Raw genomic sequence first — 72,089 nt, 5'->3', positions numbered from 1 at the left:
ACACACACACACACACACACACACTATATGCATGTATATTTGTGTGTGGATATGTGTATCTATATATTTACATGTGTGTATGCATGTAAGTCTATGTTTTATATGTATCCATTCTCTCTCATATGCTTTCTCTCTCTCCATCTTTTCTCTCACTCATATATGTTTATGTGTGTATGAACATGTATGTCTATGTATATATGGTACATATGCATATGTATGTGTATAGGTACATGTCTGTGTGTGCATGTGTAAGAGATGGGAAGTAGGGTACATAGGGATAGGTATAAAAGGTGAAGGTATTAATCATTTTGTACCATTTCGATATAGTATAAGTCTTTTCTTGTTTTATCTCTCTCCTCATAGCTTTCATGGTTGTAATTTTCTTTGTTTCTCTCTCTTCTTTTTCTAGTATTTCTCACACCTCTTATTTTTTCTCTCTATTTCTCTAATATTTCTCTCTCCTACAATAGTCTTTCTCTCTCATATCCTTCTCTCTCCCAATTCACTTCATGACAAGGGTATCAGAGCTTAGGCTTTTAATCCATTCAAATTTATCATTTTCAGACATATTTTCTTGAAATTTTCACCATTAGATCTTAGATAGCAAGTACATGATACATGACCTACTAAGCTAGGTTAATCTACATTGTCATATAACCTCTCCTCACTTACTCTAGTCTTTATTCCTATAAAACAAGTCTCGGAGATGGAAGGTCCAAAAAAATTTGAATCAAGTCAAGAAACTTTGTAAGTATTGTTTTACTCTTGCTATATTTTAAGCAATAGAAAACATGAGTTTTAAGAGACCATTAAGATGTATTCGTGAAGATTGTGTCCCAAAGACTATTCTTATGGCTTCAAAAAGACATGGAGAAAGTGTATGTGCTCCCATCAATACTATAGTAGCCACCAAAATTGAGGCTCAATCTAATATTGAAGTGCAATTTAAAGAAGCCCAAGAATATTCTAAATTTATTATCCAAAATTCTTATTTTTCTTAATTAAAATCATGAGGATGGTCTCATCACATTAACAAAAAATAAAAAAATAAACTCAAAATATTGTAAAAAGATACATAGAATTAGTCTTTTTGCTTCCTAAACTATATTGTTTGCAAATTAGTTAAAATAGAACTTACAAAATATTGAAATACACATTAGAAGTCATATTTTTATTTTAGGAAGGTAATATGGGATGGATAGTTTCTATACACGACATGTATAAACATATAATTAAAACATTGTTTTTATGATTATGGCTATTCTTGTATTTGAGATGTGATAGAATATATCATCTGGTTTCGTGCTTGTAGTAGTGGATAAAAATATTGATTATGGTGGTTCATCCCATTGGGATCCCCAAGCCAATGTGCCTTAGCATTTTGTAGGACACAGAGAAGCTCACTTATGGGTAGGGGTCCTACACTCTTATGCCCAATATGGTATTACGACACTTCATAGGACTTCAAGTCATAACCTGCCATGAGGCACAAAATGGCACAATAGAAAGGCACACAAGATATATTAGTAAGGAATCCTTTGTATTCATGATTTTGAAATATATAACATTGAGGTACATCTCAAGATTGCACCCTCGTGAGACTGCACATGTGAGGGTCCACCACTGAGTATAGGGAATCACTTGTAGAGTGGATAGCAAGCAAAGCTCAGAGTCACAACTACTCTCTATATAGATGTTTTTGGCTCCAATGCCATGGTATAGCTACAAAGTCCATATCCTTACACTCACCCCAACTTAATGAATTGTTGTTCTCGCCAATCTAAGGGTGGTTTCCTTGACTCATTCTAGGTTCTTAACATAGCTTATACTATCAAGTCGGTCAGTGTTTGCTGATCTAGGACACTTGACTTATTAGTGGGGTCTTAACACAACCTTTTATATCAAGCTGGTTAGTGTCTACCGCACTACCACTTGGGAACCTTAACACAACTTATTCTATCAAGCTGGCGACCAGGGTCTACCCATCTAGACCTATTTCTTTTTATTCTTTTGCATTCTAGTCCACCCTCGATCAAATTACATTTGAGGAGTGGAGGCTTCATAGTACCAACTTTATGAGGCTTGGTGCTTATGGCTTTGCATGCCAAGCCTTGTAGGCACAATCCCAAGTTGTCATGTTGTTGTTGGGGTCAAGGCATGGTGGCACAATTGTAGCCATATTGTGCCACGCCTTAAGGGAGGTAGTCCATTGAGTTGCTCCTTATCTCATTCTTCCCTTTCTTCTTGCCTTATCTTGGGCCTTGGGAACTTGGGTCTCTTGGTTTGTTTTCCAGGATGCTTTGCCTACATCTTTGAGTCAAGAACTTAGGCTATTTTCCCTAGTCTCTTTACTAGATCTTTCTTGTTTGCCTTGCTGGTTGGTTCAACTTATCTTCTCACACGGAAGATGCAGTCTTGGTGCATGATACCTCGTTGGATCTTTTTAGCCTCATTTGGAGTTGATGTTCCTGGGGGGGAATGGACTAAGTCATCACACTTAGACTGGATTTTGGATTGTAGAAGTAGAGGTATCTTTGAAGTTCTTGGGGTAATGCCCGTATTTGGAGTGCTTGATGTGCTTGGGGAAGTTACTATATGTATATCCTCTACATCACATGCGTTCAAGACCTATTTATAAATATATTTATGTGTGAAATTTTCCTAAATAAAAGATAACCCCTTTCTATTCAATCTATAAATAACCCCATTATATTACACCCTTCTATATGTAAACATATATATAAAAATGGTATTTTAAAAATACCTTATTTTGAACCCACGTGATGCACATATATATTCATAAGTAACTTACCCGAGTTGGTGTGCCATGGATCCATAGGATCGGGATGATAACTCTTGCATTGCTTGTTGTCTGAATGCTAAGATCTCAATCTTAGCCAGCATTGACTATAGTCCCAATGGGTTTCATAGTCCAAAGACATTCACCTTAAGAGTGAGTTGGAGAGTTCTCCAAGACTCAACTAGCAAGGTTTCCTTCCATGGAACTAAGTTGCCTTGATCAGACCATATTGCAAGCACTTCCGCATGCTCTCCCTTCTTTGAGGCTTTGTTCTCTACCTCATTCTGTCCAAGCTCACTCATGAGGGTTTTCCCCTTCAGGCTCAAAGGCATAGCCAATGACTCCATTGCTGAAGTGCACTTGATTCCTACTTTGATTCAAGTTGGCTAGGATGGGATATGGCCTTGGATTGAAAACTTGGTTTGCTTCATCCTTGCCATGAGTTTGGCTTGGGGGATTTTGGAGGCATCTTCATTCTTATCTCTCATCTTGGCTCTAGCAGCATGCCTCCATTTCTTGGTGTTTGGTTTCACCTTCTTCTTTTTCTCATTATCTATCTTTCCTTCTTCTTTTTAGCCTACTTCGCCTAGGTCTATCTATCTTTTACTCCTCTTCTTTCTTCCTATTCTTGCCTAAGTCTAATTCATCTTCTATCTCTTCTTCTTTGGCCTTCATGCCTTGATCTATATTTTCTTGCTCTTCTTGTTCTAGCCTATCATCTTCTTCCTTTGGCATCCTAGCTCTCCATACTCGTTCTTCTAACTTGGCTCCTTTGCCTCTTTCTACTTGCTTAATCTTTTTCCTAACTTTCTTTTTCTTATTTTTTTCTACTTGCTTTCTTCTATTCTGCTCTAGTTTTTCTTTCTCATCTAGCTTCTTCCTAGCTAACCCTACTTGTTTTTCTATCTCTTTTCTTGTTTCACTTTTCCTTGATCTTCTCTATGGCTCCATTTCATAGGAATTTTTCTTCTTCTATCCTATCATTTTATTCTATCTCATCCAAAGTTTTCATGATTCTCTCCAACTCTCTTCCTAGCCTATCATCATTGAACTTTGTGGGTTTGGTTGGTTGTTGGGGTAGGGGTTTTTGGGGTTGAGGTGTTCCAAGATCTAGACTCAAGTCATCCTCGCCCTTCACTTCTTCTTTAGGTTATTGGGTTAGAGGTTTTCCAAGGTCTAGACTGAGCTCATCCACTCCCTTTTCTTCTTCTTTCTCTTCTAACTCTTCATTTCTTTCTTCTTCTTCACCTATTTTATTATCTAAAGTAGAAGTGTTGGCTCCATGTATTGGATGCCCTGCCCAAGCTACTTTCACCTTTGCATTCTCATCTTCTAAGTCTATCCCCTCATCTACTTCTTTATCATCCTCTTCATCAAAGGCATCTTGTGCCACATAGGAGGGGACCAACATGGCCTCACCCTCAACCTCAATGGGTGGAGGTGTTCAAAGATCATGATCCAGCTCATCCTTCCCCTTCTTAAACTCCATTTCTTCTAACAATAGTTCTTCTTTCCAATGGGGTGAAACGTGTGGGTGCAAGGGTTCATCCTTATGATATGTCCACCTATTTTCATATTCTTTATTATATCCGAACTTCATTATAATATTTTCTATATTTGAACACACATCCATTCTCCATCCTTCTCCCTTTACATAATACTCTATTATTTCTTCCTCCTCTTGACTTCCTTTGGGTTGGCATTCTTTGGAATAGGGGTAGTCAGTGTAGAGGTATTCTCCTTTTGGTTGGTAGTCAATGGGAAAATCTTTAGGATAGTAGTATTCATCTTCTTCAAGAGGGTATTCATTGTAGAGGTACTAGTCTTCAGGATAGTAGTCGAGGTAGTAGCAGTTGGCTCCTTCTTGTTAGGGACGAGGTGTTTCAAGATCTCGATTGAGCTCATCCTCTCCCTTGTCTTCTTATTTATCTTAATTTGACCAAGAGTCTACTTCTTCTTTCACCTATTTCTTCTTATCATGGCTCCTTGGTTCTTCTTTGGTTATGGCTTCACTCCATTCTTCACCTCTTAGATCCTTTTGGCTCTCATTTGCTTCAAGTATGGTTCAAACCACTCTTTCACTTCTTCAGATCTAGAGGTAGTCTCCAGTTCCTCTCAACATGATTTCTTCTTACAACTCTATATGGAGGTCTCACGCCATCTTCACTTGACATAGCCTAGCTCTCTCTCACACTATGATCAATTGGTAGTCAACCTCCTCTAGGTCTTCATCGAGTTCTTTAGCCTTTTCTTCAAGATTGTGCAACATATCTATTCCTTTGTGGGTCTTCTCTAGTGCTTCTATGGTCTTCTTTGTCTGCTTGATCAGTTTGAGCTGCAACTCTTTCTTCTTATATGTGATTCTGAGCTAGTGGCATAGCTCATCTTCCTCTTTAAAGGAATTATCATTCCACAACTTCAACTTTCTCCAAGTCATTTTTGAATGGTATGTTGCACGTTGTGATGTTATGTGGACACAGTGTGAAAAAGTATGGAATGCATCATCATCCGACTTTTCTATTAATCTAGAGAGTCAATGTGATCTGAGCCATTAGTACTAGTGTGAGTTACATGGATTATCCGAAAATACTAGATTTTTGGATAATTTTAGTCTATTTTTGATCTTATTTATTGTAAAAATCCAAAAAAGTTAGAAAAAGCTTCTAGATTAGGATGGCATGCAAAAAGCTAGTTGCTTTTTCAACTAATTAGGAGATTTTTCATAAAAAAGATAGATTGACAAAATTGCACGCGTTGCGATCGTTGTAAACAGGTTGAAAACTGTAGATTGAACTAAAAGAAGAAGAAGGAGTGATTTGGGAGATCCGTGAGCAGGTGTCCTGCAGGTTTACCCCCCTTTCGGAGCCAACGGAGCCATTAGATTCGGGTTTCAGGTAGCAGAGAAAGAGCTGATTTTTTTGATCCACGTTTTTGGTCTACGAAGGAGCTCTAGGAGAACTAATGCCTAGAGATTGCTTTTGAGTAGTGCAAATATTCCAGGTTCTTTCAATACATATTGATTCAATTCATTGTGATTTGTTTTTGTCGTGTTTACCACTTGGGTATTCTCTATCTTCTCTTCCATCTCCTATCTCTACTTCCTTCTACTTCTGATCCCCAGTGGATTCAACCTTTCGACAAAAGCCCCTCCGACATTGGTGAACTCGACATGAAAGGTCGTCAGAAGAAGGAAAGACAAGATGGGAGAATCTTCGAATACATTCTCCAGTGATGTTTTGCAACAGTTGGTGCAAAATATGAATATGCTTATGCAGGTACAACAACAACAACAACAACAGGTGATGCAAGCTTCAACTCAAACAGAAAGTGTTGTGATGAATGCTTTGCAAGCAGTTGAGTGTGAGGTGAAGTTATTCAATGGCAAGATTGTATCTGCTTATGTACATACCTATGCTCATAAGATGGAATTCTTTGGAGTGGCTCAATCTACATGGAGCCGGTATTTTGTACGTGTTACTGTTCATGAACTGGAAGCACGGATTACTGAATTATACTTGCAGGATGCAGACTGGGTAGCCTTCAAGAAGACACTTAGGGAAGAATTTTACATTGAGGACACTGGTTTGATTATGTGCAAGACTTTTCAAGAGTGGGTTATACAACCCAATAAGGGTCTTGTGGCTACAGAATTGTTAAGAGAATTTGAAAGTAGTTTTGAGTAGTTGGATCTTGCAGAACAGTAAGCTCTTGTAAGTCAGAAAATTGAATTGTTTCTATAGGTAGCTGATCCTGAGCTTCAAGAGAAGCTTGATGATTTGTTGGAGGATTAGACTATAGAGACAGGTTTGAAAAAAGAGTGGAGACATGTCAAGGAAGCTGTTACTGCGCTTGTGAAGAAGCATAGAAGAAGAGAAAGATTGCATGTCTCTAGCTTGCCCATTGTTACGGGTAAGACAATTGAAGTATCCAGTAAGCCACCCGCTTCTGTGGCTAACCCTATGGTTGTACCTACTATTGTTCCCTCTGTTAGGGAAGATGTCTTAGATGAATTGGTCAAAGGGATGTGGGATCTTCAATTGAAGGTTGCAAAGTTGGATGAAAAAGGACAAGAGGAAAGGGGATGGGCAACAACCCCTAAGCCTGGAAAAAGATGTATGTGGTGTGACAGTTTGTAGCACGAGAGAAAGGATTGTGCTGCCTATTAGGAGGCCTTGGCACGACAGCTTATCTTTTGGAAAGATGGCAAGATCCATGCACAAGAAACGGGATTGCCTCTTGCTTTGAATTTTGGAAAGGAAGGTATGCAAAAGTTGTTGGAAGACTTGTCTGTCCGAAATGCTTATGCGGTGGTACATGCTTCTACTTTTGGTCTACAGTTGGATAGAATGCATGGCCAGGTCCAAAGGCTAAAATATGGACACATGCTTTACATGCAGTTGAAAAGAGAAAGGTCACTGATAGTGAAATGTCTCATGCAGGGCAAGACATTCGTGGCATAACTGGTTGGGAATCACTGGTAGATGCATATTCAGTGTATGCATATTTAGCAAATGTACAAAACACGGATGTACTTGTGGAAGAAAAATGAAAAAGAGATGAAGATATTGCAGGGACATCTAAAAGAATGACAAGAAGAAGTGTGGATTAGCCTAAAGCTGCAAATCAACCACCTCCCGAGCATGTTATGGAAGAGGTCATTCAAAAGCAAAAACAGGATAACAAACAAGAGGGCAAAAAGAAGGGCAAGCAACCAGGATATAAGTTGCAATCTGACATTGAGACAGCCACACAGATCTTAAGAAGGTTCTTGAAGAACGGATCTTAAACAGTCAGGTGGAATTTACCTTGGGAGAGGTGCTTGGCATTGCCAAGCGAGAATTTCATGATGAGATCATTGACATAATTAAAAGGAAGCATTAGTTTCTTAGTGATACCACTACTGCATTGCTGCAATTTGAAGAGGAAACTGGTTTGTTGGGTATTTGGGCTGAATATGAGCATGAAGTAAGTACTGGATTATCTATGTAGGATGCTACTAATCAGTGGACAACATGTGGAAAAGAGAAGAAAGTGGCTGAAAATGCATTGTCTTGTAGCAATATGCATGGTGGAGTAAGGCAAATGCAACAATATGGAGAAGAGACTCTAGGATTTATTTTTCGAAGTCACTACACAAGAAATCATTGGGCTAGAGCTACCACTGAAACGATAGTGAAAATAGGGGAGCGTGAAACTCCTTGTGTTGCTTTACTTGACCATGGGTCTGAGATAAATGTCATTGAGCGGGGATTGTATGAAAATGGTGTATGGCCTATGGACACTGATCATGGTTGGCGTATGAGGGCTGCAAATAATTCTTTAAGGGAGCTCTATGTTGCATGTCCTAATGTAAAAGTGACAATTGGTGATGTACAGGAAGAGCAACACTTCTTTGTGCAAGATAATTCCTCATATGCAGTGATTTTGGGACAGCCCTATATTACAAGAGTGCGTATGGAAACAAAGGTACTTGATGACGGTTCTGCTTATGCAAGAGTCAGAAGTAAAGATGGGAGGAAAGCAGTCCAATTTCTTACTGTTTGTGTTAATCATCCTAGAAATCGTGATACGCTTCGAGAGTCTCCTTTGGTTCCAAATGCAAGGGAATTCAAAGACTTGGATTTTCATTAAGCACTGCAGTAATGCGGGGCTACAGTAGTGCTGTTCAGAGGGTGTACTCACCTCTTGATAAAATGAAGCATGTATTTACTATTGGTAATTCTCAGTTTATAGCAAACAGTTCATGTTGGTTTAAGCCTATGGAAGCTATGTGTAGGGCTGAACACATATCTATGAAACAGGCTATTAAGAAACTGAGATCATTGGGGTTGCTAGTTGAAAATGATGGCATTTCAGGCATCTTTTATGGGCTGAATATTACTGACACTAGGCTGAAATTTCAGCAACTATACATGCAAAAAATGAGGCTGAAAACAGAGTGTTGTCAATATGTTCTTTGGATATGTATGGTGTTATAGTATTGTTTGCTCAGCAGGAAGGATTACAATGGGCTGAAGCGCTTGTGGAGACAAAGTATAAGATAGTTGACAAAAAGGTGAAACCAATTGCTTTGCCACTTCCACCAGAGAGTGAGGGTATGTATGAAAAAGTGTAAAGGCAGCCAAGCTTACGGGATCCTAAAGATATAGGTCATCAGTTTACATTTGAAACATTACAGTAATTGAAAGTTGGTGCAGAAGGGTTTCTTTTGCCTGTTGAGAGAAACTGTTTTATGCAGATGTTGGCTAGACATGGGAAGGCATTTGCATTTCAGCCAAGTGAAATAGGTTGTGTGGATCCAAATGTTGTCTCTCCTATGGTCATATTTACTGTGCCACATGTACCATGGAACTTGAGGCCTATTCCAGTGCCTAAAGCTTACTTGCCAAATCTGATGGATTTGCTAAATGAAAAGATTCGCATGAAGATCTTGAAGCCTTCTTCAGCCTCGTACTCAAATCGTTGGTTTACTGTGCCGAAAAAGAATGGGGCTTTGAGATTTATTCAAGACATGCAACCGATCAATAAAGTCACCATAAGAAATGTGGGTGCAGGTCCTGTGGTTGATGAATTTGTAGAGGCTTTTGCAGGCAGAGCGATCTATTCTTTGGGTGATCTTTACTCGGGTTATGATCAGTTTCAGCTTGCAATTGAAAGCAGGGATATCACAACCATGAAGACTCTTTTGGGGTTAGTATGGATGTGTACTCTCCCATAGGGTGCAACAAACTCAGTGGCACACATGACAAATGCTATGAATAGGGTACTCAGGGATTTTATACCACAATTGACTATGCCCTTCTTGGATGATGTTCCAATCAAAGGGTGTGTAGTGGATGAAAAGAATAAAGAGATGGATGCTCACAGATGCAGACAGCTTGTTGCAGACCATATTGTGGATTGTGAGAGGATTTTGACACGTCTAGAAGAGGTGCATTTAACTCTTTCTGGACAAAAGTCCATCTTTGGAGTTGAAGAGGTTTTGATTGTTGGGCATATGTGTGGGCCTTATGGGCGAAGGCCATCACTAGCAAAAATAGATGGGATTGATAGAATTGCGAGATGTATGCATGAATGTATCAGAGGTGCGTAGATTCTTGGGTGCATGTGTGTTCTATTTGATATGGATTCCTCACTTTGCACATGTAGCCGATGCTCTTTATCAGCTTCTAAGGAAATGTCAAAAATTTCATTCGGAAAGGAAGCATCAGAAAGCAATGAAGAAATTGAAGCAACTCTTAAAATCAGCTCCTACGTTGAGAAAGGCTGACTATTCACATGGAAAGCCTATAATTATTACTATTGATACAAGCCCAATGGGGATTGGATAGGCAATTAGGCAAGATGATGAGGAAGGACAAAGATATGCAATTCGCTTTGGTGCTAAAGTATGGACTGAACGACAGAGAAGATATCCACAGGCTAAAACAGAATTATGGGGAATTGTGACAGCCCTTAAATGTGATAAGGAGTATTTTATGGGTGCTCATGTAGTCATTGAGACTGATTGTTTGCTGGTATTACTAGTTGTGCTACCGTGGACATTGCTATGCTCCGGTGGATTGCATACATTAAATCTTTGAACCCTGAATTTCAGCATATTGCAGGAAGAGATAACCCAGTGGGGCAGACATGTTATCTCGAGCACGTTATGAGAATGGAGATGGGATGATGGATGAGGAGGAAGAAGATGACTTTCTTATGGCTGAAAATGATGTTGCAAGAGTGAATTTAGTAATGCAAGGTGTTGCTACAGCATTAACAGAAGCTTGGACAACAAAGAGAAGACACTTTAGATGTTTTGCATCTTATGTAGAAGTGTTTTTGGAAGACAAATATGCAGGAGAGTGGCTGAGAATTGGTCAATATCTCAGTACATTAACAAAGAGAGATGAATGGTCAAATGAGGAGTTTAAGAAGATCAAGAGGAAAGCCTATGGATTTTTCTTAAAAGATGGATACTTATGGAAACATGCTAAAAAGAAATAGGGTATGCCATTGCGAGTTTTAGGTGACAGAGCTTGACAAGTAAAAGTAATGCAAGAATTTCATGAAAGCTTGTGGGCTGGTCATAGAGGTGTTTGGGGTACTTTTACAAAAATAAAAGAAAGATATTGGTGGCAGGGTATGTATAAGGATGTTGCTCACTTTGTGGAAACATGTATGACATGTCAAATGTATTCAACTGTGAGACATCGGGATGGATTGCAACCCACATATCCATTGTCTCTTCATTTTAAGTGGGTGGTGGATTTAGTCACAATGCCTATAGGTCTTTGGCAAATGAGGTATCTTGTGCTTGCTCGTGAAGAATTGACTAATCAAGTGGAAGGGAGAGCTCTACGTACTAAGACGACAAATGCTGTATGTACTTTTCTCTTAGAAGAGATCTTTTGTCAATATGGCGGTGTGGGAAAAATTACAGCAGATAGGGGTGAGTTGGATGCAGATGAAGCTCATGATTTCTTTGCACGGTTGGGGATAAAGCATGCTTTAACTTCAGCCTATAACCCTGAAGGAAATGGCAAAAGTGAAAGAGGTCATCCACCTATTGTGAAGGCATTGGCAAAAGCATGTGGAGAGAAGATAAAGGAGTGGCCACGATTGCTCCCTTATGCTTTGTGGGCTGATAGAAGAACTCATAGTGCTGTTACAGGATATATGCATGCAGAATTGATGTATGGTCAAAAACCTATCATGCTGATAGAAGAGATGACAGTCACATGGAGTGTGTTACCTTGGGAGGAGGAGTTGAATGGAGAGGATTTATTGGCCTTACGCATTAGACAGTTGGAAAGAAAGTCAGAAGACATAGAGGCAGCAATTGCAAAGTTAAGGGCAGCAAGGATACAGAATAAGAAACGGTTTGACAAAAGACATAGACCGAGACCAAGAACCATACAAGATGGGGATTGGGTATTGGTTTATGATAGAAGTTTAGATAACCAGCATAGTGCCATGCGAAAAGTTTCCAAAAGATGGTTTGGACCCTATGTGGTAAGATAGGTGTTTGATAATGCTACTTATGCATTAAATGAGCTGGATGGGACAGCCATAAAACTTTCGGTAGCAGGAAAAATAATCAAATTATTCAAAAGACGGGAATCTACTGCCTATGAGTTGCCAGAATTGGAAGAAAATAGTGGCCATGATATAGGGGCTAGCCAGGAAGATATGGAAGATGAAGAAGTAAAGGAGATGGTTGCAGAGGATGAGGAGAACTCAGAATTCAGTGACAACTAGGATTTTGGCACATATCGGAGGATGTGCAGGTTCAGAGGGGGGAATGTTGTGATGTTATGAGGACACAGTGTGAAAAAGTATGGAATGCATCATCATCCAACTTCTCTATTGATCTAGAGAGTCAATGTGATCTGAGCCATTAGTACTAGTGTGAGTTGCATGGATTATCCAAAAATACTAGTTTTTTGGATAATTTTAGTCTATTTTTGATCTTATTTATTGTAAAAATCCGAAAAAGTTAGAAAAAGCTTCTAGATTAGGATGGCATGCAAAAAGCTAGTTGCTTTTTCAGCCAATTAGGAGATTTTTCATAAAAAAGACAAATTGACAAAATCGTGCACATCGCGATCACTGTAAACTGGCTGAAAATTATTGATTGAATTGAAAGAAGAAGAAGGAGTGATTTGGGAGATCTTTGACCAGGTGTCTGGTGTCCTGGGGTTTTACCCCCCTTTCAGAGCCAACAGAGCCATCAAATTTGGGTTCCGGGTAGCAGAGAAAGAGCTGATTTTTCTGATCCACGTTTTTGGTCTACGAAAGAGCTCCAGGAGAACTGAAAGAAGAAGAAGGAGTGATTTGGGAGATCTTTGACCAGGTGTTTGGTGTCCTGGGGTTTTACCCCCCTTTCAAAGCCAACAGAGCCATCAAATTTGGGTTCTGGGTAGCAGAGAAAGAGCTGATTTTTTTGATCCACGTTTTTGGTCTACGAAAGAGCTCCAGGAGAATTAATGCTTGGAGATTGCTTCTGAGTAGTGCAAAGATTCCAGGTTCTTTCAATACATATTGATTCAATTCATTGTGATTTGTTTTTGTTGTGTTTACCACTTGGGTATTCTCTATCTTCTCTTCCATCTCCTATCTCTACTTCCTTCTACTTCTGATCCCCGGTGGATTTGACCTTTCGACAAAAACACTTCGACAACGTCCCTATCACACTACCACTCCCTCTCAACTTTGTTGGCACATCATGATCTCTCCTAATTTTTAGTAGATAACATGCCTTAGGGGTCTTGTGATATGGGGCATCGCGCCATGTTATGTTGCGTCATGTCGTGTCGCATCATGTCATATCGGGGTCTTCCCATCATGTTGCATGACATGTTATGGTAGGATCTTCTCCGCATTTGTGAGCTTGCTCTCCTCTCGAGCTTATATGCTCCACACTAGAGTTGCTTTAATACCAAGTGTTACATGTTGAGAAATATGCAATCACATACATGTGTTGTCTCTTTGTATGGAACAACAAGGCAAGGAACATGCAGCTTAATCTATGAAGAGTTGCCTTTATCCCATAGGCATAGTGGAGGAAAGTGGTACCATCCTACAACTATAAAAGAATGTACTTGAAAATCATTTGAATATGAATATTATTGTACTTTGTACTTTGAGTCTTGTCCATGTCTACTCAAGAGTGTGTTTATAAGTCCAAGAAAATCTATCTTGGAACCTAATTCACTTGAGTAATAGACAGTGTGTTTAGTCCATATCAACACACTTCTTGTCTTTGACTTCCAACCTCCATAGCTAACCTTGCTCAAGATCCGTGTTTCCCAACATGGTATCAAAGCCATGGTGAGCATGGTTCAACTTAGCTCACTACTCCTCTAGCTCCTCACAACCTTTGGTCAACTCAACTACGCAAGATGACTTCATCTCTCACTCCATTTTCACTCTACCTCTCTTGACTACATATAGCCAGCCATCACCCTGCTCTATTGGAGCTACTAGATCTCTTTGTACAAGCCATATCTTTGCATCATTTCTTCTAGATACATCTTTCGATACTTCTGTCGTAGCTCTCTGTCACATCATAGCAGAACATTAAGCTAGATCCACTTCAATATTGCATTTTGTTTCTCCTCGATGTCCATCTCTGCACTCCCTGTGGTCATACGATCAATGCTGTGCGAACAGGATACGATTCAACCCTTGAAGTTAGGCTTTTGAAGCCCACTACATGAGCCTTCTCCCCATCAAATATTTCATGGTTTGGTTGCATCTGCGAGCTGTTGCAATTGAAATATCAAAACCCTACCCCAGAAACCCTAGAATCCACCATAGCCACTTTCATTGTAGCTCATATTTCACTTCATTTTCTCATCTTAGCTCATTTAAGTGTCTACCACTTTGATCTAAGCTTGAACTCAGTTTTAGTTAGATTTACATTTCAAATCAGTGAGGGGAGAAATCAACAACAACATCAAGCTTCAAACATAGTATCTCTTGATACTCACCTAGTGTTATTTGTGACACTATTGTTCTTATGTCTCTTAACATAGTTTGGTTTGATTTTGTGCTAATTTGATTCCAAAGATTTTTTGCTACTCCTGCCATCTAGTATGGAAAAAGAATTACCGTTATGCTGCTTCAAAGGAATGGGATTCCACACGTGGCAGACAAGGATAAAACTAATCCTCATAAAGAAAGGTCTCTGGTCAATAACTAGTGAATAGGAAAAGAGACCCAGAGAGGTTGCTCTTGCAAAAGTATGGTAAAATAATGATAACAAAGCCCAAGCAATCATCAAGCTTGAGCTTGATGACAATTACATCCACCATGTAGACACATGTGATACATCTCATGCCACTTGGGAACACTCGGACACACTGTTTGGTGCCCAATCTAAATCCTCAAAATATGGATTGTTAATTGATTTTTTCAAGTTGGATATGAAGGCCAATGCATCCCTTGCAACCCACCTTAATTATGTGGAAAGTCTACTAACTCAACTTGTAGGGATTAACTTAAAAATGAAAGAAGACATATGCATTTGAGTCTTTCTTAAGAGTATTCCTCTAGAATTTGGTAATGTCTCCACCACACTAATTAATGTGCCACATCCAAAGTTGGTAGACATCAAAGCAACACTCCTTTAAGAAGAGAAAAATCTCAAAGGTAAAGAGAAAGGAAGCACTTCAAAGGAAGAACATATGCTCTATGTTAACAATAAGTACAAAGGGAAGAAAGATATTGTTTGTGACTTTTGTAAAAGAATTGGGCACATTGAAAAATTTAGTCATGCTGGGAAAAGATCATAGAAGGCCTACCTTGCAATTGTCAAAGACAAAGAAGGACAAGAAGAAGAAGAAGAAGTAGAAGAAGAAGACACGCAAGAGCATGGAAGAATAAGCCTCATCAATCCTTCTATTCCCACTATTTAGATGACTTTTTAGAGCATTATATGTAACTTGCCTTAATGTTCTTATCATAAGCCTTGTACTCCACATGTAACCTATGTACCATAGCCTCTACACACTTAGTGATGCCTTATAATAATCACTGGATGTTTACCATGTCTTTGATGTATTCACACTTAGCAAGATGTTTTATTTTCGTGCAGTAGCCTCTAAATATTTCACCTTGTTTGTGGTATGCCTACACTTAGCAAGGTTCTACTCATAACAACCTTTGTATACTTAGTGCTTTTCATGGTTATGATTGAGGAGGGGTGTTGAGAAATATGCAATCACACCCATGTGTTGCCTCTTTGTATGGAACATCAAGGCAAGGAACATGCAACTCAATCTAGGAAGATTTTCCTTTATCCTATAAGCACCGTGGAGGAAAGTGCTACCATCCTACAATTATAAAATAATATACTTGACAACCATTTGAATATGAATGTTATTGTACTTTGTACTTTCAGGCTTGTCCATGTCTACTCAAGATTGTGTTTATGAGTCCAAGCTGATCTATCTTGGAATCTAATTCACTTGAGTAATAGATAGTGTGTCTAATCCATATCAACATGCTTCTTGTCTTTGACATCCAACCTCCATAGCTAACTTTGTTCAAGATCTATGTTTCTCAACATTACGAACCTTCATGGGACTTCAAGTCATAACTTGCTATGAAGCACAAAATGGCACAACAGAAAGGTACACAAGATATATCAATAATGAATCCTTTGTATTCATGATATCAAAAGATACAACATTGAGATAGATCTCAAGACTACACCCTCGTGATGTCACACATGTGAGGGTTCACCCCACTGAGACTATAGGGAATCACATGTAGAGTGGAAACTAACTAGAGATTAAAGTCATTACTACTTCCTATATAGGTGTTTTTGGATCCAACGCCATGGTATAGCTACAAAGCCTAGCATGTCCTTGCATCAAACTAAAAAGCTATAAAATTATAGACTAACTAAATTTTTGAGATGAATGCATCTATGTCATTAATGTTTCTCGATTTTAATGTTAGATGAACTATTTTATAATGTACATTTATTTGTAATTTAATGTTACATGTTAAGTTTTATTAAGTGTCCATGCATTTAACAATTGTAAATGTGATAAGAATTCACATTTTAATAACAACTTTACTTGTTCACACAGTTTCACACATTAATTAACTTATTTTGAGATTCATTTGTTTGTTGAATTGTATTATGCAATAGCAAGATTATGTCCTCCCTCCCTTAGAGAAATCGAGATGTCCTCATCTCGATAGAAACTTAGGGTGCTCTTTTGTAAGGGTTTCTTAATCAACCCAAGTGGGATCCTCTTTGAGGTAATCCTTCTATTGTACAAGGTGTCCCCTTAAGATTCGACTCCTTCGAGGCTTTTCTCTTGTCTCCAAGATGTTCTTGTATTATATTCTAGAATTCCTAATGGTCATAAATATTTATTAGGCATCAAGTACATATTCTAAATCAGGTACATAGTGCTTGAGTAAGCTTACATGAAATATCTTATGGATTTTGAGATGGGATAGTAGTTTAAGCTTTCTACTGGTCTTTTGGAGGAAAGAAAGGTATTGCAAGTATCTCTTGGGATCAAATTACTATTAGAGTGGAGAAAGAAAGATTGGACTTGCAAGATCTACCACAATGCCATTTCAGCTTCTCAAGAGGTTGGATAATGATCAACCATGTGCCTTAGTTATGTGTCAATGGATCAAGATGTCCAAATCATCCAACTGAGGAGCTAACTAGAGTGAGCCATAGGATATTCTACTCCAAAAGGGAACTAAGTTGCAAATAGTTCAATACCAATAGTTACAAGTCCTGGTCAATATTTGGAAGTTAGCTACTAATAAGCTAAGATGAAAGGGTGATGAGAGTGGTAGAAACAAGCTTTGTTGCTTTAGAATATTTGGCTACAAAATTTGAAGCTTATCAAGTCTAAGAATTTTTTCCAATGATCATTGGTGAAATGTTGTCATTGATGGTTGAAAAGAAGGGGATAAATAGGGGGAGAGTCTCATTGACTCTAATGGATGTGGAGTCCTTGAGATAGGAGTATAATCTAGCTAATGTAGAAAGTGAATGTCTATAGGTTATATTCTCAAAAAGAAGGAGCTCTAGCCAACAACCATTCATTGCAAGGATTGTCTAGATTTCGTAAGGTTGGACTATTTTCATAGGAAAGCTTGCTGATATATTAGAGAAAATGAAATACTTTGAACAATGGGATAATAGATGGTTGTTAAAAGGCCAAAAGGCTTAGGGTAGGTTGGATCCCAATGGTTCTATCAAGACTTGGAAGAGAAGACTTATAAAGCCTTGGAAGAATACTTTCTCTTTCAAACTAAACTTGGCTTTGTGGGGGGTGGTTGATATAAGCTCTCCATTAAGGACAATACAAGATTCTTGTCTTTCTTTCCTTTGCAATTTCTATAAATGAAGAAGTAGAGACCATAAAAAATCTCATGTGGGCTTGTTACGAAGTGAGAAGTTATTGGAGAACCTTCGTCAAGCAAGCTTTGCTTAGAAACATAGGCAATCTAAATGAGAATTCATATGTTGTATGGGCCATTTTTAGACCCATGCTTTTCATAGTCATATGGAATGTAAGAAAATGTGTGTTTTTTGGCAAGAGACGTTTTGGGATGGGTATCAAAGGGATTATAATCTCTAGGATTTTGGATGATGGACTAGCCTTTTGGGCTTTAGGTGATTCCTTCATTATAAGAGGGGTTTTGCACATGCTCCAATTAATCAATTAAGCATGATTTCACAAATTGTGTGCCCATATGAAAACTTACAAGCAGGGCCAAAAATGCTTCAAAAAAGGCACTTTTGTTAAGAGATTAAGGAAATGGCCAAAGAGAGTTTGCCACATGTGCAAGAATATGATATTCTTGTCTCCTCCTTTTTGGAGATAGTAGAGTCCACTTCGTGATTCTCTCCTCCTTTTTAGCCAAAATCTCTAAAGTCTTACATGTTTTGGTAGTCACGAAGTCCTTATTTACTTAAAAAAACTGACAAAGGACATGACAAAGATGTTATAAAGTTAATAATGTTTTTTTTTGAAAATCGAGAGCTTTTTGGCATCCAATATATTTTCATTAGTCTTCTTAACATTTCTTTTTAATTCGTCTGCATTTCTCAATAAGCTTCTTTCTCTACTCATTCGCCTTTCTCGGTGAGCTTCTTTCTTTGTGAATTCAATCTAAGTATGGCATCCAGAAGGCTCCCTTCTTGTTTAGTAAGCTTTTGCACCATCTATAGCCAAAGATCTAACATAAATTTTGAGTCCAAAACCTTTTGCATAAATAATTGGGTTACTATGACACCCTTTTGCAAGGGCTCTCACAATGTGAAAATAAGAAAACAAAATGATATAAAACATCATCGGAAGGGACATATCATTTCTTTCAAAATTACGCATGAAGGGTGGTTTGCCAAAGTGCAACATGTTTACATGGCCAAGGATATGCACTTATCTCCAAACGAATGTGTTTTCCAGCTGACACATCAATCTAAGTCTGGAGTTGATAACATATGTGCCATTTTTTTAATGTAGGCAAGTACTAATATCGAATTCTTGGTTGTAGATATATTTTTGTCAACAAGTATTGAATGGCAACTTGTGGAGAGCTTAACTGGAACCTTCCATGCGATTCATAAGGCATTTGCAGACATTATTCATGCTAATGAGACCGTGGGTTCTTTTAGTGAGAGAAGGTTTTTTATATATTATATATAGTATGTGGTTCCCTCTAGAGAAGGTATATATGGACATATTGAGAATTTGCCGTTGCCAAGTCTTTTATCTCTAAATTGGGAGATTCTTAATAAGGCAATGCTGCATAGTTTTAAATTCAAAATATGTCAAGATATTCAAAAGTCCATGACAGTTGGAAGGATCTCAAGAATAATACGCCTATCATGGTTTATACCCTTGCATATCTTTGTGGCCTGCTTCAAAATAGTAAATTTACAAAGGACAAAGGTATCTTAGCTAAGTAGAAATTTTGCAAAAGAGAAACTAGACAACATTATAGGAAGGCTTTGAAAATCTAGGGAGTATCACTATAAGGGCGATACCATGAGGTGTATTGTATGGCCCCAATCCTTATCTTTGTGTTATAATATTGCACGACAAACTCTTGCTTTGGGCTTCGATTATAGGAGGTACAAACTACTAGGCATTTGGATTCTCTTGGATTCTGATACAGATTGCATGCCTTTAAAACTTAAGGTACAAGTTATACCACATGAAGAAGAAAAGGAGGTAAATGTCACTTCCAATTGGAGTCTTAAAGATATAAGGGATACCTTGGAGCTGCTAGACAATATATCCCCTAGATATAATCTCAAAGTCAATGGTAAAACAATTGGAAAAGGAGCTGAACACTTTTCTCTTGTATGAGTTGCGTATCTCCCACAATTGTAAGTTTTGAGCCATAAATATGAAAACATTTATTACATTTACGTAGGATAAAAAACTTTTCATTGAATCAAGAGTTATAAAATTGAGGTGAAAATGTATAAGAATGCAAAATAACAATGGAGATTCCTCCTAGTTTCCGTTTGCATCTATTTATCTTCTTTTGGCTTTGTAACTTCTTCGTCGCTTTCTACAAAGATCTCTAGTCTCCTTACAGTGGATTTTTTCTTTTGTTGCTGAAAGAATTTGACTTTGACAAGGGCCCTCTTTTCTTCAAGCTAAAGAGAAGATGGATGAGACTCCATAGGAGAAAGTGTTTGGTGGGCAGATCGGTCGCAGATAGCTCACGTGGTGAATCCCGGAAGGTCCCCAAGAACAAAGTACTCTACCTTTTTGCACAAAAACCCATGTAAAAGCATGCATGACAAGAGGCAAGAGACAAATTGGGTTCAATCTCCCCCATGCCTTGTGTGAGCGCTTCACAAAGCATGTATTTTATGTATATTTCCAATCTTCATGCTCAATAATAGCCCAATTATAAAAATATGACAAGCTTTTTAGCTTTTGAGTTTGCTTTCTACAAAAATAGGAAAATAAAGCTAATGGACGGTGCCCATAGAGTCTGGCACGCCCAATCTCAATGTCTAAATAGAAATAACATATCCGGTCGCATAAGCGCATACAAAATAATAATAAATAATCGATGTCTCAATAGACATAACAAAATATAGGCGTGGCGCCTATCAAAATCTAGTCCAAAGGTCGAAAATCTGCTAGACTCCAATGCTTTCCTCCGCCACTGCTGCTATCTCTACACATCAACTGAAGCATTCACAATCGTTAGTAAAATAATACAATTAAACCGACAAAAGTGAATACCTAGCAGTCTTCAGCTACATAAATAAATCAAATGGTTAGAAATAAATCCTAATCTTAATTTATTACGAGTGCGCACTCTAAACTCATAAACGTTTATTAATTTAATATGCATTTTGCGGAATCACCCGCTATGGAATCACCCATGTACACACTAAATTAATGAAACGCCCGAAAAGGACAGGCGTCCCCATCAACTTCTCGCACAAAGAATCCTCTTTGTGTATGAGCCCCGGTCATCTAAGTTTACGGAATCCACCGTAAAACCTCACGGAATCCACCGTGGAATATGCCTCCTGGCATCATACCCTCGGGGTGGGATAGCAATTGACCTCAATTGCTATTAGCTCAATGTGGAGCTAACAGAGTGGGGAAAGCATTTAAGTCTCTAGCATGCATCCATTGTGCTTCCTCTACAGGATGGTTCTTAAATTTTACTAGATATCTAGAATACCTTCGGCCAGTTCTAGTGGTCATGTAGTCAGTGTCTATGATGGCTTCGGGTTCAAGTATTTCAGTCTCTTCTTCTAGTAAAGGTGGGTTTTCATAGACAGGGTGGATAGGTAATTGGCCTCTAAATGGTCTCAATAAACTAATATGAAATGTATTATGAATTTTCCAATGAGATGGCAGTTCTAACTTGAAAGCATTGTCATTAATCTTATGAATGATTCTAAATGGTCCATAGAATCTAGGGGCTAATTTGACAACTGGATGTCTATCTACACTTAGTCTACGCTTTTCTATTCTAAGCCAAACATAATCATCAACTTTGAAATTCATGGCTTGTCTTTTCTTGTTGGCTTGTTTGGTATATGATTGTTGGGCTTTAGCAATCATATCCTTGACCTCATAAAAAATAGTGTTATGCATAATAGCAATATCATCAGCACTCTGTATTCTATTAGACAAAGATGCAATAGGTGTAGATAATCTATATCCATAAATAACTTCAAAAGGTGCTTTCTTTGTAGATGTGTGCGGTGTATTGTTATATGCAAACTGTAATAAATGTAAATGAGTATCCCAAGTCTGAGGTTTAGAGATAGTGTATGCACACGTAAAAGATCTAGAATGGTGCTATTTGTGGCTTCTGTTTGTCCATTTGTTTCTGGATGAAATGCAGATGAGAAGTCAATCTTTGTGCCTAGATTTGCAAACAGTGTAATCCAAAAATTATTACAAAATCTAGAATCTCGATCTGAAATAATCACTTTCGGCAATCCATGGTTAGTAAAAACAGTTTTCAAAAATAACTGTGCTGCTTGTGATGCTGTTAAAGTTTTCTTACATGCAATGAAATATGCTTGCTTACTAAATCTATCTACAATTGTCCAAATCATGTCATGGTTAGATTTAGTATTTGGTAAACCAGTAATGAAATCCATAGATATATGTTCCCAAGGTTTAGATGGAATATACAAAGGCATTAATAATCCATACTGTTTACCATGATATCTCTTTATTCGTTGACAAATCAAACATTCAGAAACCAAATTAGATAAATCTGCATGCATATGCGGCCAATAAAAATCTTCAGTTAACATGCGTAATGTAGAAATGATACCTCTATGACCTTGATATGGGGGACAATGAATTTCATTCAAAACAAAAGATCGGAATGGAATAGTAACACACAGTCTCTTTTCAAAGAACATGAATCCATCATTATATGACAATGAATCAACAGGAATTAAATTATTTTGAACTAATTTTTGCCAATCAGAATGAAAAGTAATATCCTGGTGATATGTGTCTTTCATAGCAATCAAAGAATCAAAAGATATAATAGAAATATTATGAATTGCAGGTCTTCTACTCAATGCATCAGCAACTACATTTTCTTTTCCAGGTTGGTATTGAATGATAGGATGAAAACTTTGAATGAATGAAGCCCATTTGATATGACGGTCAGAAATTTGGGGTTGGCTAAGTAGATGTCTAATGCTTTGCTGGTCGGTCTTTATCATGAATTCTGAACCCATTAAATAATGCTTCCATTGTTTTAATGCTTGTACAACTGCTAATAGTTCTTTGTCATAAGTGGAATATTTGAGCTCAGAGGGTTTCAGCTTAGAACTAGAATATGCTATTGGATGGTTGTCTTGCATTAATACGGCTCCTATTCCTGATCCGCTAGCATCGGTCACAACTAGAAAGAATGGTCTATTAAAGTCAGGCAATTGTAGAACAGGGGCATTGGTTAATGCACGTTTGAGTAAATCAAAGGATTTCTGCTGATTTTCAGTCCATTGATAAACAATGCCTTTCTTAAGAAGTTTTGTTAATGGTAAAGCAAGTAATGAGAAATTACGTACAAACTTCCTATAGAAACTAGCAAGACCAAGGAATGAGGGTAGTTCATGTACATTTTTAGGAACAGGCCGATGCAATATTGCGTCAATTTTCTTAGGATCAACTTTTATTCCTTCTTGTGATACAATATGACCTAGATATTCTATTTCTGTCTTAAAGAATTCACTCTTTTCAGAATTTGCAAACAATTGATTTTCTTTCAGTAATTGAAAAACTAATGATAAATGCTCATAATGCTCTTTTTCACTTTGACTAAACACTAAAATATCATCAAAGAAAACAATCACACAATACTGATATTTTAGAAAAATATGGTTCATCATTCTACTGAAAGTAGCAGGTGCATTAGTTAATCCGAATGGCATGACTAAGAATTCGTAATGGCCAAACTGTGTTCTGAATGCAGTCTTAAATATGTCGGATTTATCTAACCTCACCTGATGATATCCAGACTTAAGGTCAATTTTACTAAATATAGAAGATCCTTGCAGTTTGTCCATAAGGTCATCAACTCTAGGTATAGGATACCTATTCTTTACAGTGATCTTATTTAATGCTCGGTAGTCAATACACATACGATAAGTATTATTCTTTTTCTTGACTAAGAGCACAAGTGCACCGAATGGAGAACTGCTAGGTCGTATTAGGCCTCTATTTAGTAATTCTTCAACTTGACTCTGGATTTCTTTTTGCTCTATTTGATTGTGCCTATATGGTGCTTTGCAAGGTGGTTGTGTGCCAGGTATTAGGTCAATCTTATGGTCTTCTGGACGTGATGGAGGTAAACCTGGTGGTAGGTCTTCTGCAAAACAATCCTTAAAATATGCGAGAAATTCCTTATGCCTAGGGTGCATATGATTTTCCTTTGCATGCAATTCATTCACCCAAATGAGATATGATTTAGTATTCTTGCGTAGTGCACGTTTTGCTTGAGTATGCGAAAGCAGTGGAAAAATATGAGATGCATGCATACCAAATAATGTAATAGATTTTCCTTGAAAATTAATATTCATTGTGTGTGTGGAATAATCTATATTTGGATTATGCTGGTGTCTCCATGGCATTCCTAGAATAATGTCGCTTGACTGTAATGGAACAACTAAGAAATTTCTTCTTTCAATGTATGGACCAATTTGAATTTCTAAATCTTGAACTTCTTGTGTGCCATTGTACCTAGTGCCTAAAAATGCAGCTTTTATGCGATAGTGCGTAGGTACTGTATGCAATTTCAATTCCTTTACCAATTTTGCTGAAATAAAGTCATGGGTACTACCGTCATCATGCAATATAGTTCTTTCTTTTCCATGCACCATACATTTCATAGTCAACAATGAATGTGAAGTAGGCATACCTGGTAAAGTATCGGAAGTAGTAGTAGGATCATCCTCATTTTCAGTGAAATCTGGCATATCCTCATGCTCTTCTTCGTCTATGGCTCCAAGGTAGTTGATATGTGCTGATGGCTTCTTTGAATGACAATTTGCTGCGAGATGCCCTGGCTGGTGACGCTTGTAGCATACTATTGGCTTGGCTTTGGTCACATTATTTGCAATGGCTGGAAGTCTAGGTATATTTGGATTTGCTTGTGGCATAGGCTTTGGATTTGGATTGATAGTGGATGGTAATGCTGGTGGTTTAGGCCAATTCTTGCGGAAAGATGGTGATGAAAAACGACCTGGATTAAACCTTCTGAAATTGGAATTGAATTGTTTAGATCCATAATTACCGTTGGCTTGGAATGGCTGTGGTCGTCGATCTCTTCCGCGTAACTTATCTTCAGTGTCGTGAGCTAAGGAAATGGCGTCTTCAAGGGTAGTAGGCTTGAACATGTTTACTTCAGCGTAGTAATGTCCAAGAAGTCCAGACATATACTTCCGCTTATGTGTCGTCTCTGGTACGTCTTCAAGCATGCGTAGCTGTAGGAGTGCATTCCAAAAACGCTCTGTATACTGTGGAATAGGCTCACGATCTCGCTGTTGAAGTAGATCCCATTGTTTGATAGCCTTCTCATGAAATTGCGGTGGAAGGAAATTTTGCATGAACTTCTTCTTAAAATCTTCCCATGTAGCAGGACATTCTATACTCTTGCGGACTACAGTCCACCAAAGTGATGCTCTGTCTATCAGATGATTAGTAACACACTTGATTTTATCTTTTTCGGGATAAGTTTCCTCATGGAAATAGTCATCAAACTGGCTAATGAATGATAAAACAGTCTTTCCTTCTCTTATGCCATTGAAAGTGCGAAACTTGAAACTTCGTTTACTTATCTTGGATTCCTTGCGAATGGTTTGTGCTTCAAGAGTGGCGTCGATGGTACGGCGAATCAAATCTTCAGCTTGAGGTTCTTCTTTATCGGTGGACGCTCTTTGTAGCTTTGTCAATTGCGCTTGCAAGGCTTGCCTAGCTCTTCGCTCTTCTTCCAATTGCAGCATGATAAGATCCAGCTTTTGTTCCATGGTAGGCTCGGGTAGATCGTCTTCAGCCATAGGATCATCCATATGTGGGGTAGTCATCCTGTAAAACTCAACAAACCTTTCTCACTCAAAATCAGTTAGCGGGATGAGCGTAGCTCAAATTTGGGGTTACAAGGCTATGTGTTTTTTTGGATATTTCTTCTTCAATTTTCAGAAATTCTGCAATATTTCTGTCTCCGTTTGCTGAAAGTACTTCAAGGAACTTGTAGATAGGTAGAACAGCTTGCTGCGAACAACTTTCCAGTTCAGAGTTTTTGCATACGAACAAGTCTTCTATGAGTTTTAAGCACTAGTCAGTTCTGATTTAGTCAGACTTGTAGAGTTGCAGACTTAGCAGACTTGCAGAGTTGTTGACTTGCTGGACTTAGGCCGACTTGCAGAACTTGCAGAACTTGATTACTGTCGACTTGCGAAACTTGACTTTGACAGCGCAGGACCTGGAGTTACTGAACTTGTGTGCCCAGTGTAACTTGCAGAGAGTTGTGTGACTTAGCTTAATTTGACTTGGTAATTAAGCTTAGTAGCTTAATGGTGGAGTAAACAGGCCGCCGTTTTTTTTCGTGAGGGGGGGGGGCGTTTTTTTTCCCCGCGTGGATTTTTCGGGCCTCTCTCTGACACGCCGTAAAGATTTTGGAGAAGCTTAAGCTTCTCTTAAGCTTTTTAAGCTTTGTAATTAAGCTTTTAGTGAAGAAGGTTAAGACTTTTCTCACTGGTTTTCAACGACTTGTTGATGGAGATGATTACGTGGTCCTCCGCCTGCAGAGCTTGGTCCTTTGCGATCTGACAGTGGAAACAGGGGTTCTTGATCGCCAGAAGTCTGCCTGTATTGACGGTTCACGACGAGATTGACTGTAGAGTCCGTTTGTTCCTGGAGCTCCGCCTTCGCCCGAGATTGGTAGCGATTGGAAGCTCTTGATCTCTGCTCCGCTCTGATACCATTGGTGGGCAGATCGGTCGTAGATAGCTCACGTGGTGAATCCCGGAAGGTCCCCAAGAACAAAGTACTCTACCTTTTTGCACAAAAACCCATGTAAAAGCATGCACGACAAGAGGCAAGAGACAAATTGGGTTCAATCTCCCCCATGCCTTGTGTGAGCGCTTCACAAAGCATGTATTTTATGTATATTTCCAATCTTCATGCTCAATAATAGCCCAAATACAAAAATATGACAAGCTTTTTAGCTTTTGAGTTTGCTTTCTACAAAAATAGGAAAATAAAGCTAATGGACGGTGCCCATAGAGTCTAGCACGCCCAATCTCAATGTCCAAATAGAAATAACATATCCGGGCGCATAAGTGCATACAAAATAATAATAAATAATCGATGTCTCAATAGACATAACAAAATATAGGTGTGGCGCCTATCAAAATCTAGTCCAAAGGTCGAAAATCCGCTAGACTCCAATGCTTTCCTCCGCCACTGTTGCTATCTCTACACATCAACTGAAGCATTCACAATCGTTAGTAAAATAATACAATTAAACCGACAAAAGTGAATACCTAGCAGTCTTCAGCTACATAAATAAATCAAATGGTTAGAAATAAATCCTAGCCTTAATTTATTACGAGTGCGCACTCTAAACTCATAAACGTTTATTAATTTAATATGCATTTTGCGGAATCACCCGCTATGGAATCACCCATGTACACACTAAATTAATGAAACGCCCGAAAAGGACAGGCGTCCCCATCAACTTCTCGCACAAAGAATCCTCTTTGTGTATGAGCCCCGGTCATCTAAGTTTACGGAATCCACCGTAAAACCTCACGGAATCCACCGTGGAATATGCCTCCTGGCATCATAAGTGTTAGCATTCCTTTCTTTTTTGGAGTTTACCTTACTAGTTGTTACAGATGACTTTCTCTTACCCTTACTCTTAGTTGAAGATTTTTGTGGAGGAGAGTCAGGGTCGAGTGGTGTGATTGCTCTATCCAAAATCAACTCAATACATCGCTCTCTTATCCACCACATGTATGAATTGGGGTAATCTTGACAGCATTGCGAGAAAAAATGTAATAAGTTGGAAAACTCAAAGAATGATTCCTCAAAAAACAAACAATATGAAAAATACTTATATTCACCCCATATATCTTGAGTATATTTAAATCTATTTTCCTACAAACATTTGAAATCACTCTTCATTCATAAGAATGCATATCATTTTGCAAGGGTACTTCTTGTTGGAGAAAGCTATATGGTTTTTAAGGATCGACAATATCCTCATATGTGGTGTCTAAACGGGTAGCCACAAGCATGCAAGCACTACAAATGGAAACATGTTACAAAAATAGACAATCAAATAAAATAAACAATAAACCAAAAGGCAAGCAATATTCTATTCAACGTACATTTTTACTTGGTCGTGGTGGATACCACTAAGAGACTTCATGACGATAATTTCTCTGGTGAGTATATCAATATATATGAGGCTCCAATGTCCTCACGGCAAAGTGAAATGTTAGTAATTAGTGACTACAACAAAGAAGTATACATTAACACCTTTGTAAAATTTCATACATTTTGACATAAGGGAAAAAAATATGGTAGTTTGTGATTGAATCAAATGTTTTGAAAAATATTTCTATGGCTAAATCAGATCTCAAAAACAATTCCATTGATAATAGTGGATCAACAATAAATATACTTTTAGAGATTTCTTGGTTGAGAGAAGTAATCAATGCCCTAAAACCAATAGCAAAAATAAAGGAGTGCTATTTGCAATGAACAACACCATCATTCCATATACTAAAAATTTTGAGAATCAAAATGCCTTACCTTATGCAACAAAACACTACAAAATCTGAGAATTGAATATATTTTTTAACAAGCATGGACTTGTCCTCAGGAGATATACTAAGATAGTCCTCTTCCTTAGAAGTACAAGAAACATGGACAACCATTTTTCCATATATCTCCCCCAATCTCTTATTTCAAGGTCACCCTATGAGCATGAGCAGCATCATTCACTCATAAAGTCAATAACAAAGTCTTCAGCTGCCTCTTGAAGACAAAGAATGGCTGCAAGCTTCCATTTCTTTTGCATGCCAACTTCAGTGGACACCCTTGATAATCTATCAGAAATGTCCTTAACAACTTTGATGAAAGTTGTCATTGGAATGACATATTGTGTATCTCTCTATGCCTTCCTTATCTCACTAAAATACTTTTGAATATTATAAAATCTAGACCTTCTCTTTCTCTTAGGCTTGGAAGGCTCTCCTTCATAAGCAGAAGAGGGTCCAGGTCATCGCTTTGTTTTTGCTGAATAGGTGCTCTAGGGGAGGTTGGAAACATGGCAGTTGTAGGAGAGGAATGCCCAGAAAGATCATAGGGTTGGTTATCAACAACATGGAGCTTAGCATGGGTAGGAGGAGAATACACAATCTCTGCACTTGATTACTTTGATTGCATGGCACGAGATTGAGAGAATCCAACGGTAGAAGGGAAAGCTTGAGGAACCATTGATGGCCTTGCCTCTTTCTCACTATCATTATTGTCTATATAGACCTTTTTTGTAATTTGCTTTGTCCTTGCCATCACATACTAGAAAATGATAGGTAGATCAATCAAAAAATACAAACCACACAGGGTAAGAAATGGAATGAGACAAGTGAAGTATGATCCGATGAAAGACGTATTCGTGTTGTATCATAGATTGCAAATATGGTGCGAGAGGAGAGATCTGTGATCCCGCAAATAAGGGATTGTAAATACGGCATGAGAGGAGGGAACTGTGATTTTGCAGATGACCTATTTGCACTGTCGTGCCGCTATACGCACACCGTGTAAAAAAATCTAGAGTGTGGCTTCCTTTTAGATTTAGAGAGCCAATGCCACTTTAGACATTAGTATTAGTGTCTATGGTTCAAAATATTAGATTTTTTTAGACAAGTTTTTAGTCAATTTTCGATATTCTAGATATTATCTCTTGTAAAAATCCATAAAACTATAGATAACTTCTAGATTAGGAGAACATGTAAAAGAAAGCATGTAACTTTTAGCCAAATTGAGAGGATTTTATGTAAAAAAAGAGATTAGCGAAATCGCGCGACGCGCGATCGCTGTTTTCAGGCAGTGAACAACACTTTGAAAGTGGGAGATGAAGAAGGAGTGATCTAGCACGATTTTGGCCAGCTGTCCTGGTATTTAACCCCCCTTTCGGAGCCATTGGAAGCATCAGATTGGCGATCTAAGCAGCATAGAGGAAGGTATTATTTTGTACACGTTTTTGTCTATTAGAGTTATATTTTCTCATAATGCTGAAAGAAATTGACAGGCTTCATCTTTGTTAGTATTCTTCTATATTTTCTAATTCTTTTTGAGAGTATTCTTCTACATCTTCAATCTCTTCGAATCCCTTCTCTTCCGTCTACTCCTCTCCTTGAATCTACCTACACCCTGCTATCTCTTACCTTCAAGAACTTGGCTTGAAACCTTTAACCCTTCTCTTATCTCTACCATCTCCGAAGTCTAAGCTCTTGAACCCCCATACATTCTTCTCTTGCCAAACCCCTGTGGTGGTGACCTTCAACCCTACGCACTGCGACATTGGTGAACGTGACATGAAGGTCGGTGTAAGAGAATTCCAAGATGGGGGATTCTTCAGGAGATACTCTACAACAATTGGTGCGCATACTATAGCAGACTCAGCAACAACAAATCCAAATGTTACAACAACAACAACAAAGGCAAGATGAAGAGAAGATTGATTCCACAGCCATCAAGGCCCTAGAGGAAGTTGGGTGTGAATTAAAACAATTTAATGGTCAAAATGTTTTTGTTTTTATTTGCTTATATGTTGAAAAAATGCTCTTCTTTGGTGTACCACAACATGCATGGAGCCGTTATTTTGCCAGACTAGCCAAGCATGGTCTTCAAGAAAGAATCTGTGGTCTTTTTCAACAAGATGCGGATTGGGCTGCATTCAAAAAAGCCCTACGTGAAGAATTCTTCTTAGAAGACTCTGGCCTAATGATGAAGAAAAGTTTCACTGAATGGGTTGAAAAACCTAGCAAAGGTTTAGCTGCAACAGCTCTATACCATGAGTTTGAAAGTAAATTTGGACAACTTGATGCTGAAGACCAACAAAGTATGGAAGGTTAGAAGATTGAATTATTCCTTAAGGCTGTAGATCCCATTCTGCAAGAGAAGCTTGCTGATTGCCTAGAAGATGCTACCTCTGAATCAGGAGTCAAGACAGCATGGATAGATATTACTCATGCAGTTAATATGATTGCTCGAAGAGAGCAAATGCGACTAAGACTAGGCTCTACTTCAACTTCAAGAACTCCATTGATGGAGCTTGTTCCACCTTCAAAATCCCCTATTCCTTTGACTAATCAACCAGCTCTTGCTTCTTCTGTTCCTTCTAAAAATGATGTAATGGATGAACTCATTAAAAGCATGCGTGACCTTTATCTGAATCTTACATAAATTAGTTCAAAAGTAGAGAAGCTGGATGTCAAAGTCGAAGAGCGAGGATGAGCATAAACTCAAAGACCCATGAGAGAAGGCTTTAAGAGGCGCTGCATTTGGTGTGACAGGCAACAACATGACAAGAGGGAGTGTTCTGCCTTCCGTGAGGCTGAAGCACAGAAGCTCGTCTTTTGGAAAGACGGAAAAATTCATGCGGCTGAAACTGGTCTTCCACTAGAGCCAAATTTTGGCAATGGTGGAATGAAGAAAAAATTAGAAGATTTAGCTGTAAAGAATGCCTATGCAGCAATTGATGCAACTACCTATGGGCTACAAATTAAGCCAGTTAAATCAAGTTTGAATGCATGTAAAGCTAATGTGCAATCTAAAGTATGGATGCAGGCACTAGATCAAATGGAATGTGGTAAAGCAGCCAAAGAAGATTTGGCTAACGCCAGTCAGTATATTCGAGGAATAACTGGTTGGAAAGAACCGGTAGATTCTTTTTCTGCCTTTGCACATTTGGTTGACGTCAATCATAAAGAAGTCTTGATTGAAGAAAAGAGAAGAAGAGAAGATGAACCAGGGCCTTCCTCTTTTGGCCCTCCAAAACGGATAACTAGAAGAACACCTGAACAACCAAAGCTTGCTGAAAATATAACCCAAGATCAAGAAATGGAAGATGCGCCACAAACAAAGAAGACCAAAGAAAAGAAGAAAGGCAAGTAGCCAGGCTACAAATTGCAGTTTGACATAGAATCTGCAACAACCGATCTCAAACGAGTCCTAGAAGAACGAATTCTAGGAAGCAAAATTGAATTCACCTTAGGCGAAATTCTTGGAATTTCCAAACGTGAATTTCATGATGTAATTATTAATGTAATCAAAAGGAAAAGACAATATGTTGGTGATGAAGAAACAGTGCATGCTTTTTTGCAAGTTCTTCGAGTTTTTGTGCAGGATGAAGAGAAGCTGACTTCACAAGGAATTCAACTTGAAGCAGCTAAAGAATTAATTGCAACAATTGAAGTTGAAGATAAAGAAAACATAAATTCAAAAATTAAAGGAGTGAAAGATGAAAATGTAATGGTCGGCTGGTCCAAACCAGTTGGGCAACCCACCTCTCAAAAAGAAGGCCGTCTACAGCACATGCATGAGGAAGAAGAGGCTCAGTTTATTCCAAGCAGTCACTACTCTTGTACGCATTGGGCAAGAGCAACAATTGAGACATTCGTCAAAATTGGAGAAAGAGAAACACCATGTATTGCACTCTTAGACCATGGCTCAGAGATAAACATGGCAAGGAGTCTCTATGAAAGTGGCGGATGGTCCATAGATGTTGATCCAGGATGGCGAATGAGAGCTGCAAACAACTCTTCTGGAGAGTTATATACTGCATGTCCTAATGTGCAGGTAACTATTGGAGACATAAAAGACAATTTTCACTTTTTTGTTCAAGACTTTTGTAGTTACCCTATCATTCTTGGGCAACCTTACATTTCTGAAGCCCGCTTGGAAACAAAAGCTCTTGATGATGGTTCTTCCTATGCTCGAATCCGAAGCAAGGATAATGAGCAAGCTGTCCAATTTCTTACTGTGTGTGTTAACCATCATCAAAATAGAGATCGACTGTGTGATTATCCTATGCCTCCTAATACCCGAGAATTCAAGGGTTTTCAGGCTGCACTACTATAAAGGGAGGCTATGGTAGTGCGTCATGTAAAAAGATTGAACCTCCTCATTCAACAGAAACTGTGTCTCTAGCAAATTTATATATATGTATATCCAATAGTATGGGCTGTTATAAGTCTCTTCTGGCCATGACACTAAAGCTGAAAGAAAATATTTATGTCATGTAAAAAGGGAGCTGAAAACTTATGACATGATGGCTGAAAATGAAGATATTTTGGGCATTTTTTTTGGACTGATTACTACTAACACATTGGCTGAAATATATACAGGTGCTCATGCAGAAAATCAATCCATAGAAGTATGTACATTGGATTTTAATAAAAAAATTCAAGAATTTGTTGAACATGAAGACAATGGTTTACTCAACAAGGTTGAAGCACAAGTGGAGACAAAATACAAGATAGTGGATGCGGGAGCTTTCGCTCAACCGCCAAGACCCACGGACTGCTTATTGTTTCAAGCGTTCCAAGCCGAGCACTAATGGCTACCTCTCACATAGCCGACGCGTCATCCATATCTACGGGTGTAGTGAGCTTACCTCCATGCCGATCGAGTTACCTCCTCTCCTGCGCACTCCGGTAGCTCCACGATCCAAGTGCAAGCTTCAAGCAAGCTCCATCCTCAAGCTCCATGCTCCAAGCTCCATAGCCATGAGCAAGACAAGAGAAGAGAAGAGAAGAGAAGAAGAGAGGAGAAGATGGAGAGCTTCTCCTCCCCGGTCCCTCACCCTCACACACTCACTCCCTCACACTCTCACACTCCCTCTCTCAAGCACAAGCTCAAGCAAGCAAGAAGAAGGAGAAGAAGAAGAGGAGAGCCACTTTTGGCCACACATAAGAATGAGCTTCTCATTCACTTTTCAACTTTATATACAAAACCCTAAATCCCTTTTGGGCGGTCATCCCCTTATCCCCTTTTTTACATGGCCGGCTGTGGCCTAAGCTCTTTTTCCCATTGTCCTTCTATCTTCCTAGCTTCCTTTTCACCGCCCGTCTACATTTACAAATTGCATGGGTGAGAGCCCAGTGCTCCTTAAATTAAATCATGATGCTCTTACGCTCTTTTACAAAAGTATTGATTTTCACTTTTCCTTGTGCGCCTTTTTCCTTTATTTGGGACTTTTCTGCGCTTCTTGTGTTTCTAGATTTTTCTTGGTGCGCCTTTGTCTTCCGTTTCACTTTGCCTTGGCCTTTTTCTTTTGCTTTAGCTTTTCCAGATTTTCCACCTTGTTCATCTGATGGTTAACATTACCCCCCTCCTAGACAAGTGCCAGTCCCATGGTACTCATCGTCGTAGGTAGCAAGCTTTGGCCTGCACTGAAGATGTGGGTGGAAGGGACATCGATGGTTGCCATGGAGGAGTGTTGGTGGTGGTGTGGAGGAAGGTCATTGGGGGTATGTTGGTGGGCTAGGTGGCTGGTGGTAGGGTGGTTGGAGTTGGTGGTAGGGCTGTTGGGGATTGCACTGATGGTTCGTGGTGGGCTTGCAAGATGATAAAAGATAAGAATTCAGTGTTGGGTGTTGATGAAGAACGAATGACACTTTTGTTGGAGTCTTCAATATCTGCAATTGAAAACCTCTCATAGGTGGTCTCTCCCTAGGGGTAGTGCTAGTCTTCTCTATTGTGCACAAGACATGGTTCAATTAGTTTGGGAGACAAGTCGAACTCTAAGCAAGTTGAGAGTATTGTCTTGTACTCGAGGACCCAAACTGTGTATATATTTCGGTGCAGATATTATGTGAGTGCTTGTGCATACTTAGATATTATGTAGTTAGAAGACCACGGGCTGGTTTGTCATAACAATGTGTGGATAAAGCAAGGTTGTCCATGTTGAGAAGAAGTACACGTGAAGGTGTAAGAGACATCCTTTGCATTGTGACTGCACGACGTACCATAATTGAACACAGGGACACTGCACTTTCGGTAGATGGGAGCTATTGGACTTGCTTGATAAGGACAGTGTACTTTTCATGGCCATTCGTGCGGTGCTTACCACAATTGATTGCAATGGTATTAAGGCAGAGTGCAAGAGGGAATCGTGCGAATGGGTCAGGGTGACAGGTCTAACCATAGGCGAGACAAGCTCCCTAGGTATGCCCTGCCCTTGATGTGCCCTGAACAATTGTGGGTGATGCTAAAGGGCTAGGGGACTAGGGACGGAGCCAGCCGATCGAGGTCACTAGACGTGCCTAATTTGAGGACCCCTAGGTGATGTGCTGTGATCGTGGGTGCTTCGTATCTTTTTCTTATTTTCTTTTCTTTTTTTTCTGTTTCGTTTTCTTTTCTTGTGCTTTTTTTTTTCTTTTTATTTTTATTCTTTCTTTTTCTTCTCTTGCTTTTTTAGACTTGCTTGAGTACAACCATTGCAATATGTTGAGACTATCAGCCTTTCAATGGGTTGGGAAATGTCAAGATTCGAAGGCTCAGGAAATGGATATTACAGTGATGATTGTGCCCTAGCCTCGTTGTTAGAGAAGCAGTCATTGAGATGGGGAGATACACTTGAGATATTGCAACCCTCTTTGGAATGTGCGATATTGGTACAATTGGGGTAACAGCTGCCATGAGTGCCCGGCATAGAGTGTAACCCAGAAAGAGGAAGTGGTTAAGATCACGGTTTGGGCCATGCGACGTGGACACTCGCACGAGTGATCTTTGCTTTCGGCAGCGTGGCTTTGTCGCGGCTCTTTGTGGGGTCAGTGGACTTGCGGTGACTTAGGCATTGAACACTTTCGCAGAAAGACCTATTTCATCCTGCATTCACTTGTCACTTCATGAGAGTACATGCATGGCATATGCCACAACTATAATAAACCAGTGCAACGCAAGGAGACATCACTTATCTGAATTCCATGGTGTTGGCTTAGATACTTATCACCTACACTTGATTAGCTTTTCCTTTTGCTAAAGTTGTGAACTATATTAAACGCAGATACGAAAAGTTTGTACAATTGGGGAACATGTCAGCACTTAACCATGTACAGACAAAAAGTCATGGTCAGGTAGCATTTGATAAGCCTTTTAGACAAGATAGGGCTACTCTACTTGTACGAGGCGGGGCGAGTCTGGGTGGTCGGGCGACTGAGGCTGTGCTGGTGACGGGCTCCTATGAGGTTGGGCAGGGGAGATGTCGCTTGGGACCTGAATGGTGTAGTCCCTGGCTGCAACTGTTTCCAGAATACTTTTGAACAATGCATCAAATTCCTGCTTGTCTCGAGCTACCCTCTCCTCTTTCGAGCACCTGGTGCCCGAGCGTCTGCTGGGGGCTCGCACGACCGGTGTTGCCATGCCTTGTGTGCTCCCTTGAGCTTCTATTCCCCTGGCTTGGGGATTTTTTGACCTACGTCCGGGGCGGTGTTGCTTGGGGCCTCGTTTCTTTGCATACCTTTTGAGGCTAGGTACGTAGTGTTCTGGCGGAGGAGCTTGTATTGCATGCTCCCTTCGACGGCGGATAGCGTCTTTGCAAGCTAGCTGCATTGGGTGCTCCATGTCTGCTATCATAGGGGGACCTACAAAATGCGAACCAAGGATTAGGCCTTGAGATAGGATAAAACTATTCGCATGGAAGGGATTATATAGTGAGTTATCAAGCGCATATGACGAGGAGGGGAGAGGTGAGGCATGTAGTGTTTGTTGTAGAGGGATGGCCCCCATAATGATGTTTGTTTTGCCTGCCATTAGCAGATCTTGGCATTAGCAGATCTTGGCTTATGCTAAGTTGCGTGGATTGGTTGTCATGGAGTGGGGCAGGGCTCATCCTCGGAAGGATAGACTAGAAAGGGGGAAAGGTGTATAGAAAGGGACAATACCCTATCTACACCCTCACAGATGTTGGTTAGGGCTTCCTATGGTGGTAAGGAGGGTTGCATGCTCTCCACCTGCTGGAGGCGGGAATGGCCACACATCTAAATTGTGGTGAGAGGAGGACCTGAGGAGCTTAGCCTATTGAACCCAACTCTTCTCCCTGCGCTTGACTATCATTGCTTGTGTGTGTTGATATTGTCTATACAGGGTCACAAAATTCATTGTTTATTTATTTACATATTTACGAATCCATGTCACTTCACGAGGATAAAAGCCAATTGTAGAACTCCGGATTGTACTAGAGTGTGGCACACACATCCAGTACTCGTGGCAGCTTACTTAATACCGATAGATATTTTGCAACATCGAGTAGCATGGAGCCTTGTCCGAGTCTACTTGCAACATGTAACTCCTCCTCAGTGAGAACCTTATCAGACAGAGAGTTCTCTTGGCTAGTTTCAACTAAGTTTGTACCCCGAATGGCAGTTAGCACTCGAAAGGAAGTTAGTGCCACATAGGTTGGGTCTCTTTGAGACTGCCATTTGGCCAATCGCTCCTCTGAGATTGTCATGATCTGGGCTCCTAGTTTGGCCATTACAACGCGGTTTTCAAACCAACGTTGCTTGAATTGACTTCGACCCTCTGATTGTTGCTTTAGTTGCTCTATCTCTAAGAGGTTTGGTTGGCAGAGCACATCATTAAATGTTACAGTTAAGCATAGTTCTTTGGCTTCCTCGTCAGAGATGAGTCACATGCGTTCCTACAGGAGCCTATTATAGTGCTCGTCAAGATGTTCTTGCTTTTCCCAGGATAAGAGAAATGGAAAGTATTCTTCAAGCTGCTCTTTAGGGAATGCGCCCATGTCTGCCAGGACATAGACACGTGCGAACACTTTGAGCTTAGCATCCAACTCGGTTAAGCATTCTGCGACACTTCTATGTTTAACGAGGGCTTGCTCGGTTGCTATCTCATGCAAGGTTTTAGGAGTTTGCCTAGGCTTTAGCATAGCTGGGGGATCAGGCCTAGACGAGCAAGATTGGTCAATGCTAGGATTTCTTATGCTCTTGGGGTTTCCATGTTTCTCATGAGGCTTTGTTATTGCGTCACGGTTTTCTTTGGATGTGACTGGTATAAATTTGTTACCCTGTTGTGATAGATGCCAGTTGAACTTATGCATGGACAAAAACCAATTATGCCAATTGAAGAATTTATTCTCACATGGGGTCTTCTACCTTGGGAGGAAGACATCAGTAAAGAAGAGTTGCTGACTTTTCGCATATGGCAGCTAAAAAGAAGGCCTGTAGATGTTCAAGCAGCTATTGAGAAGCTAAAGACAGCAAGACTAAAGAACAAAAGAAGATTTGATAAGCGACATCGACTTCGGCCAAGAGAAATTCAAGAAAATGACTGGGTGCTTGTCAATGACAATAGGCTAGACAATCAATACAGTGCTTCTAGGAAGATGGTAAAGCGTTGGTTTGGCCCATATGTGGTAAAGGTCGTTCATGACAATGCCACATATTCATTAGCTGAATTGGATGGAACAAGCATGAAGATACCCATAGTTGGAAAAATAATCAAGCTCTTCAAACGAAAAGAAAGTTCAACATATGAGCTAGAAGACTTGAATATAATTCAAGAGCATGAAGCCATAGAGGAAGAAGAAGAGGCAGAAGATGAAGACATTCACATGGCAGAAGATACTTCTTCTAACACTGCAAATCCATAAGACTTTGGCACATGCTAGAGGATGTGCAGGTTAGGAGGGGGTGAATGTCGTGCCGCTACACGCACACCCTGTAAAAAAATCTAGAGTGTGGCTTCCTTTTAGATTTAGATAGCCAATGCCACATTAGACATTAGTATTAGTGTCCATGGTTTAAAATATTAGATTTTTTTGGACAAGTTTTTAGTCAATTTCTGATATTCTAGATATTATCTCTTGTAAAAATCCATAAAACTATAGATAACTTCTAGATTAGGAGGACATATAAAAGAAAGCATGTAGCGTTCAACCAATTTGAGAGGATTTTATGTAAAAAAAGAGATTAGCAAAATCGCGCGATGCGCGATTGCTGTTTTCAGGCAGTGAACAGCACTCCGAAAGTGGGAGATGAAGAAGGAGTGATTTGGCAGGATTCTAGCTAGGTATCCTGGTATTTAACCCCCCTTTCGGAGCCATTGGAAGCATCAGATTGGCGATCTGAGTAGCATAGAGGAAGGTATTATTTTGTACACTTTTTGTCTATTAGAGTTATATTTTCTCATAATACTGAAAGAAACTGACAGGCTTAATCTCTGTTAGTATTCTTCTATATTTTCTAATTCTTTTTGAGAGTATTCTTCTACATCTTCAATCTCTTCAAATACCTTCTCTTCCATCTACTCCTCTCCTTGAATCTAACTACACCTTGCTATCTCTTATCTTCAAGAACTTGGCTTAAAACGTTCAACCCTTCTCTTATCTCTATCATCTCCGAAGTCTAAGCTCTTGAACCCCCATACTTTCTTCTCTTGCCAAACCCTTGTGGTGACCTTCAACCCTACGCGTTGCGACAGCGCCATATTATGGACTGTAGATACCATGAAACAAGAGGAAACCAAGATCTTACAAACTACCTATTCACGTCCTATCATAGTCTTATTTGTGATGGACGTATTCGAAACTGCAGATGCGGCACAAGAGTGGACATCATTGTGACGTGGTTGAAAACCCATTCGTGCCATATCGTACATTTGGCTTGAATCCTCCCACTCGATATCCTGGAAATACGAGTAGTATAAGCCTTGCTGGAGGTGGTCTCGCCTTGTAACCTGAGTAACCGATATGATGCAATGGTGGAAGAGCGTTAGTATTGCAAGAGGTCTCCTCACTCCATATCGTTGTAAAGCAAGAAAGCAAGTGCAAAAGCAAAGCAAAATACAATGCCAAAGATAAGAGAGTCAATTTGGGAGGGATTGTTATTCGTGTCATTTGTGGATGTAAAAAATGAGCCATGTAAGCCAGCACTGGACTTTATACTTGTGTGGTAGGTGACACATGGCACTGTATTATTGGCTAGGGTTTGCCACATGCATCCACACAGCTATTGACATGGGTCTCCATGTGGTAAATCCCTCCCATTCTCTATAAATATGTGTTACCAAGCACATTTTGGCTTTTTTAGCAAATTGTGCATTAGAATTGTTTTAGTCCACCTAAGCTATTTTTAAGTTTCTCATAATGTTTTGGATGCAATTTCATTAGTTGTGTGAATCATGATACGAAGCGAGGACTAGTGTTCGTCAATCGGTGGAGTTTTTTTTTGCACCATATTGACATTCAATAATACGGAGCAAGAAGCTATTTTCCATCTGGTTGGCTCTGTCTATTTGCGCCATATCGTGCATCCTACGATATAAAGCGAGTAGGCATTTGGTGCGTGGTCGGGTTTATCTTTTCGTGCCGTATTGTGCATCCTACAATATGAAGAGAGCACGCAGTCATCGCGTGGTCGGGTTCATCTTTTCGCGCCATATCATGCATCCTTTGATATTTGAACCAAAATATTTATAGGTTACCAAGATGTGGTCGCCCTAAAGAGGAAAATAAGAAGATTATCTTCAGGGTCAAGGGGCTCTAGTTGTCCTGCCTTTTCTCTTGAAATTCCCACTACTTCTTCTCCTCGCTCAGTAGAAAGTGTGGGAATGCCTAGGAAGTCTACAGTCAAAGGTAAGTTACCATTGAGGGTTTGTAGATTGTCTGGATCACGAAGGTTTCTCCCTCAGAAAGGCTCCTAGACTTTCTTCTTTAGAATGGCACGGAGTTATCTTTTTATGGAATTGCAAATGATATTTTTAACCTTGATTAGGATATTGACCAGGTATTGAATTCTTGAAAAAAAATAATTGTGGAGAAGCTTGTTGAGTTTAAAAGTCTTGCATTTCCTATGTTTGAAAAGGATGCAAAGGAATATGTTCATATACCTATTGGGAGCTCACCTTCGGAGAAGGCACTGTTCACAAGGAAGTGCAGATCTCATTCTCTTGATAGGTTTTGTACACCGGATTTATTTTTTTCTGCTCATTCTAGGAAATGCAAGCTTATATAAAAAACAATTGCATTCATTGTGTATACTCTTGTTAAATATCCTGTCAAGTTTGATGATGAACAACAATTGGAGGAACCAAAATGTTTCAGCTTCTGCCTTTTAGATGAGGTGGCAAATGATAAGGATATATACGACTGTTTGGACCCCGAGCAAGAAGCATATATTGCTGACAAACTAGATGTTGCCTAACCATAATTGAAGAAAACCATGTAAATGTAGATATTTTATATGACTCCTCTTCTTTCTATACTATTCCTTCTCTTCCAACTTTTCCTATTAAGGACAAGAAATACATATTGCTATTAGACATCCAAAGGCTCTTCAATCTCAGGGAGGATTATTGTTTAGAGATAATTGCAGAGGCTTTTGATGCTGTAAATGGCATTGTTGATGTCGAAAATGAATCAAAAGAAGAGTTTCTTAAACTGAATACTGAAATTATAGATGACAAGTTTATTGATGGAGGGGATGCCCTTTCTCTTTGTTTCATCAAGGCAAAGGATGTTGAGAAAGAGTATGGGATTACTAGTGAGGAGTTCAACCGCCTTCAAAATTGACTTGAAATTTTCAATTTTGGAGGAGAGGAGTAGAGTATGTTAAAGAATTGGAAGATACAATGAGGCACAATCATCAATTAATATATGGAATCCAACTAAGCTAGAGAATGATGAAAATCAATTGGTACTATTATCTCCAATTTCATAAGATATATTAATATGTTTGGTTTCAACATTCATTTCACATTCATCTTTTTTGCAATTGGAGATTGAAGATTTTGATCACTTCTTGGGATGGGAGAAAGGGTTGAGAGCTGATATTACTTCATTCAAAGATATTACACTTGGCTATTACTTAGGAAGGACTGATCCCCATGTTATCTTGGTATTTTATAACATCTTCTTAGAGGAAGCAACATGACCTATACTATATATTAAGGCACTTACAAGGCTACTTGGTTTCTCTAGGTTACAATATAATGTACACAAGGTGATGTTTTTAGAGAAGGCGACAACAGATAGGATTTTTGGTTATGGTCTTGGTTTCTTTGCTTCTAGAGCAGGATACTTTCTAGCCCTCTCATCTTATGTTTTTGTAGCAAATCAAAGTATTATAAAATCAATAGCTGGCTACAAGAGAAGAAAACTTCTATGTTATAGAGGAAAGATCCCTGAGGGGGAGAAAGATCTAAAGGCTCTTGAGAGATAGCTTTGTACTTTTCTATCTTGACTCAAAATACTATAAATTCTCAAGTAATTTCATTATCATCTTTAGTATTTTTTCTTTGAAGCTGTCATAAAAAAAAAACTCCTCAAGAGCATTGTTTTTTGTAAGTCATTTTTCATGTCTTGTGCTTTGGAAAAAAACTTGTACGTGCTTGATAGTTAGATTTTTCCATTCCTTGACTGTTATAAGTTGTTAGGGGGCCATGCTCCTCCACAAACTAAGGCCCATAGATATGAAGGATTTGCTACAAATACAAGAGAGTAACAATCATTTTATGCCATTGGAAATTTTATCAAAGAAAGCTTGGATTAAGTATTCTCTTTTATCAAATAAAATGTGATATCCTTTTCTCCCTATGCCTCCTTTGTTGCTTGAACAAGATTTGTAATCGAACATTTGAACTCTTCTCTGGATATGTGTAGGTTGTCTTTTGTTGCTTCAGGAGCTTTAGGAAGACATTGAGGTGTCTCAAAACCTTCATCCTTCAAAAATACAAGTCGTGGTGTGCTTTGTGGTTATCCCACACAGCTCTCTTCAATGCTCCCAAGTAATGCTAACCTATTTTTCTGTATGGTTTTCTAAAAAGCATCGAGCTTTTGAGCCTCCCATTGAGATATCAGCCACCAAGTCATCTCTTGTTTTTCCTAAAAGTGTTAGATCATTTCTTAAGTGAAACTGACCTCCATGAAAATCCATTTTGGAGAGTAATGCCTCACACTTGTCAATACACTCATCTGATAAAGACAAGGGCTTGATCGAGTATGCATAGTTGAGATGCAACCTGAGAAGTTTGTTAATTATTCTAATCTCTGCATACAAAGTACAAATATGAACATTTTCAAGAGGAATTGAAAGAATAGGATCCCATATATCTTCTTTGTTTTTAAATTTACTCAGATCTAAAGAGTCTCTAGTTGGGGCTCTTCAACTTGTAGGGTGCAAGTTGCTTTAATCTTTAGACCCAACACTTTTCATGCAATAAATACAATGATATTTTGCATTGGCTCCATTACATATTCAAAGTATACATTTGGTAGTTTTTAAGTCAGCGCTCATATGCCGTTCCACATTAAAATTACCAACCCTATCAACCACCACCAATATTTCTCTTTCACTTTGAGACTTAATAATATTTGAAGTATATGTATGAGTGAACAACCATTTCAATGTTTTATAATTCTCAATTGGTACCTAAGCTGCATCAATCCACCAAATCTCCATCTCAAACTAGAACTTATGCATTGGTGCTTGACCCCCACCATTGCTGTAGTCCAATACCATGTTCATGATGCAAATGCTGACTCTTTCCATATTTTGTCCTTTTTGAATCTATGCTTCATCTAACTTCAAGGTAAACTTCAAAACATCGTGACATCCCTCTAATGTGAGTATATATATATGAACCATTGCAATCTTCACTCTTCTTAGATCAACCCATAAATTATTAAACACATTGTATTCAAAATTAGATTTTCTTTTTGTCTTTTCGTATGGCATAGATGCTTCCCCAAAAACATGTGAAATAATATGATTCATGGGATTCCTTTTGCAATCGATACTGCAAGGGCTCGAGGCAATCCAAATGCAATTATTCTATTACATTTAAGATTTTTAAACCATAATCTAGTGATAGCATGATAACCTTTTCGACTAATACCAATAGTATCACATGTCTCTACAAATTCGTTTGGTTTTACTATGTCCTTTAAGTCCTTTACCAATTCTTTGAGAGTTGGGCCTTTGAAATCTATATTCTAAGGTGACTTAAGAATCCTCAAAATATCATTCTTATTCATGGTCTCTTTTAAAAGGCCGATTCTCTCCTCACTCTCTCGAATATTAATGCCCAACATGTTAGAGACATATTCCTTTGCAAAATTCAATCTTCTTTTCTTTACTCTCACACACAAGCTAGTTATATTTTTTTAATGGTCTCTTTCTCTCTTTGAATCCTATTGGAGTTTCCTTTAAGTATGCTAGCTTGTCTTGTAATGACTTATTAGCATATTCTAAAATGTCAATCTTATTTGTAAGCTCATAAATGCTTGTCTGTGAAATGAATAATATTTTTTTCATTTCGTTCATTTGAGCCATGTATGTGTAAGATGCAGAATATAACCTTGTAGAATAGCCAAGCATCCCATTATAACCTTCGCCAATATATCTCATGTAGCCATGAATACTTAAAAAATTAGGAGGTTTAATTGTGAAAGAATCCTTGGGATAAATATTTCCATCCATCCACAAGTCTATACGTTTCTTTCCTTGAGTTTGCAATCTATTAGCCTCCATCTCATTTGTTAGTACAATGTATACTTATCCAAGATGAATAAATTGGATCTAGTTGGATGGTAAGTTTGTACTTGCATGTGCTCGCATTTGTATTACTTGTAGAGGTATTGCTAAGAATTTTAGCAGATCAACGCCAAATGAATCTCACAGTGATAGAAAAGTAAGCACAAAGAAGAGAATAGCAAAAGAGAATGACAAAAGAGTGGTTGGTGTGTGAAAAGAAGACGCGAGAGTAGACGAATGCAATTTTGGTGGACATATTTCAAAAATACAAATCCTCCTAAGTTTCAAGACAAAAACGATCGAATAGGTGACCATGACATAAATTAAATATGAGGGGCAATTAATGGTCGATCCCTTCAATGAATTAAATATTCTCTCATTAATCACATCTGAGCAACCAAATTTGGCGGTTTCATTCTTCCAAAATCTCAACTAATTAGCAGCTTAATCATTTTCTTATAAGTGCATTTTTTGAAATATTTTTTGTCCTAATGCCAAATGAGGATTAGTTTCGAAGATGAGGCATTGTTTAGCATGTGAAGATCGAAAACCATTGCCATTAGATGCACAGGGAAGGTGTCATAGTTTATGTGTGAAAGTTTGTGTAAGACCTTATATATAATATAGATAGTAGCATGAATGGCATGACTTAGTACTCAAGAGCACCCCCCTTAGGCTACTTGTAGGTAAGTTTGACTTACTTCCTTTCTATTTTCATGCCTCACCATGAGCCTAGTTTAAGGCTTGCCCCTCTCTCTCTTTCTCTATTGTTTATAATTAAATAGCTTATAATTGGTTATTAATTTTGAATGTGAAAGTAATAATTGTTGTTGTTAGAATTAATTACTTTGCTCATTCAATTCTATGCCATCATTGCTGACTTTACATTAGCAAAGGCAACTGCAATCTTCATACATATAATCTTTCACAAGGTTAGAATCTACATTTTCTCCTTTTTATCATAATGAACAATAAAGAAAAGTAAAGAAAAGTAAAGGAAAGGAAATAAAAGTACATATCTTTTCGAAATGCACGAGAACGGCACCTTCCTCCATAGTTATAAAACAATGAAGGGACTTGTGCCACCTTTACAACATGTTGCTTCTATAGCATGTTTATATGTTTTTGTGTGTTCTTCAGATGCTGTTATGAAGTTATAAATGTTAAATTAAAAACTTAGTGAAATGTGAAAGGGACCACATATCAAACTTTGACCAAACATTTTTTTTTGGTTTTTTATTTTTCAAGGCACTCTTCATCAACAAGACATGGTAGGGCTGTATGACAAGTTTCTAGCCAAATTGAATTACCTTCAATAAAAGCTAGTGAGTGGTGTTGACCCGATGCATAGTTTAAAAGAGATGTTTCATTTTTCCTTAAACACGATTAAAACCACATTCAATTCTAGTAAGAAAACCACACTCTTTCAAAATATTAAGAAAACAAGCATTTAGACAAAAATAAATAAAGAGAAAAACACTACCTAAACTTGAATGCACATGTGAAGGGAGATTTGCGTTACAAGAAACGTGGAATGTATAAAAAGAGTGGAGTAAGTAGGTGTCTTTCCGCGTCTATAAGTAGCTTATGGAAGAGGGGCAAAGCGAATCCGGATGCATGTGGGCACTGAGGATGTTGCGCCAGGGCAGTTTGGGATGCGCTCTTGCCTATGTGGATATATATCAGTAAGGGCCCCACAGTCTTTCACGTGTTTACCATTCATTGGGTGACTGTGGGGCCCACAAATTAAAAGCTCCCTAAAAGAGGCATTGGTCTCGGCTGGAGAATCATCCCGAGGATCGAACCCTGTAACCGGGAGTTACCAGCACGTCCCCATAAAAGCGGGACCCATACTGAAATTTAGCTTCGGCCCGTCTCTGAGGCAGGTAAGTGCCGGCCGACCGCAAGGAAGCAAGGCAGTGCTTTATCCACAGCCGACACCTGAGACAGGCAGGTAAGTGCCGCCCGCAAGAAAGTGCTTTGATTGTAAGTTCAGGTTCCGAGCAAAGCAGGCACAGAGAGAGAGAGAGAGAGAGAGAGAGAGAGAGAGAGAGATGGATCTGGTGAGCAGGAATGAGATGGTGATCAGGGAGGGGGCGTGGCACGTGGGGGCAGCGGCGCTGGTGTTCGGAGTGGCTCTGGGGGCGTGCTGGCGAGAGAGGCTGGGGCTGTCGCGGGAGATTCTGGCCTCCTTCCTCCGCCCCCTCGCCCAGCTCGCCTTCCTCGCCTTCTTCCTCCACTTCCTCCTCTCCCACACCAGTCTCCTCTGGCTCTTCCTCCCCTACCTCTTCACGGTATATTCATTAACCCTAATCTCTCTCTCTCTCTCTCTCCCTCATATCCTACGTTCTCATCCCTTCCTCTTCGTCCCAGCTCGTCCATCAACCCGCTCATCATCGCATCGTCGTCACCCCTTCGTCAATGAGTTGTCGAGTCCTGATCATATCATAGACCCATCAATGAGTTGTCGAGTCCTGATCATATCATAGACCCATCATCGCCGTCGGCACACTCACCACCACCGCTACCGCGCACAAAATCGCCTTCATCATCGCAAGATACCGTGTAGAGAAGTGGCCGCACATCTTTTTGCATCAGTTCTACCGTAGCCAACTCTCTCTCTCTCTCTCTCTCTCTCTCTCTCTGCCCCCTTCTCTCGCAAGTTTATATTTTCACCTCATCCTTCCTAGCGATTGATACCTACCTTAACAGAAATATCCGCTAATACTTTCATAACACAATTTTACAGATGCTTCATTCAAATCTCGAGAAAGTGAATCTCTAACCTGCTATTATACTTGCAAATTATGGATTAATAACGAACTAGTTTCAAAAATCGTCGCCCATTATAGTGACCCATTATTGCTCGCAGCCTTTGTCAATTGCCCTGACATATTCACTAGCTGTGCGGTTATGAGATAATGCCGAGCGCTAATATTTTGAACACAAGCTCAGGTTGATAAGACAATATGTGCATATCCGAGAGAGAGAGAGAGAGAGAGAGAGAGAGAGAGAGAGAGAGAGAGAGATAGATTGATTGATTGACTGCGTGTGTGTGCGTGCGCGCGCGCGCATCATGTGTGCGGGGATATATTCAGCTCATTATAGCCATGTCTCCATTCTCATGCAGGTAATCGCAGCCGCTTACACAGCCGGGCAAAGAGCTGGCGATGTGCCCAACGCCACAATTGTTGCCGGGGCCTCGATCTTTTTCGGGACGTCTGTAACCCTGAGTTTGCTACTGCTAACCAAAGTGTTTCCTCTTTCTCCTCGTTTCCTCATCCCCATATCTGGAGTTTTAGTCTCTCGATCCATGGCAGTCACTGGTGTCGCCTTGAATCAGCTCAAACAAAACCTCAGTCTGCATAAACATGTGGTGAACCTCAATCTCTCTCCTCCTCCTCTTTACATTTCATAACCAATAGATGGATCGCCTTCTTCGTTGCATATGTTTCTGTGATTTGAATGGCGCACTCCTGGCCTTTCTAGGTTCAAGGGTTCGCCATAAAACATGTACATGTAGCATGTTAGTTCCGTAGGATGGGTTTTCTTAATTTATACATTACAAATCGTATCAAAATATATAAGAGGGGCTTTTTTAATTGATCATCCTTAAACACTCATAAGGTTATTATACCAACGGGTAATCTAATCCTTCAAAACATGTAATTGTAAGAGATCTTGCAACAAATTTAGAATGCTAATTGTGTAGGATTTATTGGAAGCGGTCATCTTGGTCTTTTATGTTGTATTTGTAGTAATACAATTTCAAGATCTTCTATGTATCCCAATGTCCAAACATCATACAACATTTGCACACCTATACCGCATCCATGTATCCATGGACTAAAGAATGATTAAATATCACACTTGCACTCTTACACCAAGAAGGATTTTACTATGAATTTTGCACAAGTTCTTAAGTTTTCTTTGAACAAAAACATCGTGTACATTTGTGTAGCACATGGTTGCCTATTTTACTTGAGCTATAACAACTTCAAGGTTGTGTAAAATTAATCTAACACAAGGTTACTAGTAGAGGTATATAACAACTCTAAAATGTGTACTGATCTAGGTTGAAGCAGCCCTTGCACTTGGTGCAACACCAAAGCAAGCAAGTGCACAACAAGTAAAAAGAGCAGTTGTGATTACCCTTGCTCCTGTATTAGATACTACTAAGACTCTTGGACTTGTAAGCTTGCCTGGAGCCATGGCTGGAATGATTCTTGCAGGAGTATCAGCCACACATGCCATCTTTATTCAAATTGTCATTATGAATTCTCTTTTATGTACATGTTTCTTAAGTGTTATTGCCTCCAGTTATTTTAGTTGGAATGTGTACTTTACAAAAACATATCAAATTAATGAGAAAAATCTTTTTTAAATTTTACCAAAATATGTTTACAACCAAATTCATCTCAGCTCTCTTATTTTGCATTGATCAGTCTTGCTCTATGAAACATGAACTTGAATAAACATTTACCTCACAAATAAATACTTAAGATACTTGCTTCAATGTACAACTCAAAGCACAATCTATCAATTCTTATATGAGTTGCAAGCACAAGATATGAATAGCGACACATACTAGGTCATGGCAATACTATCTTAGTAGTTCAATGTTGAGTAGGAACTTTGGTTATGAATTTTAATGAACATAAACAATTACTAGGGCTAGCCTAACGACTACTACACTAGCGAGGCCCACAAACCACACTTCATGTAGTTAGTGTCATTGTGAAGCTCATGAGGCTACACCTTTTGTGAGCTTCACATTTTTGTAAGAAAAGGGAAGCAATTGTGTTTAGTGTGATTTCTTCCCTTTCATGCTCACCAAACAAACTAACAAATTACGTACTTCACATGCACTAGATAGTGCACTCCATGTTTAAATGTTATTTATCTATTTAAGCTACTTGAAGCTTAGACACATTCTTAGATATCGAATGTAGATTTTGTGTGAGTCAAACAATTCATATTTTTTATATGTTTCCTAAAACCTTCAAAATATACCCTTTATTGTCACTCTATTGGGCCCTCATTGTCAATTAAGCTTTGTGTGGAAATGCATCATTGCAAAGCAACTATACCTCAATAGCTTCTTTTCTTCAAAATATTTCATATTCTTCTCTTTTTTTATAAAGTAGGAGGGGAGGTACAACTTGCATCACACTCATCATATAAACTTAGGTTAAATGTAAAAATATTTAGCAACCTGAGTAAAGATTTATTTTCATCATAGATAGACCTACCTATGCATAGAGATATAGGTCCACCTACAAAGGATTGTAAACACATATAGTTATGCATATATATGTAGGTATTAGTTTGGAAATACATTTACCAAAGGCAATTGTAAACTTTTAATCATAATCATTAAATGTTGGTTGAAAGGGATGGCAACCATGTTGCACTATCAATGCGTATAACATAAGATAGCTTGCCTTAGTCCTTAGTAATCATGTTCCTAGCTACACTAGAATAAACAAGGGGGATAAGTGACAAGGGCCCCAAAATTGTCAAGTGTTGCATATGAGATGCTCATTCAAGGTATTGCATATGCGATGCAAATAAGCATCGCATAAACTATGCAAATTATTTGTTGCTTATGTAACAAAATTACAACTCACTTTGTGAGATCTACAAGTTAGAATTTGTTGCTTTTTCAAGCTTTACAAATTTGAGTCATATGAAGATTGGCAAGCAAAGGATGTCAAGAAATCTCACATTGTAAATAAAAAAACACCTAACCATGTTATGTATGAGGAAGATCTACATTGATCATAGTATCATCATCCTCCATCTCTAAGACATAATGGTAAATTTATCAAATACAACAAATTTTAAGACATGAGATTACACCTTACCATGGGTTGATCTTGTTGCTATGGTGAAGATGCAATATAATACAAGTCAAATAACTCGGAATCCTCACGAGTTTAACATATTGCTCATGGTTATCGAAATACTCTCCTCAATAACTGTTACACCAACATGAAACTTGCATCTCATATCCATCAATGTACAATGGAAGGGAGAGCTATCAAGGATGATGTCCCTCCACATTCTATCATAGAACTCTCTATATGGGATGGAGATGGGGGTGTGCCAGAGGATGAATGTGAATCTATGAAAAAAAAATATTGCAAGCTTACACATTGTGTTTTAATTAGCAAATTCACTTTTTTCTAGACACAAATGAAAGGTAGAGAGAGAGAGAGAGAGAGAGAGAGAGAGAGAGAGAGAGAGAGAGAGAGAGAGAGAGAGAGAGAGAGAGAGAGAGAGAGAGAGAGAGAGAGAGAGAGAGAGAGAGAGAGAGAGAGAGAGAGAGAGAGAGAGAGAGAGAGAGAGGTTGCCAAGCAACACGTGTCATAAGGTTAGGAAGCTCATCTCATACGTGGGTGTTTTAGAAAACCTATGAAACACATACTTTAAATTTCCAAAAAGACACAACCCTAAAAAATATGTTTGAACTTTAGTAATGAAAACTTAACACATCATCATGGACATTGACATTGATTGCAAGAATCTTTATTGTCTATTTTGCATGTATAATGATATGTCGAGTCTTCATTAGAACAATGATCAATGTGGTATTTTGTTCTCCTTAATCATGGGACATTTTTTGTTTATATTTTATAAATATACCATATGTGATGATCAAGGAGAATAGAGACCACCAACCTAGTTTGATGAGCCATGTAGCTACTTTCGATGAGAGATGCATTTACGATTGGTATTTCCTCATCAAAAGGTATGATTCATGTTTTTTTAAAAAGAGTTTATATCTAGAAAAGTTTTTTCAAAATGTGATAGGAGACCACATAGGCTAGTAGGCCACATATCTAATGTAGGATAGATGGAAAAAAAGAGGTGTATTGCTACTTTTTTGAGTACACAAACCATGTATTCAAATTTTTTATTTCATATGTAAGTGGTTTTGTTAAATTAGTATTTTTTCTCTAAATAGATGGCCACGACTAGGGCTATCATGCTTTACAAAGAATGCTTTATCTAGCATAGCATTACTAATATAAGAGAACCTCTTGAAAAATTTGTGACAATACAAAACAAAATATTAAAGCACATCACAACTTTTGAATTGTGGACAAAATTTACGAAATCAATTTGTTGGTTTCATGAGGATAAACATCTCCTACAGGTGCGTATGGGGTTCTAGTTACACAAAAAAGTTTGAATTCTACATACAAGAGAAGGGCAAAGTCCAAAACAAAGAAAACAAGCATAAAGAAAGAATTTGAAATCATTAGTAAAAACCTCATCAAACACAATTGAATGAACACAAAGGGAGAGACAAAGTAACACCAGAAGTAGGTTGATGAGATGGTATCATTGCAAGCAGAACAGGCTAATGAAATGCTAGCAATATAAGAAAGACAAATGCAAGCAACAAATAATTAGTCCCAAGCATTGCAACAGCCTACAAGGACAATTTTTGACTTCCTTCACTCATATCTAGCTTGCCAAGGACCTCCTACCCCTTAGTCCATTCAAGTTGATTCCCAAATTATCTCTCCCTTTTATTATTTTCCACCGGGATATTTTCACAATACTATTAACTTCCTTTTTATCGTCTACTTAGGGGACCTAGTTCAGGTTGTTTCTTCGAATTTTGTATTGTCTTTTTATTTGAAAGATTAATTATGTTCATTTTTTAAATCAATGCAAGTGGGTAAGAACTATTTTTTCCACATGAAGTTCCTTATTGCTACAAGTATATATGAAAGATACATTATATTTTGCAAGTAGATAGAGTAGAACATTCCATATAGACTTTGCAAGTATACATAAGAAGTAGGGAGATGGTATACCACAAGTATTCATGCAAGATATGTTGCATATATTTTTCAAGTAGACACAATAGAACATTTCGTGAAGATTTTGCAAGTCTAGGTAAAAAACACATTGCAATTATACATAAAAAGTACATGTATAAAACATAGTTTGCAAGTATATGTACAAAGGAGATAGTAAGAAATTGCAAGAACTAAGTAGAAAATTGAGTTTTCAAGTGCATGCATGAAGTGGATTGTAATAAAGCACAATGAGTAAGCGGATAGTCGAGTTCATGCTAGATGTGGAGCACACTAAGGCTAAGAAAGACTCTTCAATCGATGAGGCGATGCCACAGTCCCTTGGGATCGAGGGGGACCTAGATGCTATTGATACCAAAAGTGGAGAGGGGGACTACTAATGGACCAAAGGGGGGTGGGAGGGGGGTTGAAAAGAAGGCAAAAGATGCCATGGAGGGCATGGTTCATGACACTCAAAGACTCTTCAATTGATGAGGCGATGCCACAGTCCCTTGGGATCGAGGGGGACCTAGATGCTATTGATACCAAAAGTGGAGAGGGGGAATACTAATGGACCAAAGGGGGGTGGGAGGGGGGTTGAAAAGAAGGCAAAAGATGCCATGGAGGGCATGGTTAATGACACTCAAAGACTCTTCAATTGATGAGGCGATGCCACAGTCCCTTGGGATTGAGGGGGACCTAGATGCTATTGATACCAAAAGTGGAGAGGGGAACTACTTATGGACCAAAGGGGGGTGGGAGGGGGGTTGAAAAGAAGGCAAAAGATGCCATGGAGGGCATGGTTCATGACACTCAAAGAAATCTAGTGGGCGAGGCTATGAGGTCAAAGGTCTGTTGTTGTGAAGAGACTGCTGAGGGAGCAAGTATGTATATAGGGATAGCCAAGGGTACACTTGATAGCTTAGATGTGATACTAGAGGAGTTGCCAAGGTAGATGCCAATTCAGAGATAGATGGTGCGACAGGAAATCCCTAGGAGATTGCACCTTATCAAATCTCTTTTCTAAGGTAGAGAGGAAGCAACTTCGTGGTCTTTGTAATAAGTCCTATACTTGCAAATTGTAACTAGTGCAACGACACTATCATTGATATAATGCACATGAGATTTTTTTATCTCCTTCCATCAAGTTCTATTTTAAAACCTCAAAATTGTATCCTATTTGCCTTGTGCACTTTTCTTCGTCCTAGAATAGACATTCTATTTCAGAATATAGTACCAAAGCTATGGTGGGTTCTATAATAGAGAGATACTATCTAATACTAGGATGGAACATTGTTATAACCACACTTGGCATTGTGTGGTTCTCACACTACCCACCCACAAGGATCACATCCAAGAGGGAACTCTACCACTTGGATGGGGCACTCCCACTTGATGGTGACCTATGTAGGGTTCACACCACATGTAGGACACCGCCAAGTGATAACATGCCACAACTCCCTTGGGAGGTGCCTCCTTTGCATGGTGGTGACCCATTCGAAGCCCTCCACAATCGATGGTAACCTCCTCAATATAATTCCCCAAGATACAATAGTCAAAATTGTCATTTTTAAAAGCCCAGAGATCACCATATATCACCAAATTCAATATCGTATCACACTTGGTTCTCACCCTTGCCACCCATGAGGGTCACCACCAAGTGGTAGGACGGGAACACCACTGCTGTGATGGAGCTCTGTCACTTGGTGGTGACCCATGTAGGGTTCACACTACATGAAGGTCACCACTAAGTGATAACTGACCATATCAACATGATGGTCACCTCATCAACATGGGGAGTATCTAACAACATTTTATATTCAAAAATAAAAAGTAAAAAATAGCACCAAAAATATCGTAAATGTACCAAGTGATGGGGATCCTCCTCCAAGAGATGGGGGATCCTCTGAAAAAGTTCTCATGAGGGTCACCACCAAGCGATGGGAGGCTCTCTGCCAAGGAATGGGGGTCTGCTAAGCAATAGGAAGTACCAGACAATATTTTATATTCAAAAAATGAAAAGTACCAAGTAGCACCAAAAATACCTTAAAGGCACCAAGTGATGGAGGATCCTCCTCTAAGCAATGAGAGATCCTCTGAAAAAGTTACCATGAGAGTTAACACCAAGCAATGGGGGACACTAAGAGATAGGGAGTAGCAAAAAATATTTTATATTAAAAAATAAAAAGTATGAAACAACACCAAAAATACCTTAAATATATCAAGCAATGAGGGGTCCTCCAAGTGATGGGAGATCCTCCAAAAAAGTTTACATGAGGGTCACCACTAAGCGACAGGAGGACCCTCCACCATAGTGAGGGACCCCTCTTTCTTGGTGGTGACCCATGCAATGATTGGTGCACATGAGGGTCACCACCAAGCTAAGTGATGTGGGGGGTTGGGGGGGGGGGGGGCTTGTCCCAAAGGCAAGCCCTCACCTAGTTGTGACCCATAGGGAGTTCAATGCACATAAGGATCACCACCAAGCGACGTGGATGCCCTCCATCGTAGTGAGGGACCTTCATCGCTTGGTAGTGACCCATAAGGAATTTAGTACACATGAGGGTTAACATGAAGGCTAATATACCAAAATCTACCAATGGGTTTCAAAATGTGTAAAACTATTTTAGCAAAATTGTGTGAAAATGTTTTGAATGTTCTAAAATGATCTACAATTTTCAAAAGACACCAATACATATACAACACTAGGCCAATGACATACAATAGCCTCTACCAAAAGAAAAGGATGATACCAAAAGGTAAGGCTAAGGTACTTGTTGAGATTCCACCTCTTGGGTAAGAAGTTGTGAATCCTCAATGATTCCAAGTTGAAGGAGCTTGCGCTTCGACACATTCCAGCCTCCACTTTATTTAGCTCTTCAGCATCAAGGGGCCATTGGTGGTGTAGCTCCTCCAGGCAAACATGGTGCTCAAACATTGTAATGTAGTCCTTAATTCTCTTAGCCATGGCATCAATGGAGCCCTCAACCCTCAATAAGCTCTCCTTCTTTTGTTGGAGAGATGCCCTCAGCTCATGTTACCTACTCAACTTCTACATGCAGCTTGTCAAAACCCTCTCAGCAACGCCTCGAAAATAAAAAATGTAATCTAGTTTAGAAGGTCCTAACTTGAAAACATTATCCTCTTTTGTGCACATGTTGCTTGCATTTTGCGTATAGTCAGTCTTTCTATTCAACCTATGCAGGCTACCGTGATATACACTGTTTATCCTCCTCCAATTTTTCAACTTATTTTCTAGCCCTCCATCTTGCTTTTTGTTAGCCATGGTCATGGTCTCACACTTTATGGATCATGTATTATGCCCTTAGCATGGTTGGACTTTAGTTATGTTAGTCTTATGTATGAGGCAGCCTCTATTTGTCTTATGAAGTTCACTACCTCATGAAGTGCAGTTTTGGAGCAGTTGCAAAAACATGACATGATGAGGCATTCTATGTATTCTTCTCATTGATCTGGTCATATGTGATGTCTATACCTAATGTATGATGGATTTATGCAATTATGAAGAGAATCTGGCAGTTGGCACCATCATCTATGGTGTCTTTGTCTCATTTGCAGCATGTTTTGTGTGTTGCACTTCTCATTTTTTGATTTGTAGTGCTGAATATAGTATGTCTATGCTTCTATATGGTTAGTTCTGAGTTTCCATGGTTTCCAGATGCGATATTGAGTATTTACCCCATGAAGCATTCTCTATCCTGCTATGTATTTTGCATAGATAGGGTAGCACCACTTTGGCAATCCTACCATGCTTTCTGAATCTTTGGTGTGGAAGTTTAACAGCAAAACGACTTCAGTTGATGCCATAAATTTGAAGCTCTACAAAAAACGACCGTGTTTTGGGGAAGAAAACCTAATGTCCTGTACATAGTTTGGAAAGTTTTCTAGGTGCAAAATTTGTGCAGAGATTTGAATAAATACTTGAGATTTATGAAAAATGACTTTGTTTTATGGATGAAAAACATATTTTTTGTGTGCACTTTGAAGGGTTTTTTGTTGGTATATCTTGCCATTGCTTTTCTCTTTCTCTGTGTTCAAACAACATTAAAAATAGAAAAGATTGAGGCCATAAATTCAAATTTTCTGTGGAGCAGGATCCCTATATGGAGCACAATTTTTGCATGAAGTGAAATTTGTGTTTGAAGTTGAGTTCCTACATGAAGTAGAAATCTTGCATGGAGTAGAGTTCCTGCATGAAGCATAATTCCTGCATGAAACAGAATTCTTGCATGGAGCAGAATTCCTACATAAAACAATTTCCTCCATGAAGGAATTTCTTGCATGAGGCAGAGTTTCTATATGAAGCAGAATGTCCAAAAAATATGAAATTTTTGTCAAGACATGAACCAGGGCAAACTGCTTGAAGTAGTGTAACTAATTGAAGCAATGGGTAAATCAAAGGAGGAGAAAAAGTGGTGAAAATTTTATTTTGAGTCTGGACATGCTTCAAAGCATTGTTCTTATGTTCATGGGTCTTGTGAAGACGGAAAATCTTGCAAGTATTTCTACATGTTTGATTTATGCAATGAGTTTGATGGTATCCACAAGAGGTTTTCATCAGTAGTAAAGAAGGCTTCAAGTTAAAAGATGGATAAAGCATGGGAGAAGTTGGATTCTTTTGAGGATATTCTTCATGATGCTTATGAATGGCATGACAATCATGAAGGCAAGAAAGTCGGGTCCCGTTCAAGTGTTAAGCATATTGGGAGATTGCTTACAACAATTGAAAAGATCAAGGAAAAATATGAAGGTGTTTTGGATTCTGATTCTATTCTGACTCAAGTTCAAGTGTTGATGATGATGATTGGTGCTCTTTACCCATGGTCTTGCCAAATATTGAGATAAAGGGAGCAAGAGAGGACAAGATCCAAAGAAGAAAAGAATCCTTGAGTGCCCCAAACCCCACAAAGAAACTTGCCAATGGGAGAGTGGATCATCATACACTTTGCATCAATAATCTCAAGGTATTTTCCATATTTCGGTATTTTGCAAACTATTGTAATCAATCTCCACTCAGCTTTAATCAAGAAGAAAGCAAGTCAACAGTTATGAACAATGAAGATGATCAGATTGGTGATCAAGAAGATCAATTATGTATTCCAAAAGATGATGCTGTTATGGATGATAAGTTTGAGGATTATGGTTGTTGCAATGAAGATGTCATTGTGCATGATTTTCTTGGTTCTCTTATTGATGCTAAGGAAGATAATGTAGCTACTTAGTTGGATTTCAATGAAGGAACTTTACCAGAACTTGAAGAAATGCCACTACTTGTAGTGCAAAATGCACCATCTTTGGATGTATTTGTTCAGGATACCGATGTTTCCAACATGCAAGATAATATTTCATGTCATTGCATCACTCGATGTGAAGAAGAAGTCAGTTTTCTACTACAAGAATTGAGGAATTGCAAGATTTGCACTGTAATCCCTTTGCAGGAAGAGAAAGATTGCAAGATTTGCACTACATTTCCTTTGCAAGAGTTGGTTGAATATGAAGCATTGTAGAATGTAGTCAGTTTGCACGGTTTTTCTAAAGTTCCCCATGAGGTACACTCTCTGATTCAGTCTCCAAATGAGATGACTCATCAGTTTTCTATTGAGCTTGAAAAGGAGAGAAATGCAACCAATGTTGTAGCAATTGAAGCTTTGTCTTTTATTAATCGGCTTCAAGAGGAGAAAGCATTACTATAGTAAGAGGTTTCTCAACTAAGGAATGTAATGGATTTCCAAGTTTCTCATTGTTTTGAAGTCATTAATGGTCTTGAGGAAGTTGTTCTACAAAAGGATAATGAAATTACTGATTTCAATACACATTTGGTATTTTCTCTTGATTCAAGTCAATATGTTATTCTTGAGGATCTCTATGCATTGAATGATCATCTTGTTGATGTTTCAATTCAAATTACTATTTCTGAAGTCTTTGAGGACTCTGATCAATCTATCACTGAAGTTGAAGTATCTACAAGTATGCAAGTATCTACAGTGGATATCTATGCAGTTAATATTGCAGCAGAAATGGTTGATGTTATTCATGTTGATTGGTTTTTGAGCATGAAAGTACTAATGTTGTATGAGGTGGATGCTTGTAGCAAGTGTATGTTATAGTTTTCTGTATCAAGAAAGCTTCAAAATGATTTGCAAGAACCTGAATATCAGTAATTCTTACTGCTTAATTCTGAATTCCTACAATAGTATCTTAACTTCATGCACCAACAACCAAACTTCATGCAGCAACAAGCTGAATTTTTGTAGTGCCTACAACAACAAGTTGAATTTTTGCAGTACCTACAACAAGTTGAATTCTTGCACTTCCTATAGTAGCAAAATGTACTATAGCAAGCTGAAATGCATTCAGAAGTGCTACAACCTCAAAAACAACAAATACAACAACCACATGCTGATTACTAGTTTCAAGTACTTGAAAATCAGCAATTGCAAGTTGTTGTGGATTATCTTACATGTTTCTTTCAGGATGCAATGTCTTATTCAAGATCCAAATTGGGTAGTACATTACCATACATTTATTATGATGAAAATGCTAGAGCATCATTGATATGTTTTCAGGTCAATGCAATTATTCTTTGCATTTGGATTAGTAATCTACTTATTCTGTTATGGTTTTATAACTTCATTCTCTATGGTATACTATGGATGTCATTGTATATGATGATTTCTTAGCCCTAGCATATTTCATTGCAATGGTTGTACTATATAACTATGGTTCATTACCTGTGAATGTGAGCTTTGCTTCTTTCAAAATTTTATATTACATACTACGGATGTCATTGTGTATGATGAGTTCTTAGCCCTAGCATATTTCATTGAAATGGTTGTACTATATAACTATGGTTCATTACTTGTGAATCTGAGCTTTGCTTCTTTCAAAATTTTATATTCCATTTTAATTCCAACTTTGTGTTAAATAGGTTTCTTTGAAGGCATAAAAAGAGATACAAAGCTCCCTCCAAGTTTGAGAAAAAAAAAGGAAAAACTCAAAATCGATACAATCCCTATGAAGTAAAATCAAAGATTAGATGCCATAGAGGTTTGCATTGCCTTGAAAATACCAAAGCATATCTATCTAACCAAATAAGCCAAAGGTATACTCCCCTAATGCACGTCCTTTGTAGAGCTAGGAGGTTGTTTGCACAACAGTAGCTAGAGTAGATCCTTTTGCTTGCCCCCAACCACTAGGAGACCTTGAGTTTGCTTATGCCATGATTATATCATAGCTAAGAAAATTTCCTCCCCTGACTTTGTTTTTGGTGACCTCGCAACGATGCCATGATCCCTTTCTCTACTTCTTTTGCCCATGGTTCTTTGCAGCATCTCATTGGTGCTTGGACCAACATCCATGGAGTGCATTGGCTTGGAGTCATCACAGCTAGGGAAGCACCATAACTAGGATTCTTCATTACCAGAGAGAGAGAGAGAGAGAGAGAGAGAGAGAGAGAGAGAGAGAGAGAGAGAGAGAGAGAGAGAGAGAGAGAGAGAGAGAGAGAGAGAGAGAGAGAGAGAGAGAGAGAGAGAGAGAGAGAGAGAGAGAGAGAGAGAGAGAGAGAGAGAGAGAGAGAGAGAGAGAGAGAGAGAGAGAGAGAGAGAGAGAGAGAGAGAGAGAGAGAGAGAGAGAGAGAGAGAGAGAGAGAGAAGAGATGCTAAATTTTGACCTTGACCTCTCCCTCTTAGCACCACCACATCAAAAATTAATTCCAATGGCCATCAATAGGGGGCCATGGTACTTCAATCCTTAAGTTTAAATATTTCAATCCTTCCATTTCTTCTTTTGTTAAAAACTCTTCTAGCCAATGGATTCATAGCATAGTGTTTGGTGCATGGGTTGAGTTTCACAAAAGGCACAATCATCGAGCGACTAAAAATTGGTTTATTTTACATACAATTCACCAAAGGCATGTGGTTTTTGTACTGCCAAATTGTTCTTTTGGCTTGGTACTTTTGTTGTCTATCATGACGAACTTTGAAGACATCACATGCACCACCTTCAATGCCTCAGCATCACATAGAAACTGCCCTTTGATGACTCTCTCAAAAATTTCCCTCTCCATTTTCAAGACTTTGTTTCCGACGGGGCCTCTAAACCACATCAACATTGCGAGCATGGATCACTACCTATAACTTGATTGCAAACAAGGCTAGCCGTAAACATCTCTACCATCTCCATATTAATCTAGAAGATGAATAAGAACCCACATGCAAGAGAAACCAAGTGTATGGCAACATACCAAGTGCATTAGTGGAGGCAATGAGATTAGAGGGTAGAAATAATATTGATGTATGGAGGATTGATGGAAAGTTGTATCCTATGGGTCCCACAATGAGAAGCACCCCTCCATTCTCAGGACATGGTAGTCAAAGGCTTCCAACTTATACATAGAATCTAGCAACACATTCAAACATATTAAAGCTATAGAACCAGTGGTTACTCAAGGAAAGAGCTATAATGATGAAACAATTGGAGGAGAGCCAAGAAAAAATAGGGAGGTTTGAAATCCAACTACATTGTCGGAGGGGTTTTAGTCGAAAGGTCGTATCCATTGGGGAACATAGATAGGAGGAAGTAGAGGATAGGAGATGGAAGAGAAGAAAAAGAATAAACAAGAGGTAAACATGATAAAGACAAAGGACAATGAATCAAATCACTATGTATTGATAGAACTTGAAATCCCTTGTCTGGTACTACTCAGAAGCAAACTCCAAGCATTAGATCTCATGGAGCTCCCTTGTAGACCAAAAACGTGCATCAAACATTAACTTCTTCTCTATTGCTCAGAACCCAAATTTGATGGTTCTCTTGGCTCCAAAAGTAAAAATCCAGGACACCTGATTAGAAATCTCACAAATCACTCCTTCTCCCAGTTCAAAGTGTTGTTTGCTTCCTCTCAACTGCGATCGCGACACGCACGATTTTGCCTCTCTTTCTTTTTCATGAAAAATCCAAAATTGGCTAAAAAAGCAACTTGCTTTTTACATGCCACCCTATTCTAGAAGTTTTCCTATCTTTTTATGGTATTTACAATAAATAATATCCAAAATATTAAAAATATGCTAAATTTGTCCAAAAATCTAGTATTTTTGAACCATCCATGCCACGAACACTAGCACTAATGACTCAGATGACATTGACTCTCTAGATCAATAAGAAAGCTGGATGATGATGCACTCCAGAGTTTTTCACACTGTGTTCGTGTAGCACCCTCTCTGAATTTGCACATCCTCTGATATGTGTCAAAATCCTAGTTGTCACTAGATTCTAAGTCCTCATCCTCTACAACCATATCCTTTGCTTTTTCATCTTCCATATCTTCCTGTCTAGCCCCTGTATCATGGCCACTATTTTCTTCCAATTTTGGCTACTCATAGGCAGTAGATTCCCTCCTCTTGAATAATTTGATTCTTTTCCTTGCTACCAAAAGTTTTATGGCTGTCCCATCTATCTCATTTAATGCATAAGTAGCATGATCAAACACTTGTCTTACCACATAGGGTCTAAACCATAATTTGGAAACTTCATGTATGGCATTGTGCTGATTGTCTAAAATGTTATCATAAACCAATACCCAATCCCCATCTTGTAGGTTCTTGGCCTCAATCTATGTCTTTTGTCAAACCATTTCTTGTTCTGTATCCTTGTTGCCCTTAACTTTGCAACAACTACTGCCTCTATGTCTTCCGACTTTCTTTCCAACTATCTAATGCGTAAGGCCAACAACTCCTCTCGATGCAACTCCTCTTCCCAAGGTAGCACACTCCATGTGATTGTCTTTTCTTCTATCAGCATGATAGATTTTTGACCATACATCAATTCAATAGGCATATATCTTGTAAACAACACTATGAGTTGTTATGTTAGCCCACAAAACATAAGGGAACAATTGTGGCCACTCTTTTATCTTCTCTCCACATGCTTTTGCCAATGCCTTCACAATAGGTGAATGACCTCTTTCACTTTTTCCATTTCCTTTAGGGTTATAAGCTGAAGTTAAAGCAAGCTTTATCCCCAACCGTGCAAAGAAATCATGGGCTTCATCTACATCCAGTTCACCCCTATTTGCAGTAATTTTTCCCACACAATCATACCTTCAAAAGATCTCTTCTAAGAGAAAAGTACACACGGAATTTACTATCTTAGTACATACAGATCTCCCTTCCACTTGATTAGTCAAGTTTTCATAGGCAAGTACAAGATATCTCATTTGCCAAAGACCTGTAGGCATCATGACAAAATCCACCACCCACTTAAAATGAAGAGACAAGGGATATGTGGGCTATAATTTATCACAATGTCTCACATATGAATACATTTGACATTTCATACATGTTTCCACAAAGTGAGCAACATCCTTATACATATCTTGCCACCAGCATCTTTCTTTAATCTTTGCAAAAGAACCCCCAATACCTCTATGGCTAGCCCATAAGCTTTTATGAAATTCTTGCATAGCATTTACTTGTGAAGCTTTGTCACCCAAAACTCGCAATGGCATACCTTGTTTCTTTTCAGCATGTTTCCATAAGTATCCATCTTTAAAGAAAAACCCATAGACTTTCCTCTTGATCCTCTTAAACTCCTCATCCGACCACTTGACTCTCTTTGTTAATGTACTAAGGTATTGACCGATTCTGAGACTCTCCTACATATTTATCTTCCAAAAACACTTCTACACAAGATACAAAACATCTAAAGTGTCTTCTCTTTGTTGTCCAAGCTTATGTTAATGCTATAGAAACTCCTTACATTGCTAAATTCACTCTTACAACATCATTTTCAGTTGCAAGAAAGTCATCTCTTCCTCCTCATCCATCATCCTATCTTCATTTTCATAGTGTGCCTAAGATAACATGTTTGCCACTGGGTTATCTCTTCCTAAAATATGCTGAAATTCAAGGTTCAAAGATTTGAGGTATACAATCCACTGGAGCATAACAATGTCCAGGGTAGCACAACTAGTAATCATACCCAATACCGGCAAAAAATCGGTCTCAACAACTACATGAGCACTTATAAAATACTCCTTATCACATTTAAGGGCTGTCACAATTCCCCATAATTCTCTTTTTACTTGTGGATACCTTCTCTGACATTCAGTGAATACTTTATCACAAAAGTGAATCACATATCGTTGCCTTTCCTCATCATCTTGCCCGATTTCCCATCCAATCCCAATTGGGCTTATATCAACAGTAATAATGATAGGCTTTCCATGTGAATAATCAGGCTTTCTCAATGGAGGAGTAGATTTTAAGAGTTGCTTCAATTTCTTCATTGCTTTTTGATGCTTCATTTCCCAATGAAATCTCTGGCCTTTCCTCAGAAGCTAACATAGAGCATCAACTACACGTGCAAAGTGAGGAATCCATATCAAATAGAACACACATGCACACAAGAATCTATGTACCTCTGATACATTTGTGCATACATCTTGCATTCTATCAATCCCATCTATTTTTGCTGGCGGTGGTCTTCGCCCATAAGGTCCACACATATACCCAACAATCAAAACCTCTTCAACTCCAAAGATAGGCTTTTGTCTAGAAAGAGTTAAATGTACCTCTTCTAGATGCATCAAAATCCTTTCACAATCCATATATGGTATGGAAAAAACTATGTGCACCCATGAGCATCCATCTCTTCATTCTTCTCATCCACTACACACCCTTCGATTGGAACATCATCCAAGAAGGGCATTGTCGATCATTGTGGTATAAAATCCCTAAGTACTTTATTTATAGAATTTGTCATGTGTGCCACTGAGTTTGTTGCACCCTGTGGGAGAGTACACATCCGTACTAACCCCAAAGGAGTCTTCATAGTTGTGATATCCTTGCTCTTAACTGCAAGCTGAAAACAGATCATATCCTGAGTAAAGATCACACAAAGAATAGATCAATCTCCCTTCTACAAAAGCCTATGCAAATTCATCAACCACAAGACCTACACCCACATTTCTTATGGTCACTATATTGACCAGTTGTATGTCTTGAATAAATCTCAAAGCCCCATTCTTTTTGGGTACAGTAAACCAATGATTTGAGTATGAGGCTGAAGAGTTCTCCAAGATCTTCATGCAAATCTTTTCATTTAGTAAATCCATTAGCTTTGGCAGGTAAGCTTTAGGCATTGGAATAGGTCTCAAGTTCCATGGTACATGTGGCACAATAAATATTACCATAGGAGAGACAACATTTGGATCCACACAACCTATTTCAGTTAACTAAAATGCAAATGCCTTTCCATGCCTAGCCAACATCTACATAAAGTAGTCTCTTTCAACAAGCAAAAGAAACCCTTCTACACCAACTTTTAATTCCTATAATGTTTTAGATGTAAAGTGATGACCTATATCTTTAGGATCTCGTAAGCTTAGTTGACTGCCTTGACACTTTTTCATACAAACCCTCACTTTATGGTGGAAGAAGCAAAGAGATTGGTTTCACTTTTTAATCAATTATCTTATAATTTGTCTCCACAAGTGCGTCATCCCATTGTAATCCTTCTTGCTAAGCAAACAATGCTATAACATCATACATGTCCAAAGAACATATTGACAACACTCTATTTTCAGTCTCATTTTTTGCATGTATAGTTGCTGAAATTTCAGCCATAGTTTCATTAATATTTAGCCCATAAAAGATGCCTGAAATGCCTTCATTTTTATCTTACAGTCCCAATGCTCTTAGTTTAGTAGCCTGTTTCATAGATATGCATTCAACCTTGCATATATCTTCCATAGACTTAAACCAACATGAACCGTTTACTGTAAACTGAGAATAACCAATAGTAAATGCATACTTCATTTCATCAAGAGGCGAGTACATCCTCTGAACAACACTACTGTAGCCCCACATTACAATAATGCTCAATGAAAATCGAGGTCTTTGAATTCCCTTGCATTTGAAGGCAAAGGAGACTCTTGAAGCGTATCCCGATTCCTAGCATGATTAACACAAATAGTAAGAAATTGGATTACTTTCCTCCCATCCTTACTTCTAACTCTTGCATAAGTAGAACCATCATCAAGCACCTTTGTTTCCATACACGCTCCTATAATATAAGGCTGTCCCAAAATTATTGCATATGAGAAATTATCTTGCATATGATGCATTGTGTAAGATAATTCCTCATATGCAGTGATTTTGGGATAGCCTTATATTATATAGACATGTGTATGGAAACAAAGGTGCTTGATGATGGTTTTGCTTATGCAAGAGTCAGAAGCAAGGATAGGAGGAAAGCAGTCCAATTTCTTATTGTTTGTGTTAATCATCCTAGGAATCGGGATACGCTTCAAGAGTCTCCTTTGCCTCCAAATGCAAGGGAATTCAAAGACTTGGATTTTCATTAAGCACTATTGTAATGTGGGGCTACATTAGTGTTGTTTAGAGGGATGTACTCGCCTCTTGATGGAATGAAGTATGTATTTACTATTGGTTATTCTCAGTTTACAGTAAACGGTTCATGTTGGTTTAAGCCTATGGAAGCTATGTGCAAGGTTGAACGCATATCTATGAAATGGGATACTAAACTAAGAGCATTGGGACTGTTAGCTAAAAATGATGGCATTTCAGGCATCTTTTATGGGCTGAATATTAATGAAACTATGGCTAAAATTTCAGCGACTATACATGCAGAAAATGAGACTTAAAACGGAGTGTTATCAGTATGTTCTTTGGACATGTATGATGTTATAGCATTGTTTGCTTAGCAAGAAGGATTACAATGGGTTCAAGCCCTTGTGGATACATAGTATAAGACAATTGATAAAAAAGTGAAACCAATTGCTTTGTTGCTTCCACCATAAAGTGAGGGTTTGTATGAAAATGTGTCAAGGCAGCCAACCAAGCTTATGAGATCCTAAAGATAAAGGCCATCAGTTTACATCTAAAACATTATAGGAATTGAAAGTTGGTATAGAAGGGTTTCTTTTGCTTGGCTGAAAGAGGCTACTTTATGCAGATGTTGGCTAGGCATGGAAAGGCATTTGCATTTCAGCCAACTGAAATAGGTTGTGTGGATCCAAATGTTGTCTCTCCTATGGTAATATTTATTGTGCCACATGTACCATGGAACTTGAGGCCTATTCTAGTGCCTAAAGCTTACTTGCCAAAGCTAATGGATTTACTAAATGAAAAGATTTGCATGAAGATCCTGGAGTGCTCTTCAGCCTCGTACTCCAATCGTTGGTTTATTGTACCCAAAAATAATGGGGCTTTTAGATTTATTCAAGACATGCAACCGGTCAATATAGTGACCATAAGAAATGTGGGTGCAGGTCTTGTGGTTGATGAATTTGCAGATGCTTTTGCAGGAGGGAGAGTGATCTATTCCTTGGGTGATCTTTACTCAAGGTATGATCCATTTCAACTTGCAATTCTTTGACTTGAGCACATTGCAAAGAGTAATGATCAGGTTTTACATGCTAGAGCATGCAAAAGCAAATGGTTTTCCCTTTTTTTCTATTAATTTGGATGAGACTAAAATTGTAATGGGCAAGAAAATGGAGAGAGTTTCTATCACCTTGATTAATAGGGCTCTTCAGCCATGTATCGAGGGGGGTGAAGCCTCGGAGGGCTCAATGCACTTCAGTGTACAATCAGAGAAAGACATCTGGTGGTTGGGAGCATTTCAAGTTGATATAGAAGTTTCACGTTTTGGACTAGGTGTTTCAACAAACTTCTATACCCGAGGTGATAAGTGCTCAACAATCAAGGGAGAAACTAAGCGTTGAAGGATTTGGACAATATAAAGTAGGGTGGCACATGGCTACAAATTTAAAGACAATAAAGTTATGTATAATGTGTCAAAAGGTGCTACTGCTAAGAGTCCTTGTATTTACTACATGGACATGGCCAAGGAGTATAATTCTTCTTATTGGAATAAGGCGCCCGATAGACACTAAAGATCCAAACTTTTAGGCTACTCTAGATATCCCCTTAACAAACGTTCACATTGCATGTCTTATGTAGAATAGTTGAGAAAATTGTGCACCTATACATTGGATTTTCATGGAAATTGCAACCCAAGAGAAGGTTAGGGATGGTGCTATCAGGGCTATTAAGAGGGTTTTGTCAGACATTGATCTCCATGGGGAGAATGTTGTGATTGAGGTAGATCCTCAGAGATCCAAAAATGGAAATAGTGTTAACAAGAAACCATCAATAGGTGGGGTTAAGGCCAGAAGGTTTTGGGATTCCATGGCAAGCCCAAAAAGGTTCTTCTCACATTCATCACAACCAATGGAAAGTGCTACACAATGCAGTTAAAGACCATGGGGATGATGGAAGAGCAAGGAACAGGAAGGCCAAAGTCTAAGAGGCATTGGACACAATGTTTTTGTATTGTGATAAAATACCTTGGTCCATTGAGGACCTTCCAGCCTTCAAGAAGACCCTCGACAAGTTCAAAACCTCCATGAAGGATGCCTGGGGAGAAAAAAATTGCACACATATATGGTAAGGAAGTTCCTTTGACTTTAAAAAAACTTTTGAAAGAAAGGGAAAGCAAATATGAGGATTTAATGATACCTACAAAAGGGGTCTCTACCAAGAAATATGGGGCCTTTCCTCTTTGAGGTTGGTACTTTTTTCACTTGATAATGACCCTCCCTAAAACTTACTACTTAGCACTTAACTAGTTCCATTTGTGCAACATATTATTTATGGACATGGCCCCTGGTTTGTGAGGTAGTATGGGAGTTTGTCGATTTGGTCCACCCAAGGAATGGAGAAGTCGCATTACCAAGCAAGGATGAGATACTTTAGGCATACAAGAAATGGTGGTAGTGCACAAAAGGCAAATAGCCTACTGGAAGTTTTTCAATACTTTTACATATTAATTTGGCATAGAATGAGGTTAGAAGAAGAAAAAAGAACGTCCCAAAACTCAGACATTTCTCTTGCATTAAAAAGATCAAAACAAAAGAGAGAAGAAGCATATAATAACTCATGTGCAAATGAGATTTTTTTACAATGGTGGATGGCATCTAGGGTGAGAAAAGGCTAGAGTGGGGCTCAAAGAGTGAATAAGAAGGCATTCATTCCTCATTGCCATGGGCTTGAAGGGGATGGTTTCATCTTCTTTACTAGCATTTCCTCATGTCCATCACCCAAGGTTGGCAATTTTATAAATGGTGTTGGCTAACTTGGAGGCAGTGACTCTATAGCCAACACTTCTAGAGGGGCAAGCTCTATAGGAACCCTGCACTTTGTCCACCTCAAGAATTCTCATTTTGCGTAAGGATGCAAGTCACCTAGTTCCAGGACCCCCACTACAATGGCATGAGCAGCTACAATACATAGTAAGGGACCCTCAAAGATTGGCGTCCATATCCAATGCCAAACTCCCTCAATGCATACCGCTTCTCAATTAGAATTATTTTCTTTATATTTGTTGAAAGTACATATCCTCCACAAAACTTGGTTGGAACCTTGAGCATAAAAATAGGGAGCCTTGCATTGTTCAAAGAATATTCATTGTGAAAAATTATAATTTGTAATAAAAAAGTGATTTATTCAAATCAATACACAATCTTTCTCTGTTATACATTGCTTGACAGTGTGTTTGTGTGTATGTACCTTTGTATGATCTAATTTTCCAATGTATTGTGAGAAAGAAACATCGTTTTTGTAGCGTCTTTTCTTGGAGCTGCTAGTGCATCCCATGTCTGTGAACCCCTTGCTTGCATACGAAAGTTTTCATTAACAACTAACACATACTTACAAATAAACATTCTTAGAAAAGAAGCAAGAAACCATTGTAGACCAAGAATAAGAAGGGCACACAGGCTAAATACCACTTGATTTTCATCACTTTTAAGCAACCACGATGCCGACAAAGGAGTTGTGCCACCCTTGGATTCTTGTGGCATTGATGTTTCATGCCATCCCATGTTCACTATGCCAAGCCTTTGCATTATTGCCTGTCTTTTCTCTTCAATAAGCCATTGTTGCTGCGAGTTGTTTAATGGAATCAACCACGTCATCCCTTGTATCTTTGGCTAGATCTGAGGCCAATGTCAAAAATGACTTCCACTCATAGGAGGGTTTAAGACATGTTGGTGGTTGGGGTTTGATAGCACTAGAGCCTTTGACAGTGGATGGTTGTGGTTGTAGGTGTGCCTTAGGTTGCCGTTGGGCTTCCTGGCTTAGGGCTGGGGGAGCGGCAGCTACTTCTAATGGACCGTTGCCTTCAGAGTGGATCATTGTAGTCGGATGGACTCTAGTGGGTGATGGGTCATGTGACGGTGTCTGTTGCTTGGGCTGGTAGGCTTGTTCGAGTCTCTTGGGCATATGTGTAAATGGGCTTGATGGATGTGGGCCTGGGGAGCACTGCGGCTCATGGTTTTGAGGTTTGATGGGGCTTGGGATGATCAAGCTTGGGGGTAGCATACGAGTGGCGGTCTTGGCCATGTGGGCTTTAGGGATATATAACCAGGTCTTTCCCTCATAGTAGCCTTGCGTGTGCAGGAGGGCTTTGGAGATCCACCTTTGCCGGATCATGCCCTGATTTCTGTGACTGCGCCTTGGTATCCTAGGTTTAGAGATTTGGGTCTTATGAGGTCGTGTGTGATGACTCCTAGGCGGTGGTTGCGGCTGTTTGGGTCTCCATTGGAAACTAGGCTGTTGAGCCTTAGCTTTTGTTACCATGAGTACTGGTTCTTGAGAGGTGGTGGGTGGTGGTTGGGCACTACCCTTCTCCTTAGATTCGGATGCTAATAGTTCTATAGGTGGTCGTGCGAATTGTTCCATCGCGCAACCCTTGCTGAAAGGTGTATCCATTCAGATGTTGTTTATGGCGAGGTGAATGCGCTGCGACTCATAATCGACGTGGCAATGAGTTTGCTTCTTGAAGGTTTTCCCTAGCAACATCTCCATGCCTGCATCCTTGGTGTTTAGCAGTACGTAGAAGATCATTGGTATAGTTTTAGTCTCGATAGAAATGGTGACCTTGCACTTGCCGAGGAGTGCATAGGAGCAGCCCCCATATGGATTTAACTTGGCGTTAGTGGGTTGTAGTGGTGGTTTGCCAAGTTGGGTCCAATGATCGTGAGTCAAGACATTGAAGTCCACTCCCTCGTCAATTAAGGCATTGAAGATGTATGTTTTCTTGGCAGTGACCGTGATATGTAGGTATGCAGGTCCCACAATTTCCTCATCCGTGTCATCGATTTTAGTGATGGTGGCTACCTGGACATTGATTGGTGGTTCCAACATTGGTGGTTCATGCAAAGGATGTGTGGGGGGATAGTATTTCTTGACACGATTGCCATTGAAGAACCCTATTCCTTCACCGGCTAGAGTCTCGAGCTTGGCGTTGCCTGTTCGGCTGATCACACAGACCCTGAAAGGTCCAAGACCTCGAAACTTCATTTTTTGCTTGTGCTCCTTGACTAAGTATAGGAGAACTAGGTCACCTTGTTCGAAGTCCCATTGCTTGACATGCTTGTCAAACTAGCTCTTGCATCATGCCTTCTCGCATATGAGTGCATGAGTGGCTAGAAGACGAGTCTCAGAGAGGCATTTGAGCTATACTAGGCATTGCATCCATGCTTCCTTTCCTTCCCATTGCTCTTGAAGCACAATTTGTAGGCTAGGCACAAAGAATTCTACGTGGAGAATTGCTTCAGTTCTATAGATCAACCTAAAGGGGGTCTGTTTGACGGTCGTTTTGTAAGCTATGCGGTAAGCCCACAAGGCCGTCATCAGCTTGTTATCCCAGTCACTGCGTGAGGCCGAGACTACCTTGGTTAGGACGTTGACAAGAATCTTATTTGTGGATTTTGCATGGCCATTTGCTTGAGGGTAGTATGGAGAGGATTTCCGGTGGATAATTAGGAAGGTGGATAGGAGATGAGTTATCATTTCATTGATGAAGTGTGTCCCTTGGTCACTGACTAGTTCGATGGGGCATCCGAATCGTGAGATCACCTGATCCCACAAGAACTTGGCCCTCATTCGAGCATCATTCTTTCAAGTTTCTCTCGCCTTTGCCCACTTTGTTAGGTAGTCTACGGCCACAATGATGTATTTGGCCTGAGAATACTGTGCAACAGGGCTGATGGGTCCCATGAAGTCGATTCCCCATTTTTTGAAGGGATGTCGTGCAATGACTGGGGTCAACTCCATCTGATCCTTGCAAATCGGGACCTTTGTCCACTGACATTCGTCACAATGCTTAACAAATCGTGCGGCATCATGAAACAGCGTTGGCCACCATAGTTGAGACATTGTTGGCCGTTGTGTCTCTGCAAAAGTGTCCACCAACAATCCCAATGTGTGCCTTCGAGAGCATGTCGTGCATCTCATATTCGCATACACATCTGCGTAGCAATCAATCTTGCCCTAAGCGATATAGCTGGCCTGCTATCAACTGGTAGGGTTGGATTTTGAGAATAAGTCACCTCAGTCTTGCCTTCTCTATTGGTCGTTCAAGTAGTCCATGCTCAAGTAGTTGGACTATGTCATGTGCCCAATATGGTGTTAGATCGGCCTTGAATAAATCCCTCCCGCTGGAGAGGTTAAAGAGATGGGCGTCAGACAATTCATCGGTAATGCCTTCTCTAGCAGATTCCCTTGTGGGGATGCGTGACATATGATCAGCCATGTAGTGTTGTCTTCCCTTTCATACAACCATGGAAAAGTCAAACTCCAAAAGCAGAAGGAACCATCGAGCTATGCGTCCTATAGCGCAAGGTTTGTTCACTAGGTATAGCAAGGCTTGATGGTCTACAAAGAAGGTAAAGGGCATAGACAATAGATAATGCCGGAACTTCTTCACAACAAATACCATGGCCAAGCCCTCTCTTTCCATGGTCGAGTAATTCATTTCTGTCTCTGTGAGTTGTCTGTTAGCAAAGCTCACTGGATAATCTAGGTTGTGCTCACCAGATTGGCACAACACTACCCCCACAACGATTTTAGAAGCATCGATATGCACGTGGAAGGTTATGGTTCAATCTGGGGCTCGTAGAATTGTTGTTGTGGTTAGAGCCCTCTTCAACTCTTCATATGCGCGTTGGCATGCTTTAGTCCATTCGAAGACAATCAGCAGCTTGTATAAAGGTCTTGCTATCAATGGTAATTCAACACAAACCGTCGATAGTATCCCATATGGCCTAAGAAGCATTGAACTCCCCTGTAGTTGGTTGGGGGTGGAAGGTCGACAATAGCTCTAACCTTCAAGAAGTCAGTGGCAATACCGTTCTTCGACACCACAAGGCCAAGGATGCATCCATGCTTCACCCAAAATTGGCATTTCAAGGGGTTCATGGAGAGATAATAGAGGCGACATCGGTCAAAAACTGCTTGGAGTTTGTTCAAGTGTTCCATCCAGGTCGATGAACGCAGAGGTCATCGACAAAGACTTCTAACTCCTTGCGAAG

The 72,089-nt window shown here is 39.1% G+C and overlaps 1 protein-coding gene across 2 annotated transcripts; it reads left to right on the top strand.

Annotated features, from left to right (window-relative positions):
• The first annotated feature begins 45,483 nt into the window (after positions 1 to 45,483).
• On the top strand, positions 45,484 to 48,241 carry LOC148014964 (protein ALUMINUM SENSITIVE 3-like). Of its 2 annotated transcripts, XM_087665986.1 has the most exons (4): positions 45,484 to 45,810; positions 45,928 to 46,150; positions 46,987 to 47,232; positions 47,932 to 48,241. In XM_087665986.1, exons 2-4 carry the CDS (start codon positions 45,935 to 45,937, stop codon positions 48,238 to 48,240), a joined length of 771 nt encoding a protein of 256 aa, XP_087522112.1. In that variant the 5' UTR covers positions 45,484 to 45,810; positions 45,928 to 45,934; the 3' UTR covers position 48,241. The 2 variants fall into 2 exon arrangements, with proteins under 2 accessions (XP_087522112.1, XP_087522111.1); XM_087665985.1 differs by lacking the exon at positions 45,484 to 45,810 and having other exon boundaries at positions 45,866 to 46,150.
• The last annotated feature ends 23,848 nt before the right edge of the window (positions 48,242 to 72,089 follow it).

The sequence above is a fragment of the Lygodium microphyllum genome, chromosome 24, assembly GCF_053477565.2.
Source record: "Lygodium microphyllum isolate KBCC chromosome 24, Lygodium_microphyllum_v1.1.10, whole genome shotgun sequence".
NCBI classification, from domain to species: Eukaryota; Viridiplantae; Streptophyta; class Polypodiopsida; order Schizaeales; family Lygodiaceae; genus Lygodium; species Lygodium microphyllum.
This window is presented reverse-complemented; position numbering and strand designations above follow the sequence as displayed.

What these genes read in the sequence shown, in the direction of transcription:
- LOC148014964 (XM_087665985.1), top strand. Translation starts at nt 45,911, where the DNA reads ATGGATCTGGTGAGCAGGAATGAGATGGTGATCAGGGAGGGGGCGTGG. An exon ending in TCCTCCCCTACCTCTTCACG is followed by an intron (nt 46,151 to 46,986) that starts GTATATTCATTA and finishes ATTCTCATGCAG; the next exon opens with GTAATCGCAGCCGCTTACAC. An exon ending in TCAGTCTGCATAAACATGTG is followed by an intron (nt 47,233 to 47,931) that starts GTGAACCTCAAT and finishes GTACTGATCTAG; the next exon opens with GTTGAAGCAGCCCTTGCACT.